A 72,089-nucleotide genomic window follows, 5' to 3' on the forward strand; every position below is an offset into this window, starting at 1 on the left:
CATCTTTGTTTTCCTAGTTTTTATTTGATTTTGACCAAATTGACCTTTTTTGGAAAAAGAATAACTGTTGAAATTACTTTATTTTACTTCTATATACGACTTCTATTATGTGTAAAGATGTCTAAGTACTTTACCATTTGATGCAAACATTAAACACAACAAGATGGCGGTCAAAATTTTATAGCCAATAACTATGAAGTAAAGCTTATTAACATAATTTTCTCTTACAGGTGGGAGAGGAACAATCAGTAGGAATGAAGAGAGAAATGGATTTTGACAATTAGTTTGTTGCTGCAAGGTCTCGATTTTGTAGGGTTATTCTTTTACGATCGGTCTCGATTTTCGGTTGCTTCTTTTTTACCATATTTTGTTAAAATACACTTTATTATGTAATACAAAAATAGTTCTTATTATGTAGTAAATTGAATTTTTCGTTATGCTAAGTGGTTTTATGTCTATCCCTGTCGCTAGGTTGATCTAAAATCACAACCTAGAACTCAGAGAATTGGTCAAAAGCAGGAGGTAATGGTTCTTTAGTTATAAACGGTATGTTGACTTTTCATGACTTGGGCACCTTTTAGGTTTAATATTTTCTTCAGTTATAAGCACAGCCTGCATTGAAAGTTCTTTGAATATGTCTTCATAAACTTTATGAGGATTTTCTAAATTTTGAATTGGTAATTATGAGTTTTCTTTTGTGTCGATTGAAGGAAATTAAGGGAAAGAGGTCATCATGGAGCTCCAGTAGGAACATGATTTTGATATGTTGCTGAGTGTTATTTTTAGTTAACAAAATGAAAATGAATTTGTATATATATAACCTAGATAGTACTTTATGTATGATTTGTGTCATCATTTTTATATGTTGATAGAACTTCAAGAGCTGGTCTTAAGCCATAAACAATCTTTAGGTGCCAAATGGGGAGGGAACGGACAACCACAGGGATGGTCATTTCCACATTGATCTATTTAAACCGAATAGGAGCTTATGACGCTTTTTTTATCAAGTTTATGTTATCTTGCATATAGCCAAATTCGTAACTAAATTAAACAAATAGAAACATACTTTCTATTTTTCCAAACACACACACACATACACTTTCATCATTAGACTTTTTTTTTCTTATAAATTAGGATGGAGAGGCAGGATCATAAAGAGAAGAAACATGCCAAGGTGTATCTCTTCCCATTATATATTGTTTGTATGATAATGTGAAATTTATTTGGGAAATTATCAAATATTTGGCGGGTAAAGTAGAAAAATGTAGGGGCTTACATTAAACATGTGTAAGGGTGTGGGAATAGATTTTAATTTTAAATCATATATGTGACTTATGTACATAAAGGTGTATTTTGATATTCTTAAATTAACCGAAAATGACAATGTACTTCGAAAATGTTTTACCTCAATATTTTCCAATATTTGCTAGGCTACCCCAACTGATATTGTGGTTTTACTAGATTAAGTGATGTAGGTGGTGTTTGTTCCTAAAATCAATATTTTACGGATGTTGCTGATACATGACTTAAGGTCGTAAAATCATCCATGTTCTTAGAAAAACACCTTTCATATTATATATATATATATATATATATATATATATATATATATATATATATATATATATGTATATATATATATGTATATCTATATATATATATATATATATATATATATATATATATATATATATATATATATATATTGGTAAAAAAAATCTAAATCTGTTTGTTTCTTTTCAGTAAACTAGATTTCCCCAATTTATGAATCTGTGATGGAGTTGGTACATTTTTTGAACTAAATTGTTGCTTCTGAAGCTCTCGATAGCTTATCTTAAAACTGAAGCAATATAAAATCAAGGCAATGACAAAGATAAGTTTGCTTTAATGTACTTTCTTTTCATAAAGTTTACCCTTTTGTAGAAACATTTATGTATTTGAAGATTGTAGAATAGTTTGAGATTGTTTTTTTAATTTCTGGAAGTTATCTTTTATTCCACTGGTGTTTTGTTATTTAAGTATAAGTTGCAAGTCTCTTATCTCCGATATATATACTATAGGTAATAGATTGTGTTAATTACCTAAATTCCTTTTCAATAAACATAGAATAATATGATGTTATTGAGTTGATTTATTAAGAAAATACTATGAACGGTGTGTGTGAATATATCTATAATAATAGTTGATTTTTTAACAAAATATTATGAATGGTGTGTGTGAATATATCTATAATAATATGTTGACAGTAAAGTCAAGATTTGTAAATATGAAATTTTAAAAAATTGTATTTGAAACAATAATTACTATCAAATTTAAAAAGCGTATTTGTGATTTTTTTTTTATCGTTAAATCCTAGATAATTTTTTTTACCACAAAATTAATTTATGAAAAAACTATTCGCACCCGTCGCTTGGCACGGATAAACAGCTAGTATGTATATATATATATATATATATATATATATATATATATATATATATATATATATATATATATATATATATATATATATATATATATATATATATATATATATAAACCTTATGTCCTAAGAATTGAGTAAACTAGTGTTAGGTGATTCTTGTGGATTTTCGATGAATTTTAGTGGATTTATGTTAGTTTTATTGGATTCTTTATGTTTTTTTAAATTTCCAAATCAACATTCCACTTTCTCTCTTTCATTCCATTCTTTTTTTTTTTATCCGAATCATTTTCCGTCTTCCTATCTTGTACACAATAATATAAGAGGGGAGCTTGGACAACTAGCACTTGGACTTGTTCACTCCGTTTTCTTCTCCTTGCCAGTTTTTCTCCACCACTTTTGCTTCCCAAGACTCCTCTTTTCGATCATGCTAATACTTCCCCAAGACTTTATTATTACACTGCTTCCAGAACTTTCTCTATACGAGTATACAATCTCGTCGTCTTTTATTCTTTCTCTCTCTAGAAGCGACTTCGATTGGATTTTTTTTATACATCGGTTATAAGAACCTAAAATTTAGAAAGATTTGACTTTTATTCAAATACTGACCACAAGCGTAAAATGGTCATTAATGAGAATTTAGAGAGAATATGAAGATGTGACTTCATGAAAATGGAAAATATTAGTTGAAGTCACTTCGATGAGGTTAGACGAGTAAGTTCAAAATAACAGATGCATGAGAAGATGCATTTTTTTCAAAAGGGTAAAATTAGAATTTTGTGCTTTTATGCGAACTTTGTGACTTAACAAATGAAAACATATACTAAGTCTATGAGGAATGAACCAACATAGTTGTAGAGTTTGTTCCTACCTTTACGTGGATATAAAGATCATAGAAAATGTGTAAGAAAAGAAGTAGTTATATGTGTAACACTCGCAATTTTACAAACTTTTTGAAATTTTAAAAATGTTATGGTTTCAACAAAATTATTATGGGTATTAAACCATATTTAACAAAAGTCTGTCTCACAAAAACATTTATGATTAAAACATCGAGTAATACCATCAAGCATCATACTAACCATTACAAGAAAATAAGAATTACCTCAATAAAATAAATAAGGAAGTATATCTCAAAACGTCTACTTCTATATATCATCTTTCTCTTTGAATACAACCTGAGATACATTGCATTAAAAAGAGATACATACGACAAAAATGTTTCATGAGATACGTGAGTTGGTGACCCAAAACATTTCAAAGTATTTACATAATAAATCATTTCATACATAAAATAACATATTTTTAGACCATAAAACCTTTGCAAGCATTTTCAAGGAAGCACTTTTCATACACATCAAGAATATCATTTATTATCTTATTATTTCCTTTCCAAATACATCTTTGCATATTCCTACTCTTTTATCATTAAGGGCTAATTAAGGTATTAAACCATTGCCATTTTTATACTTAGGGTACCACCCTAAGTCTAAAACAAAATGGAAAGAACAAATCAACCCACCATGGCATCGTGAAAACTAGGACATCTATTTCGTGAATGGGAGACGACACCCCGATAGATTCCTCTAGATCCTGTTACCGAGATATCATGGCTCGAGTAATATATTATTGTCAATTGGTTCAAATTCTTTCCATTACTTCCATTTTATTATCATTGCTTTCCATGCTTTACACATTTCATACTTTAGTATCAAAATAATCATTTCAAAAGTAGAACATCTATACTTCAAACATTTCAAACATGTTATAAAAAGATTCTTTCTTTTAAAAAATGTTCTTTTGTTTTAAAACATTATCTCTTTCAAAACACTCTTTCAAAACATACCTCACAAAAGTATTTAACAAATTCATTCCAAATCGTTTCATATATCAAACATTGGTATTTCCTTTTCATAAAATCATTTTTCCATGTACCCTAAAATGGGAAAATGCCAACACGCACTCCCTAGTTTTCCAATGTAGATTAGCTAGCCCTCATCTTGTTTTCTTAATTAGAGAAACACTTCTAAAACACCACCGATACAACATAAAGGGTAAGTTCAACAAAATGACCAAAATACCCTTCTAGGATTTTTATCATTTAGACATTCCTCATAAGCCTATTTTCTTTCTATTAACTTAAGCATAAAGTTTGAAAGCAATCAAAAGTCGTTTACTAGGTTTTCCAAAAAAAAAAAAAAAAAAAAAAAAAAAAAAAAAAAAAGCACTAAATAGAACACCCAATACGGCCCCGTGCCACATTACAATATAGTGACATGCACTATGACATGTCTAACATGCTTCGGTGTCACTTATGCCTATCATGACACGCCCCCATGACAATCCTACTATACACCCATTTTTTCAAAATTATACTAAAAGCTTTGTAAAATGTTTTATAGACCTCCAATGGCTATCAAACTTTACCTAGTGGTTATTAAGGACTAAATAGAGGTTATCAACTTCCCAAATACTCAATTAAGCCCTATATTGGTGATGAAATAATCATTAAGACCTTTAGATGTCATTAAAACTATAAGAAAGCATAAAATGACATCTACGCATCCTACCTAGCAATTAAGCTCCTTATGGTTAATGTTCTCATTCAACATCATTTCTAAATCACTTGTATGAGTTCTCACACATGGTTAGGAGGTGCTTTATCATCTTAAAAAACTACACTGAATCCATTAAGTTCTCATTGAACGCAATAAGAACATAGTGATTCTCAAGTGTTTAAAAGAAAGGTAAACTAGTCCATTTTGCACTTGAACATTCCAAAGTGCACAAAACTAGTTCCTAATTTGTTGAGCACTCAAAAGGGTATTGTTAAGTGAATGAAACCATAATTAATCTCATTATAAGTACTTAATGCAACTATGGAATCCTCAATTCCATTCTATGTTTCCTAAATTGCCCTTATTGCTAATTATTTCCTATATTCAACTATAGATCATTTAAGTCTTAATGTTTTTTGTATTCAAATCATGTTATTAGTATCATGTAATGTCCCAAAAATCATAAAGTAAAATTTTCATTTTCAATGCAACTGAAAATATCATTTATCCTTAACAACCATTCAGAAGTACGTCAACAAAAAAAAAATTAGAGTACAATCCCAAAATCATAAAGTGTGGAAACATGGGTGGATGCATTACAATCAAGTTGGGTCATTCCCTTTCAAACTGGAAGTACCTGAAACCATAACTATAAAACTATAAGCACAAAGCTTATCAAGTTACCCAAAATACCACATACCATAAATATCATTGGGTCTAGCCCTCACATTACCCATAATAATGGGCCTAACCCTTCCTAATCAATGGGCCCGAAACTGAAAACAAATGGGCCTAACCCTTCATACCATGGGCTTAGCCAACATACAATAGGCCTAGCCTAACATAAAATGTAAGAGTCACAAAGACAACAAGCATATAACTTATCCTAGTTGGCTGATATTGGTGCCTACGACCCACGGGCATAGTGAGGAGACTCAACTCAACCAAGTGACAACCGAATCGAACGCAATGCTGCTACCGGGATCCTCACACTGAAAACATCCAAATTATCAATAATCAACAATTAAGGCAAATTCTCATAATCTAAGCTCTAAAATCATACGTTATCATACCAATGGGTTAAAAAACATTTTAACCTTCCCATACATGACCCAAAAGTACATGGCCCAAAGCCCAAATGAATCAAAGTCCAAAAATGACCCATAAGAGTATTTCGTGAGTATGCCATGTATACCAGACCAATACGGCCTATGCACTGCGTGTTGAAGCCCAAAGTATAACCCATCACATCGAGGAACCGAGAAATCAATGCACTATTGAGCGTATGCATACGTATGCCCATTGTACTCCTTAGATGGCTACTAATCACTTTAAGCACTTAATGCTTAAGTCTAAAATGTTCAAAAAATGGAGAAAACCTCTAAGGGGTGTCTTAAGTCATAAAGTTCCTAACTTTATGAATTTTCATGGCTTAGTGGGGTCTAAACCGAAGCCCTAAATCCATAATGTCATCAAAAGTCCACTAACTCATGCATGGAGGGATAATACTCATCAACAAAGACTATAAATAATGCTCAAAGCTTCTGGAGTAACTTCTACTCACAAGAACCACAACCAAAGGACTAAAACATGACAAATCATAACCAAAACTTGGTCTATAAGTAGAACCATCAAGATTAAAACTTTATACCTGTAAAAGCTTGCAAAATGGAAAAGTGATTTGGATCATGAAGTTTGAAGCTAACCAACAATCCTCCAGTGAGTTCTTCTTCTTCCAAAAGCACCAAAAAACACACCAATGGCTCACGAATCTTTCAAATAAGGCTAGGGGTTCGAGGGAACAACTTAAGAGGATGGAGGGTGAAGGTAAGGAGGGTTGGCAATGAGTTAAGGCCTTTAAATAGGGTCAAAGACCCAAAATTAGGGTTTGAGTATGGGTCGCGTATGTCCGGCTTACTCCTGGTATGCCAAGCATACATCAAGGAACTTATGCAATCACCCCAGCCAAATACGCCCAACATAAATTCTTTGTTCGTCGAACAAACTCGAGAAACATCTTTAACATTCTAACTTCCGAAGGCCATAAGTTTTGCATCCTAACTCCGTTTCCAGCGTTTTTTATATACTTGGAAAGGTAAAGATAAGTCCTATAATCCGATCAAAACACCTTCGACCTTAAACCTTACGAACTTAATTCCTTAATTCAAGAAGAGGTAAGAAGCATCACTTTACCTCCATAACCTTGGGCTTTAAAACACAAACTGAACTCTTGGATCACATAACATATATATATATATATATATATATATATATATATATATATATTCCACTATTGAAATGGACCTTCAACCCAAACCCTTTGAAGTCTAGGGCCCTAGTAAAAGACCCTGTTCCGAATCGTTCCTAATTTAGGGCTCTGAACTGAAGATCAGTTATCATAAGGCTTAGGTCCTTTGGGAAAGAGAGACTTATAACTCTTTGGGTGTGGATAATGTAGGTTAGATGACCAGGGAGTTTAGATTGTGTTTTGGAGCCCAAGGGTACATCGGTAAAGTATCAGTTCAGGACTTTATGAAGTTTGGGTTTAATTTCAGAAAGCTTTAAGGGAAGGTGGAGTTGAAAGAAGTGTACAACTTCTTGTTACCTTTTAGTGGATATAAAGAACGTTGAAATCGGACTTGGAACAATGAAATACGTCCGACGTAGTTGCTTGACATCCGAATTACGGAGACTTTAGCATACGCCAGGCATATGTATTGTTAAGTAGTGTGTACGACTAGCACGGGCAAACCCTAAAATTTATGGTTTGTGCCCTACTTAATCACCTTAAGTAACTGATTGTGACAACCCGTGATGTATTTTCGTCACTCTAACCCGTTTTCGTTAATAAAGCCGTTAAGGTCCAACTTTTCCGTTAACTTTGTTTTAAATAAATTATTGCGACCTCTATTAATGTTTTAAAAGTGTTGGAATACATTTTAAAAACATTAGAATATTTTCTATTTCAATTAGATAATATTTAGTTTTATTTAAGTCGTAATTACAGCAACTTTATCTGGTGCGACCAAAAGCATCGTATAACGTCGGTATCGGGTAGAATTCCACTGTGTCCCAAACTTTCATCATATATAAAGTTGAGAGAGCCTCATTTGAAGCTTTTTCACTCTCTCTCTACTTTCTATCTCTACTCTCTCTCTCTCTCTCTCTCTAAAATCCGAAACTTAGCCAAAATCATCCAAAACAAGCTTCAAATCATCAAGGTAACTATCCTAGCTTCTACTTTAACAACTTTGGCCTTCAAATTCGTGATTTATATGAGGAATGGGACCATAAACAAGTGTTTACGGTCTTGGAACCTCCTTAGGCCGTGAACACATGTAATAAGGGGTTTTCATCTTTAAAACCCTTCCAAACATCATTTGGAGCTTAGATAAGACCTTTAGACTTGCATGCATAAAGTAAGAACCCCAAAATCTTTACATTTGAGGTATAAACATGATTTTACGGCCCAAGAATATTCTTGGACTGTAAACCCCCATGCATGAACCATAAACTCATCTTATGGTGTTATAAATGCCCTTAAACACCACCAAAAGCTTTCAAACATGTCTAGGACCTTCTACTCCATCATTTGAAGCACCAAATCATACAAGAAGGGACCAAACATGAGTTTACAGTCCAAGAACATGCTCGGACAATAAACCCTAATTCTTAGACATTAAACACCTTTTAGGGTGTAAGTTTTCCCCTAAAGACCTTCAATGAACTTCCATGAGTACATATAACATTATAACCCTTCAAGAAATGCACCAACACATTCATAAATGGGAAAAACTAGAGTTTACAGTCCAAGAACATTCTTAGACCATAAACTCATCTCCTTAGACCACAAACTCTTCAAATGGGTGTTAAAATTTCCTTAAGACCTGGAATGGCTTGTATGTTGGACTAGAATCACATGTGATTAACCTACAAACACCAACACCCATGAATCATGGAAAAACATGAGATTATGGTTGTAAACACATGTGTTTAAGGTAGTAAACTCCCCAAGAACATCTTCATAGACCGTAAACTCCAATTCCAAGGTCATCTCAAGTCCCGATCACTTCCTAAGCCATGGAATCAACCCTAGAACTTTCCTGTGTGCATTGTAAGATTTTTGGCATCCAAGAACACACCATCCATGATTTTACGGCCGTAAACTCATGGGGATATGGTCAATGGACCGTAAACTCCTCAAAGAGTTTACTTTTGAAGAGTAAACTCCATATCTAGGTCCTACACATCCATAGATGTCACCCGGGTCACTCCAAACACTTGAATTGAAGTGTTTTCACATCTCAAAGTGTATATTAAAATCTAATTAGTGGTTCCAAGTCTAATTAGATACAATTGTGTATCATTTCATATTACATAGGAACCTCGTGCGTTATCAAGTCCCGAACCGACACATAGCATCCAAACCGACATGTTTTCTCGTCTGGTGAGTTCATACCCCTACCATTTTGTCAATGTTTTCACTGTTTTCAGGGGGGAATAGAAGCAAAGTACAAGGAATACTTGTACACAAAAATGGTTTTACATATGTTATGTTTCATATTTTATATGCTTTTAACACTGACAATCATAATAGATAACCGTTGAACTTACAGAACACACTATCGTATTATTTGTGAAAAACATTATAAATTGTTGTATTTTATATTTTCACAAATGGTCTCCCACATCATAACAGTTAAAAGCATAATATTTGAACTTTGAACATGAAACTTACAACATTGTGTTGTCCTCGGTAACACTCCACAGAGATACGCGAGTGGAGGATAGTCATTTGATCTTTCTGTATTGTTACTAGTAAATTTGTTATACCTATAAATTGGAGACACATCCTCGGAGAACACTCCACAGAGATACGCGAGTGGAGGACCGCCCCCGTAACCAGAATCTCTTAGATAGGGAGCGTGACTTGAGTGTATAGATCTATACGGGGCTGACTACCCCGCACCTGGCTGCTAGATACAGCCGAACCGAAAGGTTCAAGGGTGACGAAAGTCATAAAGGGTGATGGACTACTTATTGCCGTATTTAGTCTATCGTATGGTTATGGAACTCGCAATTTGGATAACAATGATTTCTTATTTAGAAATAATGGGTTCATTAACTAGTTTGCTTTGCAGTTATTAGTTTTATATACATGTTAAAACTAATACATTTTCAATGTACATCTTTTACATTACATTATGGGTTGGTAAACTAACAAACACTTCACAAGGATAACTGGGTTTTCAGTATACATCTTTCACATTACATTTCAGATCGGTAACCAACTTTTAGGAAAATATGGGATTTTCCTGGGATAAAAATTATACATAACCAGAATCGTGTAACATAACAGATAACCAAACTTTACATAAAAGAAAATATGGGATTTTCTTGGGTCGTAACTTTTTCAGAAACCTAAAGGAAACTCGTACATTTTCAGAAAACAAAACCACTTATGAACTCACCAGCTTTATGCTGATTTTTAAAATGCTTGTATTCTCAGGTCCACATTAGGCATGTACCCGATGATCCTTTTTGGCGAAGACGGAGTGTGTCGAAGAGACATCTTACTTTTGTTCGTATATATACATATGTATCACACTTGTACAACTTTACTTTTGAACAAATGTAAATTTTCATATGTAATCTAATGGTTGTTTACTTTGCCTACTATGTGCATTGGATTTGATACTCCACGTACAGTTCGCTCCGAAAATGTTTCTGCCTTGGTTTTCGGGGTGTGACACTGATGGATCTTCTTATGATTATCCTCCACTTCTCTAAACAGTTAGAACAACACCCTAGTGCCTTTTGTGATATTTGGAGCTTGTAAGTGAGTGTTGGTGGTATTTTTGAGGTTTTCAAGGAAAAAGAACTCTTGGAGATTGTCTTGGGGGAGATTGAGCTTGTAGATCCAAATTCGTCATCATGTTCGCACTCTATTTGAGGTTTACCATTACCCACTTGATGATTCATTGTGCTAGATCTAGTTTAGCACCTTGTTTATGCATTTTTTGGTCTTTTGAGTGAAAGTTGAGATTTTGATCTACTCTAGAAGCCATGGATGTTATATCTTAGCTCCCTTGAGGTCCCTTTTTTCATGAAAGTGTTAAGACTCTTATTAAGCTTCTTTGTAAGCGTTGGGTTCCATTAACTCATGCATAAGTGTACAGTTGCTAACTTTACGTATTAGGTCACCAATTAGGATCATATCTGAGAGTTTGGCAAGTTTTCATCACTGAATAAGTGCTTAATGGTGTGGATTGGTAATTTGGGGAGTACGTTGGGCGTAGATAGCTGGTACATTGCGTGTATTGGCCCCGGAAGGAGTACGTTAAGCGTATAACCCGATTATGACCCGTATACTCAGCATATTGACTTTCAGGCTTGACCTTCATAGGTTTGGGCCATATTTTGGGCTTTTAGGGTTTGGGCCTTGTTGGGCCATTCGAGTTTTGGATTTGGGCAATGTATAACTACAAACTTTATTGGGTTAGGTCCATAATGATTTTCGGCTCATTTTGGAAGTTGGGACTTATTAAGCCTTGGGATGCCATTTAATGAATTCGGGCCTTTTAAGCAATGGGTTGGGCCTTGGTTTTGCGCCAAATAATAAAAAAGGTATAAAGGTCTTTTACCCCGGATATTAGGAAATTAATCAAGATTATGGGTCGTTATCTAGTTATTAATTGGATATTTATTTGATGATGTTAGCGCGGGGAGTTTCCAGACAAGCATACTGAGATTTTATCCGAGTCATTCTACAGCTTGAGGTTAGTTTCCGTAATGTGTTAATTGGATCGAAGGCACCAATGATGGCCCATAGTTTGTTATGTTTAGGATTCTAGATGTCCGCATGACTCTTGCCTATGTTATGTGTTTATATGTTTACCGAGGGAGGTCTAATGACTATTTTCTATGATATTTATCTTTGTGATTATTACATGTGACTGATAGATATGTTACAGAGTGAGGCTCAATGTCATGTGTGGCCCAATGCTAGGCGGGTCCCATTAAATGTTTGTTATGTATGGTATATGGTAATTGAAGGTAAAACGCTAAGATTTGTGCTTACGATTTTCAATTTATATTTCAGGTAGTTCTGGTTCGATGTGAAAGAGCCCGGGATGATTTTATTGTACACACCATATTGTTCCACATTTATATAACTTTGATGTATTTGGATGTTTATTGAGACACTCTGATTTACAATGGTTTTATGATGATTTTTTGGATATTGGTTTTATTAAATTAAAAGTAGAACTTTTTAGTCTAAATTTTTTGGACGTTACATGTTGGTATTATAGGCTTAGTTTGAGCGATTCAAGCATACTCTCGTGTGTGTTTGAACTCAAACTGAGGTTGTTAGATTTTTCAAAAGGGAATGTTTTATATAAGGGTTTTCCAATAAAAGGAAAGGGGTGTGGTGCATGCAATCAACCAAGCTGAAGTAAGTTTTCCTAAGGTAGCCATACATGTATTTTTATTATGCTATGACATATGAATCTGTGAATTGCATGCTAGTTTAGGGATAATGATCTCATCATGATTTGCATGATAGAATGCTAAGAGAGATGTATTTATATGCCTACTGTATGAGCTTCTAAACTTGCATGCTAGTAGTGATCATTCAGTGATAGCATGGTATGTTTAGGTTATGCTTGTTCCGATTATTCGATGCTCGAATGCTGCTTGCTTTGTGCTTTTAGGAGTTCCCATTAACTTCAACCAACTAGAAAGCGAATATGCTAAGTTACATATTATTGGGACTAAATAATTTGATAAGGTTGGGTTCTAACTCTATTATAGAGATCTTGTCTGAGTTCAACCGTTATAGTGTGAGAACTTTCATTCGATGAATTATATAGTTTTGATGATATGTAATTCTACTTGTGAGCTGGTTGGAGGGTGCTAAGGGGATTACTTCTACAATTGATGATGGGGAGTCGTGTGGTGGTTGCCCTTGAAAAACCTAGGAAGAGATTTGGTGATGGGAGCATTATATTGTTCATGGTCGTATGTATAGTTAAATGGGTAACTTGGAGGATTTGGGATACCTCTTGAGAATAGTAAGGATAGGAGTGGAATGTAGTATTCGACTCGTACTATTGAAAGCACAGGATCCATACTCGACTTGAGGAATGTAAGCACAGGATCCATACTCGTATCGACGGAATGTAAGGAGCTAGGTAAGGAGTGATGCGCATAATTTTAAGAAGTAGCTAAAGTATGATGGATTGATGATAACATTTTTTGGTTATGGGATGACAACTTTGTCGTATTATATAGTATGCCAATGTCCAGACGAGAGGTGGAGTCTTCTATGATGAATCTGAGCGACGCGATGTTTCGTGATTGGATTACCACATAGGTTTCACAGATTTTACTAGAGGAGTTACCCGACATCATTGGTCGTATCACTGACATGCTGACTATCAAATTCAAGGATTGAACTACAATCTTGCACGCTACAAGAGAAATTGTTGAGCCTACTAGAGATAAGAATCTTGATGTGGAGGCACAACCAAGAAAGAGAAGGCAGAAACATGATTCTGATCAATTGAAGGAAGGTGTAGAGTTTCTTGTGAATCACCAGGGTACCAGAAGCCAGGGGAATATGAGATATGTGGAAAGTTGGAGGAATTCATAGGTTTGTTTGTCACAAGTTTACGTTTTCAAATTTGGAGAAAGAGGGCATATTCACTGAGATTGCCAGAAGGATCAGATATGTTTTCATTGTCGCTAGCCAGGTCATTTTAAATCATTAGTATGCATGTTGAGCCCCAAATCTTTAATGATATTTGTATCTAGTATAAGTATGTTTTGTCCAATGTTGTATCTTGGGGCCAGAAATCTTATGTATGATAGAATTGTTAGAACCATATTGGAATTTCTACAATCTCTTTGGGATGGGGGTTCAGCCATATGTGCTTCATATTTCAGCGGGTATGGCTCGCTCTTGCTAGGTTTTCCATTGTGACATTGAGAAGCTTCCAATAACCTCATCTATGCTTCAAGAATCCCTTATGATTGACAAATTCATCATTCAAAAGAATTTCCATATCCCATTTTGCACACTGTGGTCCGTGTTAGAAGATACATGAGTATTCCATAGGGAGAATCAACAATCAGTCAAATCTTTGGTGGTATAACCTAGAATTCAAGGAATACGCAAGGCAGACATGCCAGGTGTGAAAAGGAAATGTGTAGCAGTTTTCATGGTGTCAATATGGTTAGGAAATGGTTCAGTCTTAGATGTAAGATCTGTAAGGTTCAAATTCTCACCTTTGGAGCGAGGGAAATTATCGGTTGCTTGGGAATTGTTCTAAATGGAACTAAGTGGTTGAACAGATTGGGCACTTATTTGGTATTTTAGATATTATCCCTCATCAACCAACCAGTCGCCAAGAATTGTAGTGGATTCTGTAAGAAGTTCCTTATAATTTTTAAATTCGCAGATATACTGGGAAAGATCATCCCGTCTTGGAATTAATCAACGGTACGTATAGCTGATCAAGGAAAGCTAACTCATGTAAGCTAAGGATGTCGACTATTACAATAAGTAGGGATGGAGCAGTGGTAACGTATTACTCCTAAGTAATGAGGAAGTGTTGTGCACTTGGGATTATTGCGCTCAATGAGAATCTAGGAAGTGTTCATTTGGGCTTGTAATGTGTATGGCCGCTAAGGTCGGATAGTAATAGAATGCTAATTCTTGTAAGCCTAGGTTGTAAACAGTTGGGATTGTTAGGTTATGGGATGGATTAGGGATCCATCAAATTCTTTGTGGATTGGGAGATCATAGTCGAATCCAAGTGGGGGAGAATCCTTGGTCTATGGGCGCACAAGAAGGGATATTCAGGCTTCTTGGCGCATCGATAATGATGCATGGTTGGTGTGTAGGTTGACCCAGGTTGAGGGTTGTGTTTAAGTCTCTCTCCCTATTCATTCCAGACTAGGGCTTTGTGATTTGAAGCATAACCCGAATGCCTGATTAGGTTAGAATCGATTGTGGGTTCGACTTACGGTAGCCATGGTCGGTATGGTAGATGGACTGCAAAACCATAGGTGGGGCCCATGGCAGTATGGAAGTATTTACAAAATCATTGTTTCAAGAATATAATCATAGAAATTTAAAATGTAAAAATAAACCCATTTTAACCAGCAAGTATTTACAAATTCATTGTTTCAAGAATATAATCATAATCAGAGTTTTACCAAGACCCAATATCACAAAAATAGGAAGATGTGCACGATTACACCTTCACCTTGCCATGACCATCTAACAAAATTGAAACAATAAGCTGAAACTATAACCCAAAGCTTAGTGAGTTCCCCTAAAGTACCAACACAAATATATATATAACAACATATATTGGGTCCATAACTAATAGAGTGGATTACGCCTGAGGCCACAATATAAGTCCGACTTGCCCTTTAGGCCCACAAATCATATTTGGTTTGTTCCCGAGCCCACAACATAAGTCTGGCTTTCCTTACAGGCCCACAACTTATGTATGGCTTGCTCCCGAGTTTGTTGGCTACTACACAAAGGAGTACTACCTCAATGCAAAATACTATGTTGAAATATACATACATAGAACATGAATCCAACAAACAGACAAGCATATAACCAATCAATAGACAATCATGCAGATATACAGATCACTACCACATACTACATCCTATATACCAAGAAACAGATCTATACATCACTACATCATAGCAGTATCGTCTAGACCATAATACATAACTTGCGGAAAACTCACCTCTCATTCTGAAATGATTGTTCAACATGACGCAACTGCGAATGTCAGCTCAACTGATTACCTATACACTAAATAATGACCAATCTAAAATACCGCTCAAAATACCCTTAGGTAAAGCTTGTTCAAAGTCAAAAGGTCAACAAAAACAACTCAATTGACTATGTTGGGCGTACTCAGCTGGTACGCGAGGCATGCTCATGCCTTGACCAAAAACGGGTGGTTGATCGGCAGGGCCGGTCTATAGGTTTTCGATGCCTTGAGCAAAGAAACTTAATGATGCCCTTATTTTATCGAACACCATAAAATTGTAAAAAAAAACTATTCTCATATTTAAAAATACCATATCCATAAAAATGATAATCCTAAATACATTACACATACTTCAAATCCAAATTTTCTTTTAGGTAACATGATGTTGGGAAAATCTAATATAGTGTAAATTAAATTTTTAGATGTTTTTTTCTAATTATCCTTCTAGTACAATGATGAAACAAAAGTACATGACATCTGAAGGTGGAAAAACTATAAAAGTGGAGACCATAATAGCAGCTGAGAAACTAAAACATAAACAAAAAGGCTAATCAAAAATGAGCTAAGAGATTTGAGAACACCAAAACTGATGAGCACAAATTATGACAATGGGCTTATAGGAGAATGATGTTGCTATACCACTTACGACCATCAAATTTATAAGAACATAATAGACTAAAAAAATTGAACAACCTCACTTTACTGAATTTTGACTAAATATGAATGAATCTACATTAAAGTATTGATATTAACATTAGCCACACCATAACCTGTTCTTTTTTCGTTGTTCAAACATGATAGTACGTACCACAATCATTCTTGCAACTTAAAGCATTTGTAGTGAGAGCCTCTAAGTAACCATCCCCAAATATGTAATGGTTAATTATAACGATCAATTTACACCATAAGAAACTCCAATTAATGAAACAAAATCAAAAAGTAACTTCAAGTTATGTGAAATAAAATGATTGAATGCATAAAAACCAATTGAAAAAACTCTAAGGCAACAGGAAAGTGTACGAGAAGGAAAGTATACAAGCTATTTTACAAATTAGAGCACCAAAATCTCCACCTCAACCAATCTGGCATTAACATTCAAATATAACACTCTAACTTTTTTTTTGTTTAACTAATGAGAGCAATCAGCAAAAAAACCAATAAAATTCTGAAACAAACTCACACAAACTACTCCGATAAATATTCAACGGAGAAAGGTTGAGAGGACGAGGCTTCCAAATTCTTGTGAGCTCATGCGAGAGACAACAATATACAATATTAAGGAGACATCCTTGAGAGTTGAGATTTTACACATCTACAATCATTGTATATCATTGCAAATTCTCAATTGTCTAAAATTGGTATGTCATATCACGTCTTGAAGCATGATTATTGAAGAAAATTAATGGGGGCTCAGGGATTATAAGAGAAAGCTATTAGTAGGAAAGTGTTGTGACTTAGGAGAAAGTTAGTGGTGAAAATCATCCTTCGTATTTGTTGTTTTGCTTTCTCCAGAGTGCCATTCATCGGAATGGCTCGTCTTCTTCAACAACAATTATTAATCATGTATTGTCACTTAGAAGACTAAAGAGTCATGCCTTCCAAATGAATTTCAATTTGCTACCTAATATTTAGGTATTTTTTGCAACCCCATTTTCATTTGGACTAGGCTTGCTTGGATTAAGAGGCCCAAATAAGATATATCTTTAATAGGCCTAGGAAATCAGATGATGTTGGAATAGTGTCTAAGGATGCAACTATATTTGGTAAGTACTTGACCCGATTGAGCATGGTCCTTTTGGGTTGCCTTCACCATAGCAACTAGACATGATGATTTATAATGAGAGAAGAAATATTATTAATATATTATGAGGATAATATAAGGAATAATAATATTGTTATTTGATTAATATATGTCATAAATTAATTAGGAATTAATTTAGTGACATAAAGAGATTAATTGAATAAAGGGGTATAAACTGTCAATTGTATGATAGTTGTATTTTGAGCAGTGATTCCTTAGGGATAAGGGGTGGACGGATTTCAGGGTTTGGATAAGCCTAGAAATCGTCCAAAGGTTTATCATAAGGAGATTGGATTGCTTAGAGCCTAAGTTATCCAATTAGGGTTTTAATGGTGAAACCCTAGGAGGCTCACTAGTATAAATACACCCATAGGGTTGAGGAAATCGGCACCATTGGTATAGGAGGAGCCTTGGCCGATTTTTCTCATCCTTCCATCTCTCTCAAATGATCTTCTTGCTAGTTGGTGTTTGTAAGCCACTAGAGGAGTGACATTTGTGACTCTAAGCTCCAAGGACAAGAAGATTCAAGCAAGTAATTCAAGGTATTCTTTTAGATCTGTTTTCTTATGTTATTATACTAGATCTATCAATCAAAGTCTTGAATATATTGCATGCTCAATTAGAGAAACCTAGATCCAAGCATTAGGGTTTGTATGTGCACATAGGAATGTTCTTATTACTAATTAAATGAATAATAATTTCCTTATGTGATAATTGATTAATTATTTTAATTAAATTGGTAAATTGTTTTGCAAGAAACATCAAATATGGATAATTATGAAATTAAATGGTTAATTTAAATTATTTGTTATTTGATCCCTTGTGTTTTGAAAAGTTTAAAACCAATCCTCAAGTTTTGAAATTTAGTTTTGTGATTAAAAGTTTAATTTGGACAATTTAAATTTCAAACCCTAGAATGTTACAAGATTAAAATTCGACCCTATACTCTATATAATTACAAGCTTTATATATATATATATATATATATATATATATATATATATATATATACATATATATATATATATATATATATATATATATATATATATATATATATATAATTAAAATGGTAGTCTTACCTTTAGTAGGCCTCATTCATGAAGCCGGTCTATAAGGTGGGTATAAAGTTGCTGCCTATAAAATGGCGCTTAATGGGTGTACACTCACATCCACCGCTTGCTTGATCGGTAGAGGGTCGTTAGCCGAACGGGTAGGATAGGGCAACTCCATCTCCTCGTTAAAAGTATAATACTAAATACAAAGTAACTACATGTTTTTCAAAATTCCCAATCCTAGTTACTTTAGGAAAAGTGAATTGATGCAATCCCATAAAATTATACTTTGCACCCTTGCTGAGAAGTTATTTGAGCGTGTGTGGTTTACCGGCACACCAATTGGTTCTAAGCATAGGTGGCAAAGGGTGATTCATTGTTTATCATAGTTCGGTGGAGCGTGTGTGGTTTACCGACACATCGAATAGGTGATTGTTACAATGAAGGGACCATGTAGATTTGCATGGTTATTCACACCCACTTTCTGATCCTCGGCATCCCAGTCACAAACGAGAGGGGCATATTGAGATTTAAACATGTTGTTGAAAAGTTCAATGAATCTCATCGAAACCTAGGAATTCTCAATGCGTTTAAAACTTTAAAGGTAATGTTATAATGGTGGAGAATTAGTGAATCGTCATTCACTTACCTTCAAATTGTTTGCATGTTGGATTACGACATCCCTTTTCTAATATGTAAATAATGTTGTTGGATCCTAGCCCTAATTTTCTTATTTGGTGATTATTAGGGATTCAAATTCTAATCAATCTTTGTCCTTTCTATTTATATATTTCGAACGCGAACAACGTTGTTGCTAGTTCATTCACATTGATGAGCCTTTGCCAAAAGGTGACTTTGGATGGAACGAACTTTAGCGAATGGATAAGATACATTGGTATGATTGCTTGCGACGAGGACAAGGAGTATGTCCTCGACGAAAAGCTCGAGAAGATCAATCCAGAAATCGCTACTCTGGCTGAAATCACCGCTTTTGAAACTCATAAGCGTGATGCAACGAAGGTTCATTGCATCATGATAGCCACAATGAACTCCGAATTACAAAAGTCCTATGAGGACATGTATCCGTACGAAATGCATCAAGACTTATTGGAGAGATATCATGAAAACGCGAGGCAGGAGCGTTATGAGATCTTCACTAACATGATCTCTGCTAAAATGGGACATGGAGAATATCTAACCGTACACTTGGAAAAGATGCAAAGGTATGTCAATCGTCTTCGCAAGTTGAATGTTGACTTTGGGGAAGATTTGGCTATCGACATGGTACATCATTCCTTGCCTCCGTGTTACAACCAATTTAGGATGACCTACCACATGAACAAGGAAGAGGTCACCCTAAGTAAACTCCAAGGTCTCCTAAGGGTTGCTGAGAGCAACCTCAAGGAAAAGTCTATTGCACCAACTCCCAATCCACCCGATGCTCCTGTTTTGGCTATTGGGCAAGGAAGGGACAAGAAGAGGAAGGCTCCGTCTAAGAGCCACCGCAAGGGAAAGTCCCGAGATGGTTCTTCTTCTAGTGGGTCCAAAGTTGATCCTGCTAAGTCCAACTCTAAAACAAATGAGGAAGAGTGCCACCATTGCCACAAAATAGGGCATTGGAAGAGAAGTTGCCCAGAATACCTGCAAGCTATGAAGGAAGGAAAGATCAAGCCATCTTTCGCATGTATTTACGCAATTAAATCTAATGATTCATCTCATGCTATTTCTTGGATCCTCGATACCAGGTGGGGTTACCACATTTGTTCTTAATTGCAGGGACTAAAAAGAAATAGGGATGTGGAGCATGGAAGAATAAATCAAATCATGGGGAACAAAAGATCATCTCCTGTGACCCAGATTGGAGTGTATTGTTTAGTGCTTAGTAATGGATTATGTTTAGATTTGGATAATTGTTGCTACTCGCCAGAAATGGAAAGAAACATCATTTTGTTTCATGGTTTGTTTAGACAAGGATTTAGATTTTCTTTTAATAATGAGAATGGTTCTATTTATGGTTATCTAAATGGTGTCTTATATTTTGAAGTAATGCCATGTAATAGAATATATGAAACTGTTATGATTGTAGATAACCTAGGAAAGGATGTTTTATGCATGGATTCTTCCAATAGTATGGATAGAGCATCCTTGTGGCATTATCGTCTTGGACATGTCAACAAGAAGTGCATAGGCCAAATCCAAAAGGATGGAGTGTTGGAGTCATTCGACCTTAGGGAAGATGACACATGTGAATCTTGTTTACTTGGAAAGATGACCAAGTCACCCTTCACGAGCACACGTGAAAGGGGTGAGGGTTTATTGGAACTCATACATACCGATGTGTGTTGACACTTTAGATACAACCACAAAGGATGGGAACCGCTTCTATGTGACTTTTACCAATGACTATAGTAGATATGGGTATATTTATTTAATCAAGCAAAAGTCAGAAACGTTTGAAAAGTTCAAAGAGTTCAAAAATGAAGTGGAGAATCAATTGGGCAGGAAAATCAAGATGCTTCGATCCGATCAAGGAGGAGAGTACCTAAGTCTTGAATTCCATGACTATCTCAAAGAATGCATAATAGTTTCGCAATTGACGCCACCTAGGACACCACAATTGAATGGTGTGGTAGAAAGGTGTAATCGAACCTTCTTAGACATGGTTCGTTCTATGATGAGTCGTGCTTCACTATCTATCTCATTCTTGGGGTATGCCTTAAAGACTGCCACCTATATCCTTAACCGAGTCCCTACAAAGAACGTTTCCAAAACACCTCACGGGATGTGGACTGGGAAAGCTCCCTCGTTAGCACATATCAAGGTTTGGGGTTGCGAGGCTTTCGTAAGACGAGATACTCACAACAAGCTCGAACCTCATAGTGAGCGATGTATTTTCATTAGCTACCCACATAAATCCTTTGGATATCTCTTCTATAGACCGAGTGACAACGTTGTTTTTGTTTCGGGGAGAGGGGTTTTCTGAGAGTGAGAACTCATAAGCCAAGGAGACAATGGGAGGCAAATCGAGCTTGAAGAGATTCAAGAATTGATTGATGAAGAAACCTGTACCACTGGCAATCAGTCACACCCCCAAACCGGAATGGCGGAAACGTTCGGGGGCGGATGACTTCATGTAGTAATGTAACAAATGAATACATAGTAAAGAAAGCAATACAACCATCATATATATAATTGAAAGTTTACATTGTTCAAAAGAATACATGTTCAAAACCAATTACAATATGATGCCAAAATATGAATTTAGACTAGTGCCGCAGCGTTCCTACTTCAAAAGCTGTTTAGTACCTGTAATTACTGAGTCCCTGGGACATACAAGTAGTTTCGAAAGAGTAGATCAGCATTTAAGCTGCTGATTTTCATAAGCATTTAATGATAGTATATGTATGAAAATGAAATGGTTCGTTTTTGTTTGTTAGTCTCTAGAAAATCCAATATATCCTACTAATATAAATGTAGCTTTAAATCAAGAACAATATATTTTAAAAAGTTGATGTTTTCCCATCTATGACTAGTGATAGAAGTTCCAAACTTATATCACAATTTGGTTTTTCATGCATAAAATAAATGAACTTATGTACATATAAAACCTCCATTATATCTGAAAGCCCCCATAAATCAACGTGTTTTTAATACTCTATGTGAGTTTTATAACCATGTTATTGACAAGGAATGCCTATACACAACGTTCTTCAGGTGTTGGAATGTTCTGACGTTTGTCACCCCAAATGGTGTACTGTAGCTAACAGTCAGGGCGCGGGATTGTCAAGCCCGTATAGATCTATACACAAACACCATGCTCCCCCTCCAAGGGATTCTGGTATATAATACAAGACTTGAAATGTGTACTCGTGCGTACGTAAAGTTTAATGTCTCACAAAACTTAGTATAAAACAGATTTACGTGTGAAAATGTTTGTTTGTTATTGTATATGAAAGTAGCTTCTTGAAATAGTATTTCCATGTATGTAAAAGTTCGTAGTATTCTCCCAAAACTATACCTATTATAGTTTCCTAAAAGTGTGTTTCGTTTGTATAATAAACCCTTAGTGAAAATCCTCATTTGTTATGAAAAGTGTAGTTTTTGTAGTGCCAAAACCGACACACCTAAATATAGTATAAGCAAAGTGTCTGATTTGTATAAATACATAAATCAATTTTTTATTTCAAAAGATAAAATGTTTTCGTGGTATAATTTACATATGAGAGTTTCCCTATAATAGTTATAAATCACATATGATCCCGTTGATAAAATGCGTATAGTGAAAGTTTATATAACACACAATAATAATCGAGTGTTTTACTTGTATTCCCCCCCCCCCCCCCTAAAAGCATATAAAAGTACTCATAAAACATTTAAAAGTGTGAATTATAGGGGTATGAACTCACTTGAAAGATCGGAGAAGGCGGGATGAAAACCGGACAGAATTTCGACTCGAGAAAGCGGATTTTCTCAGGATTCTCGGGAATCTCGGGAGCACAAACGACCCTCGGGACTTGAGCAATGTGATCGGGATTTTAGGATAGCACGGGCACTGAAAACGAGGAAAAAACGCAAGAGAAATGAGAGAGAAAGGCCGTTTTCTTCGGAACCCTCACATCCCTTTAATAGGGGGTGTGATACACGGGGCGTACGGGCATATGCTGGGCGCACCCGTGCATTACACATGAGCGCATCCTCGACTGCTTCGGACTCAGGATGGGACAGGGTATAGCCTCGCATAGGGCACGACGTGGACGATCCAAGGCCAAGGCCTCGAGTACGCTGGGCGTACCCGTGTATGCTGGGCGTACTTGCGTGATAATACCGAAGTTTTCATAATAAAAAATATATATTTAAGGTCACACCCCCAAACCAGAACGGCGGAAACGTTCAGGGTCGAAGGACGTGATGTCAAGTATCATAACAATTGATAGTAAGGAAAGTACACACCACCATAATATAAATATATTTGAAAAGTTTACATGATTGTATGTGTTACATGTTTGCAAAAGAAATCAAATACAATATGGTGACCCAAAATGTGTTACTAACGCCAGCACATTAGTCTTCAAAAGTAGTTGCTACCTGGTTTAGCGGTTTCCTGAGAATACAAGTTATTTCAAAGAAAAAGTTTCAACATTTAAGTTGGTGAGTTCATAAGTAGTGTTTTAAGGAAATGTATGCCATTCGAAAGTGCGTGTGTGTTTTCCCAAGAAAATCCGATATCTTATAAAAGTATGAAATGAAATGCAATCTCAAATGACCAAGACCGTAAGCTCTAAGCAACTATGACATGCTCAAAAGAATGATGTTGTAAATCGTTGTTTTACAAAATGAATGTATATGAACCAGGAAAATCCCTTATTTTCCTAAAAGTGAAATGCGGTCTCAAATGACAAAGACCGTAACCTGTAAGCAATTATGACATGCTAAAAAAAGAAGGTGTATAGTTTTATTGTTATGTAAAACTAGTTGTGGAAGTGTTTATCATGAGTTTTTGATTATGTTGATAATACCCTAGAATATAGTTGTTACCTCCCCTAAGCATGATTGAGTTATGTACTACTACGTGCTTGAGTCATTGTTTCCGCGTGTTGTGTGTTCCTCATAACCATACTAGACACAGTACCTATGTTGACATTTGTCACCCCTAATGACGGACTGTAGCTAACAGTCAGGGTGCGGGTTGTCAGCCCGGTATAGATCTATACACACTTGTCACGCTCTCCCTCCAAGAGACTGTGGTTATAGGTGGGGACTTTCGTTTGGTACAAACAAAGCCATATGACACCACATGATTGCTAACAACGAGTTCACGAGTAATATGATGAAAAATCGTTTGTATGAAATGATTTCCTTTTTCTACTGTGTTACAAAGACGTGATGATGAGTTAAGTATTCTTGTAAAAGCATCATGTTATAGTTGAAATGGTTACCCTTGATATGATGTAGTATGCAAACGTATAAATGAAACATATTTCTATTTATAAAACATATTGTATCCCAAGAGGGTAAGTTGTGTTGTAGGTTGTTTTGCATGATAATAACTTCATAAGATAGTTAAAATAAAAGTATGAAAAGTATATCAAAAGATCGATGTCTCACACAATTTTAGTCGTGTGTTTACTTGTATTCCCCCCTTTAAAAGCATATAAAAGTATTTATAAAACATTTAAAAGTGTAGTTTATAGGGGTATGAACTCACCGAAGAAAGTGCGTGATTTGAAGAAAACAAGATTTTCCCGGGCGGCACCTTGACCGGAAAGTGACAAGATTCTCGGGAATCTCGGGGCTTCGGGACTTCGTTGGGGCTTAGATATGAAACCGGGAAGTCGGGATGTTGTCGGCACGAAAAACGAGGTGAAAATATGAGAGAAGTGAAGAAAATGAGTAAGGATGGTCGGCACCCTGGCATTCTATTTATAGGGTGCTGAAAGAAGGATTACGCTGGGCGTAAATTTGGAGTACTCTGGGCGTACTCGTTACGCTGGGCGTAATTTCGGAGTACGCTGGGCGTACTCGTTACGCTGGACGTAATTTCGGAGTATGCTAGGCGTACGCGACGTCAGCGCTTACTGCATCCTCGGGCGGAGCATCGAAGCGACGTGGATAATTCGGAGCCTAGCATCCGAGTACACGGGGCGTACGACAGTACGCTGGGTGTACGAGGGATCGGACCGATGAATCGTTCTTCGGATAATACCAGGTTTTAATTTAATTTATATTTTAATTAATTAACAAACTTCAAAAATTCATATCTTTCTCATACAAACTCCGTTTTCGACGTTCTTTATATCCACGCGAGGGTGAGTCTACGATCTACAACTTTCGTTTTAGACTCCGTCGGCTAGTTTTGATTTTATTTTTAATATTATATTTTTTTTATAGGCCGAGACAAGAAAAGTCCGTTAAAATTTCATAACTTCTTCATCTGACGTCCGTTTTCGTCAAACTTTTTACCGTTGTGCTAGTATTGTTGCCCTTCGATTCTCATTTAGATTGTGTCGAGTAAAAGTCTCTCGATCTCTATTTCGAGTTTTTAGCTGTCTACTGTTATATCTGTAACTTAGAAAAATCACAAATTCCTCATACGAAGTCAGATTTGGACGTTCTTTTTATGTACGTTTACGGTTTGAGATATCTAAAACTTTCATTTAGATATCTAATTCTAAAAATTATTGTATTGAAACTTCGCATTTTACGTCTATCCTTGTTGCCGGTTTTGCCGAGAATCTTCGGTTGATCATAACTTCTTCGTTATAACTCAGATTCTAGGGTTCTTTATTTGTACTAAAACCTTGATACTATTCCTACCACTTTATTTAAACCAAATAAGATTTTAGGAAAGTTAAATTTTTTACCTATATTTGACTGATGTTATATTTCATTGTGACAACTGCCAATTCAGGTCATTCTTGGACTCATGCATCTTTATAATAACCATTCATGCACAACATGCCATGACCTAGTAGTATAAATTAGGTCAAAAATCTTGCATAAACTAGGATCCAACTAAGGTCTAGGACTAATATACTTGATACTTACAATTCTAGTAAGTTGCTTAGCTACAATAGGAAATGCCAATACTATAATTAGAATAAAGCTTCAAGCTTTGTTATAATTGAAATAGGGTATAAAACTCTAAAAATAAATTAAAACATTCTAATTATACTTCAACATGTTGTTGAATATCAAACAATATTCCAAAAACCCTAAAGAGCCAAAAATCCAAAGTTATAAATTATAAAGCTTAAAAACTTTATAAAATTTGGCTATAAACTTCCTAATATCAAATTTTATTAATCAAATTATGGATTATACCAATGAACTAGAAATATAAATTACAAGTATTAATCATAAATTAATTGTTGAAAACAAGATTTTTAAATAAATCAAATTGCTTAATAAACATTTTATAAAAATGAATGTTTTTATATAAAATATAGGAGGGAAGTTTATAAAGTTTAAAATTTAGGAGAGAGGAGGCCAAAATGCATGCAAAAACCGGCCATCACCTCTCCCCATGCCCTCTCTCTTCCCCAAAACACAATCATTAAGCTTAAACCCTTACTCCACCTCTTCCCTCTTCACTCTCTCACTTCACTCTCTTCACACACTTCACTCTCTTCTTCCCTCTCTCTAAACTCACGAAAATCCTCTCATTTCTCTGCAAAATTTCGAGATTGTGAAGCCCTTGAAGTGTTCTTACTTCTCTCAAAGTCAAAACCAAGGTAAACAACAACATCTTCTTCCATAGTTTCATGGTTAAACCTCTTTTTCTTCTTAGTCTTCTCTACTTTTCAAATTCTATGCCTTTCCATGGCTAGAAATCTTTATTCTCCCCTTGTGGTTTGTAGATTCTCACCATAACACAATGCATGTGTTAGAGATGGTGAAAATCCGGGATCAAACCCATGCAAGGAGTGGAAAAGATGCACATATGATCATGTGACATCAAAACCTAATATTTCATGTTCTTCTCCATTTCTTTTGTGTTCATGCATGAACAAAAGCATTTAAACCATTTCTAGTACATCTTGGATGCTCATTCATTCCATGCATGTGTTAGAAATCGGGCCTTACCAAAGACATGCATGATGTTCTTGTTGAAATACCCTAATAATGCACACAAGCAAACATGCAATCTGCCAGATTACTTTGTTAGACTTTGAACAGTCATAACTCAGTCATTTCTTAACCAAATCATGATATTCTTTTTGTATTGGTTATTTCCACGAGTTAAATTTCAAGCCCAACTGGTCTTACTGTAAAATATTAAATATCCGATTTTTAGCAAATTTTACAAAAAGGTTGCGCATACAGCTCTTTTTCTGTGATCACTATTTTTATCTTGCTTAAACAATGGCCTTAAACCCAACCATAAATCTGCGGAAAAATACATTAGAAACTTAACATATCTAGTGAATTATGGTTGAAATTTCGTAGCTTAAAACTTCACTGAATGGGCTACACAAATTCATGAACTTCAGCCACATTTACACTTCATGCATTATTGCATGCAACTTTTCTTAAATTGTTTGGAATCATTACCCTCATTTCTCTTCTGAATACATTTTTTTACATTTTTCCTTTTGAAAGCCCTTGCATGCATGAGATAATCTGGAAAATTTCAAGAGCTTTTGTTATTTCTTTGATTTATTAGAATTATTGCTAAAACCAAGGGCATAAATCTTATAAAATACTTCCAGAGGTCAATAAATCCTAAATAAATTCATGGATGATCCTTATGGGGAATAATGACCCCTCACCAAATTTCAACAATTTTTGTTACTGTTTCATATGATTTCTAATTTTCTTTTATTTAGGACATGATAAATTACAAAACCACTTTATAAGATGTGAAAATTGTATCTAACAATTTTCACATACCTTACCTGTCATGGGTGACTCCAGAAAATAATTTCAAGATTTTCCATCATGTTTTACAATTTTTCCCAATTTTTGGTAATTATAATGGTCTAAAAATGGGAGAAATAGTTCTGATTATCCAAAATTCATGAAAATTTACCAGGATATAATATTATAGAGTAGGGGGTTACATAAAGATTTTGAATATTTTTCTCTACTGTAAACTATTTGTCTCTTATTTTCTAAAGTTAATTGCACTAAAATACACTTAAATATACATAAATACCCAAAACCAGTTTATACATTATGAAAACCACTTTTGATATCTTTCCCAGGATATTTATACTGTTAATGATGTTACAAAAATTTATGGTGATTTATTTTAACTGTTTAATATTATTTATTTAATTAATGACTATTTAAACGAATAAAGCAAGGAAAAATAGAAATACCCACTGAAAAATATCTTTTATATTTTTCCCAGCCTATTTATGTATAATAACAATTAAATAAAAAGTTTGGGTAATTTTGGAAACCGTTTTCTATTTATTTCAATTTTTATTGAAATAAATGCTCAAAAATCATAAAATATAATTAAACAGCTTAGAAATCCATTTTTATAATTTTCCCAGCTTAGTATTGTGTAATAACAGTTAAATAAAAAGTTTGAGAATTTTTATCCCTCGAATGCTATTTTCGTGAATTTATGTTGTAATAAGGACTTAAAAATTTGGAAAGTTTATATTCCAAGGTTGTAATTAATCGCCCGACATATAGAATTTCATTACTTCAGAAAAAGTGTAACTAATTGATATAAAATCCAATACTAAAACATAAATTGGCATTTCCCTATATGTAGAGTTTAGTATATTAGCATTAGATATCGACATGGAAACTCACTAGTGTGTGTGTTTGATGTCGTAGGATCCCGGTAGTAAGACGTTGGTGCATCCCGAAGTACCGCTTGTGTCTACACAAAACATCGTGAGTATTCACGCACTCCCCTATTTTTGGTTTTTATGTTTTGGGGTGGAAAAGCATGTCCAGAAAAACTACTGTTTGCATGTTGTATTTAAATTGAATTGTATCAAACATGATTGCTATTGTATTGCTATGTTTCTTTATGTATGTCTATGCAACACGGAACATGAGAACTTATCGTACTAAGGCCCTTCCCTTATCTCTAACTATTAACTCTTTGAGCCAATGGTCGTTATGGATAGCGCTATTAGGAATTGACAACTCCTCACTCGCCCGAATCGCTGGAGTGCATGATACCATATTCATCTATGGAACTATAAGCATAGATCTCGATAGGGCTTCAGTCATAGGTTTGGTTGAGACTCATTGTTTGCTCATACACATACAAACTCGTTTCTCGTTATAGCAATAAACTTGTATTCATTAATAGCAATCAACTTGTTTATCATTGAAGCAATGTACTTGTATTTACGAAAAGCCTTATTGTACGCTCGATTTTTATAAATTTGTGATACTCACCAACTATCTTCATAGTTGACGCTCGTTTTACATGCTTTTTCAGGAAGTAATTAGTAAGTGGATGTAAAGATTCATCATCATAGAGCATGCTGCATCGTGTTGAAGCTATTATGAAGCTATATTTTGAACAATGTTATTTTGAAAAACTTGTATTTTGTTTCTTTTGAAGCTATGGGTTGTAAACTTTTAAATACTGCTATGGTGATGTATCTTTATCTTTTGCATTGAAACCGTTATCGCTGGCATACCTTGTGTTTCCGCTTTAGCGGGGTGTGACAGAAGTGGTATCAGAGCTAAGGTTATAGAGAACATCGGTTTTTCTTTAAGAAAACACAACCTATAACTAAAACTTACAAAGAAATTCTTTTTACATCAAACATATTACTAGTATAATTAGGTTCGGAGTTGTATTATTGGACCTTGATTAAACATAGCCTGATCACCTATGTTTAATTAAGAAAAGATTTATACAAAGCTTGAGCTAATTATAATGGGAATATGTTCAACAAAAATATTTGAGAAAACTTTATTTCAAAATTTCAAAAGGTTAATTTTGGTGTGTGTAAGCATTGCATATTATAGGCATGCATTGTCATTTATTTCATATCTCATTGAAACTGTGTCACAGTCCACTATGTCAGCATCGTCATCTTCCCGCGCTACCGCCTCAGCCGATGAATCCGGCTACGTCACTGTTATCCCTCGACGTAATCCCCCCGCCTCGGTAGAAGAAGACCCATCAGAGGATACGGAAGATACTGGGAACTCGGTGGAGATCAGCAATGACAACGCCCCGAGTCAACGACGCGAGGCATCACCGACATCGGTGTTGCCACAACCACCGCTCTATGGACTTCGCATTCGGAGGACAGCGAGGAAGAGTGTTCCCATTCCAGGAAGGATACCCGCCAGCACAGCAGGACATGGCACGGCAGGACCTAACGGAGTAGAAACCAGCGATGCAGGACCGAGAGCACCCTCACCTCAGCAAGTCATAAGGATACCTGTCAGACAGCCAGGTATGACCCCGGAGGAGTCCCGGAGATTGCAGTCGATAGCAGCGGGCCTACGTCACAGTCTCGCTGTGATAGCTGGGCATCGAGAAGTTTTGGATGATGTCTTGGCAGGAATGGAAATCTTGTATCAGCATTCGATGGAGGCTGCTGACACTGCTAGTGCTGGTAGACGAGGGGCAGGTCATGCGATGACAGCATATTATATGTTTGGTTGGCTATTACTGATTGTGATGTGATAAGGATGGGAGCATCGACAAAGGAAAGCTCTAGTAGCAAGAGGAAGCCAGCCGATCAGGGAGAGAAGAAGTATGGATGCAAGTCAGGGAGGAAGCAGAAAGTCTCAAGAAACTTTATGGTAAGAGCCCAGGAGCAAGAACCAGTGAAAACTCAAGGACAAGAGGTGCAGGAGCGAAAGCAGTACTCAGGGCCGCTTCCGAAGTGCAATAAGTGTAACTTCCATCACAAGGGAGCTTTCCCGGTGTGCCAAAACTGTAAGCAAACAGGCCATTACTCGAAGTATTGTAAGGTGAATAAGGAGGGAAAAAGGACATGTTACGAGTGCGGGAGTAATGATCATCTCCGTAGAGCATGTCCTAAACTGAACAATGGACCTGGTAACAATGCACAAGGCCAAGCCAGGCAAAACTTTCAAGGAAATCAAGTTGGACAGCCAAGAGGTGTAGCCTTTGTGATTGGTGCAGAAGAAGCTCGTCAGAACCCTGAAGTGCTAACAGCTACGTTCCTACTGAACAACCATTTTGCATCAGTAATATTCGATGCGGGAGCAGATAGGAGTTTTGTTTCTTTAGCATTTAGACCATTAATTGGCTTGAAATCGGTAAAGATGAGGAATGCTTATGCTATTGAACTTGCTGATGGGTATGAAATTAGGGCTAGTGATATAATTCCTGATTGTACTTTGAATTTAGCTGATAAACTCTTTAGCATTAACCTAATTCCTATAGAGCTAGGTAGTTTTGATGTGATAGTAGGGATGGATTGGTTATCCAAAAATAGAGCGGACATTGGTTGTTATGAGAAAGTCATCAGAGTGCCTCTCCCTAATGGAGAAACCCTTATCATACACGGTGAGAAGCCAGGAAGAAGTTTAAACATAGTATCAAGCGTGAAGGTTCACAAGTACCTGAAGAAGAATTGTATTGCATTCATGGCCCACGTGCTAGAAAGAGAACCTGAAGCTAAGCAACTCAAGGAGATTCCAGTGGTTCAAAACTATCCCGAAGTATTTCCGGAGGAATTGCCCGGTCTACCCCCTTATAGACAGGTCGAATTTCGGATAGACTTAATTCCCGGAGCGGCACCGGTAGCAAAAGCACCATATCGCCTTGCACCATCCGAGATGCAAGAACTATCCGGACAACTTCAAGAACTTCTAGACAAAGGGTTTATTTGACCAAGTTCTTCACCTTGGGGAGCCCCACTGTTATTCCTCAAAAAGAAAGATGGTTCGTTCCGAATGTGCATTGATTACAGAGAATTGAACAAGTTGACAATCAAGAATCGATATCCCCTCCCTAGAATAGATGACTTGTTCGATCAGTTGCAGGGCGCTTCCTACTTCTCAAAAATCTACCTTCGGTCAGGGTATCATCAGCTAAGAATTCACGAAGAGGACATTCACAAAACAGCATTTAGAACCTGTTATGGACATTATGAGTTCTTAGTCATGCCTTTTGGACTAACGAACGCACCCGCTGTATTCATGGATTTGATGAATAGGGTCTGTAGACCATACCTAGACAGGTTTGTAATTGTATTTATCAATGACATACTTGTTTACTTGCGGACCAAAAAATATCACAATAGACATCTAAAGCTAGTGTTGGAGCTGTTGAAGGAACAGAAATTGTATGCCAAGTTCACTAAGTGTGAATTTTGGATTCGGGAAGTGTTTGACATGCTCAATAGTCAAAGATGAACATCAGAAACCATCAGGGTTGTTGCAACAACCTGAAATTCCCCAATGGAAATGGGAGCAAATATCTATGGACTTTGTTACCAAACTTCCTAGAACTGCTAAAGGTCATGACTCAATTTGGGTCATAGTAGATCGACTGACGAAATCTGCACACTTTCTCCCCATTCGAGAAGATTTCAAGATGGAAAAATTGGCCCAAATCTACATCGACAAAATTGTTTCTCTGCATGGTGTACCCTTATCTATCATTTCTGATAGAGATAGTCGTTTTACATCTCGATTTTGGTGGATGTTACAGAGGGCACTAGGAACCAAGATAGATTTGAGCACAGCTTACCACCCTCAGAAGATGGGCAAACAGAGAGAACAATACAAACATTGGAAGACATGCTACGAGCGTGTGTCATTGAGTTCAAAGGAAATTGGGATACTCATTTGCCTCTAGTTGAGTTTTCCTACAATAACAGTTACCACACGAGTATCCAATGTGCTCCATATGAAGCATTGTATGGATGCAAGTGTCGTTCGCCCTTATGCTGGACAAAAATTGGAGACAGACAGTTGACTAGACTCGAACTTATCCAGGAAACATCTGACAAGATTGCTATCATCAAGGATAGGCTTACAACTGCTAGAGATCGTCAGAAAAGTTATACGGATAATCGTCGAAAACCATTAGAATTCCATGTAGGAGACAAGATACTTTTAAAAGTGTCGCCTTGGAAAGGGCTTGTGCGTTTTGGTAAGAAAGGTAAACTAAGCCCGAGATATGTTGGACCCTTTGAAATCCTTGAAAGGATTGGTCCAGTAGCATATAAACTCCAATTGCCCCAAGAGTTAAGCGCCATTCACGACACATTCCACATCTCCAACCTTAAGAAATGTCTAGCCGACGAAACATTGATAGTACCCCTGGAGGAAATTAAGATCAATGATAAGCTGAGCTTCGTTGAGGAACCGATAGAAATCCTTGACAGGGAGGTAAAACAACTTAAGCGGAGTAAGATCCCGATTGTGAAAGTTCGATGGAACTCAAAACGCGGGCCGGAGTACACCTGGGAGCGCGAGGACTTCATAAAGGAAAAGTATCCGCAACTTTTCCCTTGCGATGACAAGCGATGACATAGAATGAATTTCGGGACGAAATTCTTTTTAAGTGGGGGATACTGTGACAACTGCCAATTCAGGTCATTCTTAGACTCATGCATCTTTATAATAACCATTCATGCACAACATGCCATGACCTAGTAGTATAAATTAGGTCAAAAATCTTGCATAAACTAGGATCCAACTAAGGTCTAGGACTAATATACTTGATACTTACAATTCTAGTAAGTTGCTTAGCTACAATAGGAAATGCCGATACTATAATTAGAATAAAGCTTCAAGCTTTGTTATAATTGAAATAGGGTATAAAACTCTAAAAATAAATTAAAACATTCTAATTATACTTCAACATGTTGTTGAATATCAAACAATATTCCAAAAACCCTAAAGAGCCAAAAATCCAAAGTTATAAATTATAAAGCTTAAAAACTTTATAAAATTTGGCTATAAACTTCCTAATATCAAATTTTATTAATCAAATTATGGATTATACCAATGAACTAGAAATATAAATTACAAGTATTAATCATTAATTATTTGTTGAAAACAAGATTTTTAAATAAATCAAATTGCTTAATAAACATTTTATAAAAATGAATGTTTTTATATAAAATATAGGAGGGAAGTTTATAAAGTTTAAATTTTAGGAGAGAGGAGGCCAAAATGCATGCAAAAACCGGCCATCACCTCTCCCCATGCCCTCTCTCTTCCCCAAAACACAATCATTAAGCTTAAACCCTTACTTCACCTCTTCCCTCTTCACTCTCTCACTTCACTCTCTTCACACACTTCACTCTCTTCTTCCCTCTCTCTAAACTCACGAAAATCCTCTCATTTCTCTGCAAAATTTCGAGATTGTGAAGCCCTTGAAGTGTTCTTACTTCTCTCAAAGTCAAAACCAAGGTAAACAACATCTTCTTCCATAGTTTCATGGTTAAACCTCTTTTTCTTCTTAGTCTTCTCTACTTTTCGGATTCTATGCCTTTCCATGGCTAGAAATCTTTATTCTCCCCTTGTGGTTTGTAGATTCTCACCATAACACAATGCATGTGTTAGAGATGGTGAAAATCCGGGATCAAACCCATGCAAGGAGTGGAAAAGATGCACATATGATCATGTGACATCAAAACCTAATATTTCATGTTCTTCTCCATTTCTTTTGTGTTCATGCATGAACAAAAGCATTTAAACCATTTCTAGTACATCTTGGATGCTCATTCATTCCATGCATGTGTTAGAAATCGGGCCTTACCAAAGACATGCATGATGTTCTTGTTGAAATACCCTAATAATGCACACAAGCAAACATGCAATCTGCCAGATTACTTTGTTCGACTTTGAACAGTGATAACTCAGTCATTTCTTAACCAAATCATGATATTCTTTTTGTATTGGTTAGTTCCACGAGTTAACGTTCAAACCCAACTGGTCTCACTGTAAAATATTAAATATTCGATTTTTAGCAGATTTTACAAAAAGGTTGCGCATACAGCTCTTTTTCTGTGATCACTATTTTTATCTTGCTTAAACAATGGCCTTAAACCCAACCATAAATCTGAGGAAAAATACCTTAGAAACTTAACATATCTATTGAATTATGGTTGAAATTTCGTGGCTTAAAACCTCACTGAATGGGCTACACAAATTCATGAACTTCAGCCACATTTACACTTCATGCATTATTGCATGCAACTTTTCTTAAATTGTTTGGAATCATTACCCTCATTTCTCTTCTGAATACATTTTTTTACATTTTTCCTTTTGAAAGCCCTTGCATGCATGAGATAATCTGGAAAATTTCAAGAGCTTTTGTTATTTCTTTGATTTATTAGAATTATTGCTAAAACCAAGGGCATAAATCATATAAAATACTTCCAGAGGTCAATAAATCCTAAATAAATTCATAGATGATCCTTACGGGGAGTAATGACCCTCACCAAATTTCAGTAATTTTTGTTACTGTTTCATATGATTTCTAATTTTCTTTTATTTAGGACATGATAAATTACAAAACCACTTTATAGGATGTAAAAATTGTATCTAACAATTTTTGCATACCTTACCTGTGATGGGTGACTCCAGAAAAAAATTTCAAGATTTTCCATCATGTTTTACTATTTTTCCCAATTTTTGGTAATTATAATGGTCTAAAAATGGGAGAAATAGTTCTGATTATCCAAAATTCATGAAAATTTACCAGGATATAATATTATAGAGTAGGAGGTTACATAAAAATTTTGAATATTTTTCTCTACTGTAAACTATTTTTCTCTTATTTTCTAAAGTTAATTGCACTAAAATACACTTAAATATACATAAATACCCAAAACCAGTTTATACATTATGAAAACCACTTTTGATATTTTTCCCAGGATATTTATACTGTAAATGATGTTACAAAAATTTATGGTGATTTATTTTAACTGTTTAATATTATTTCTTTAATTAATGACTATTTAAAGGAATAAAGCAAGGAAAAATAGAAATACCCACTCAAAAATATCTTTTATATTTTTCCCAGCCTATTTATGTATAATAACAATTAAATAAAAAGTTTGGGTAATTTTGGAAACCGTTTTCTATTTATTTCAATTTTTATTGAAATAAATGCTCAAAAATCATAAAATATAATTAAACAGCTTAGAAATCCATTTTTATAATTTTCCCAGCTTAGTATTGTGTAATAACAGTTAAATAAAAAGTTTGAGAATTTTTATCCCTCGAATGCTATTTTCGTGAATTTATGTTGTAATAAGGACTTAAAAATTTGGAAAGTTTATATTCCAAGGTTGTAATTCATCGCCCGATATATAGAATTTCATTACTTCAGAAAAAATGTAACTAATTGATATAAAATCCAATACTAAAACATAAATTGGCATTTCCCTATATGTAGAGTTTAGTATATTAGCATTAGATATCGACATGGAAACTCACTAGTGCGTGTGTTTGATGTCGTAGGATCCCGATAGTAAGACGTTGGTGCATCCCGAAGTACCGCTTGTGTCTACACAAAACAACGTGAGTATTCACGCACTCCCCTATTTTCGGTTTTTATGTTTTCGGGTGGAAAAGCATGTCCAGAAAAACTACTGTTTGCATGTTGTATTTAAATTCAATTGTATCAAACATGATTGCTATTGTATTGCTATGTTTCTTTATGTATGTCTATGCAACACGGAACATGAGAACTTATCGTACTAAGGCCCTTCCCTTATCTCTAACCATTAACTCTTTGAGCCAATGGTCGTTATGGATAGCGCTATTAGGAATTGACAACTCCTCACTCGCCCGAATCGCTGGAGTGCATGATACCATATTCATCTATGGAACTATAAGCATAGATCTCGATAGGGCTTCAGTCATAGGTTTGGTTGAGACTCATTGTTTGCTCATACACATACAAACTCGTTTCTCGTTATAGCAATAAACTTGTATTCATTAATAGCAATCAACTTGTTTATCATTGAAGCAATGTACTTGTATTTACGAAAAGCCTTATTGTACGCTCGAGTTTTATAAATTTGTGATACTCACCAACTATTTTCATAGTTGACGCTCGTTTTACATGCTTTTTCAGGAAGTAATTAGTAAGTGGATGTAAAGATTCATCATCATAGAGCATGCTGCATCGTGTTGAAGCTATTATGAAGCTATATTTTGAACAATGTTATTTTGAAAAACTTGTATTTTGTTTCTTTTGAAGCTATGGGTTGTAAACTTTTAAATACTGCTATGGTGATGTATCTTTATCTTTTGCATTGAAACCGTTATCGCTGTCATACCTTGTGTTTCCGCTTTAGCGGGGTGTGACATTCATTGTCTCGAAATATCGGGTTGTCACATCATCCCCCCGTTAGAGGGAATTTCGTCCCGAAATTAGAGTTTAAGCAGAATTGATACTATGCTACGAATAGAAGTTTAATTTGCTTCCCTTGTTTCTTATGTGAACTCAGTTCCTCACTTGGCTTTCCAGCGAACCCTTCACTATCGGTACACGACCTTGCTTCTTTCGTTTGACCTTACTGGCATGATAACTCTTATTGGTCGAACGTATGTTGAATGTTTTTGTGGACTTTGATAATAGTACATCTTGTACCTTACAAGTAGTGTCTCCAGATCTTCAGAGCAATTATCACTACTCCTGACTCAAGATCATGTGTTGTATAGTTAACTTCCTATGTCTTAAGTTGTCTTGAGGTATAGGAAGTGACCTTTCCTCTTGCATAAGAACACAACCTAGTCGTACTGATTATGAAGTCAAAACCTTGTGGTCGATTAGATGTCATGAAGATCTAAAAGTAAGTATGATTGATGTGATTTGTAATCGAGTTTAAAGATCAATTCATGTAAGAATTCAGAAAGAAGAAAAACGATGAACACGAGAGTAAATATAATCTTGGTTCAGCACATATTATGCTTATGATTTTACAGAGTACAAAGCATATTCTGTAAAGTCTTTTTTTGAAAAGTTACTACTCACTTAGTCCAGACCCCTATTTATAGGAGTACAAAAGCATAACAAAAATACTAAGGACTAGACATTAAGACTATTCATTATAATGCCTTAGTAAAAATAACATTACTTCTGAAGAATCTTCATACGAAGACTAAAGACCCGTCGTAACAACTAACACTTCGACATTTTACAACATTTAAACTCTAACAATCTCCCCCTTTAGAATAAATGTCGACGTCTTCACGAAGTTAGTAATTGAACGGCATACATCAACACTCTTCGGATTTCCGTATACCAGGATATAACTTTCTTTATCTCCTTCTTGTCTCCTTCTGAGTTCTTCTTGCAATGATTCATACGAACAATTAAGTTCGTATATTGTGAATTTGTATATCTCTCCACTTCAGAAGTTTGAAACAAAAATCTTTTAGCTCTTCCAGCTTTATCCTTTCCTGCAAAGACAATACCCAATGGCTTTAAACATATTTCACCATCTTCGTATTTTTTCAACTCAACCTTCTTCTTCGTAGGAGCCATTGGTGCAGTTATTTCAAAGCCTTTAACAGTAGCAAGTTCAACATCAATTTGAGCTAAGCACTCAAAATAATTCTCCAAGAGTATTTTTATATGCCTACACCCAAGACTGAAAACATCTGGTTCTGTATCTTGAAGAAAAGAGAATGACTTGTCTTTAAGTATCAGGGAAACATTGATAAGATCATAAGTGTTCATCAATGGAAAGTCCGCCACAGTAAAGTCTTGTATCTTTCCACTCGCCCTTGCCACAACATATTTTACATTTTGAAACTTCTCTTCGAAAATGACATCCATTTTTGTAGATATCACCTTCTTAATTTTCTCCAAGAACCAAACTTCTTCTTGAGCCTTTGCTAATACTACATGAAAACGTATCTTCAACTTCTTTCCTTCTTCGGTATCCATAGACTTTGTCTCAGTCTTGCACTGTGGTATAATGAACATCATTTCGTTGATTGGAAAATCAAGTTGACCAAAATCAGTATTTGTCACCACAAAGCTCTTCTTTGGAATCTTTTCAAAAGAATACATGTGATCGAACATCACCCTAGATTCTATTGTTTCGTAATTGTACATTTTTGAAGGATCCCCCTTATCAACATTTGAACCTTCTAGAGCTCTTTGTCACATTATACTTTGAACTTGCCTCATTCTTTCAATTTCAGCTGCCACCTCAGCTTTCTTCTCTTTGTTAGACTTCTCAATCAAAATTCCTTTTCCCTTGTCTTTATCATTCAGAGGAGCTACATTCTTTGATGAAGAGACATCACTTTGATTCACAATTACAATCCCTTTTGCAATAGGTCTTGAAATTGGAATAGTTGTAGTCATAGTTGAAATAACTGGAGCAGCTGAAACAATTGTTGGCTTAACAACAACTTTCGAAGGATAAACCTTTCCTACCACCTTCATATCTTCAGTTTTCTTCTCATGTTCCCTAGCCTTTGCTTGACCAACCTTTTCTCCCCCTTGCACCCCTATGACAACAGGTGGGGCATCTGATATTTTTGGCAAAAGGCTTGAAATTCGAAGCAATGGAGCAAGGTGTTTTTGTAGAATGGCTTCGAAATGAATGAATTTCTGAGAAAGAAATTCTTGAGAAATAATTGGTGAAGAAACTTTCGAAGATATTTCTTGGAGGTCTTTCAGTAGTTTCACCAACTCTCCAAAATGTTGTTCTTCTGTGGCTGAAAGAGAGATCATCTGAGGATTGACTTGTTCGAACATCTGAACACACTTAACAACTTCATCACAAATAATGTCGATCTTCTGATGTGCTGATTCATACCCTTGTTGAATATGCTGAACCTCCTTCGTCATTGTTTCACGAAGTTCACGAATTTGCATATTAATATCTTCTCGAACTTTCTTAACTTCCTGTATGAAGAGCACATGACGCTCCTTCGTAACAGTCTTCAAATCCTTCACTTCCTTCAGAAAATCAGATCTCATAGAATTGATTCTATTCTCTGTAGAACTATCATTCTAATCAGTTTTCTCAAGAATGCGGTTTTCAGAATCACGTATTAACCCTGATGCCTTCGAAATCATCCTGCTTTCCATTTCCTTCATTACGGAATCAACTTCCATGATAGTGATTCCAGCACTTCCCACATCCGCTTGAGATTGGAAGATAGAATTTAATTTTGAATTCAATATCTTGAACTGCTTCATCGTCATCAGCATATGGTCAGGGAAATCTTCTTCAACTTTATCAAAGGAAAGAGCTTCGAATGTTCCTCCAAATCCTTCGTTATCAGTTTCTTCATGAACAGCCATGGTTTCAGCTGTGGAGAATCAGTTGTGGAAGTAACCTAAGGTAAAGATGTTGGTTCAATGAGCTTTATATCATCACGCTTCGAAATTTCAGTAGACTGAAGAATCTATACTTCTATAGGAATTTCATCTTCAGGAGTCTCAGGAACTTGTTCCACTTCTTCTATACGTTGAGTTTTCTTTAAAAATTTTGCCATATCTGCAGCCCTTCTTTTCTTAGAAGATGGAGACACCGGAGCTAGAATTTCTCGAACAGTAACCCCTTGATGAGTAACCTATGTTTTCTTCACCAACTGAGATTTGCTCTTGATTTTTAGTCTTCGAAAAACCCCCATCTTCGAAGGAATCGAGTCTTTTGATGGAGAGGCTTCGATAACCGGTGTATCAGCCACTGAAGTTAAAACAGGAGACACCTCTTCGACAGTTCTAGATGTAACTACTAGCTCTTGCTTCTTCTGTTCTGCTTTCACCCCTTTTTCCAAAGACTCACCCTCTGTCTTCTTTGATTTCTTCGACTTCTTCTTCTCTTCTTGTTGAAACATCCCAGTAACAACAGTTGTGTCAATAGATTGCAAATATGACACCAACACATTATTCGTGGGATCCACCTTGTTGAGCATCGCATCCGGAATGCGAGCAACTGTGGTAAAGATAGCCGGATCATCATGCACCTCCTTCGGACTACCATACATGTGGAAAACTGCTTTGTCTTCGTATTTCGGAACTTTGATTTTTTCTTTCTGATAGACATATTGGACTATCAGACTCCAATATCTTGCACAATAAATCCCCTGCTTAGCACTCGTCTTCAAAATGCTTGCTAAGAACTCTGTCCATAATTGTTCAGAGTAATCGACTTGCAAATCATAGTACAACCCAGCTATCATTGAATACACTTCCATCCGTCCTTTATCAAGTCCCATAGTTCTTCCAGTAAGACATCGAAGAAAGATGCCAAATAAAAAATTCCAGATTGTTGGTAACCTTGACTTCTTGAAATCACTGATTCGCATCAATGGAGGTTGATGACCCATCTCGTTGAACATGAACACCACTTATGAAGAAGAAAGTTCATCATAAGGACCAAAATTTGGAATTCCCAAAATCTTGCAAAATAACCGCTTGGAGACCCTAATTCTCGTATTATTAACCATTGTGAATTCCACATAGCCTGTCTCCTTGTTGTATGATGCAGTAGAACCCGCCTTTGACAACCAGGACATCGGAGCAGCAAATGAATCAAACATTGCTTTAGACAGAACTGAATTCTGTAAAGCAACCACAAGCATGTGAAGTTCTTCTGGATACTTTGACAAATCCGATTCGACTTGATAATTGGAACCCTGGATCTCTTGAGAATCGGAACACTGATTATTTCTTCTGTAGTTGGTGATGAACTTGTCGCCATTGATGATGATTTGAGTAAAGAACTTATGAAGAAGATAAATTGAACAGAGAATTTTGTATTTCAGAGAGTTTGATCGCGTAAAGTGTGAATGAGTTCTGATTTGCCCTTTTATATGTAACCCTAGAATTTTGAATTTGAAGCGGGATGCATTAAATGCTTACTGACATGGCACCATGAAAAACGGAACGTACTCATCAAAAAGTAACAATCGTAACTGTCAACACACCGTTCACGCTTAGCATACACCATGCGTCATCAAGAGATAGGAATGTTTGGTATTCCCCAAAAGAATTGTAACCATCGGATGCCTTCGGAATAGAGGTCAGGCTCTTTCACTTTGAGGTTTAAAAAAGCGAAGTCATTTGCCAGAATTTCGAAATCGTCAGTTTAAGTTGGTGTTACTCAAACCTCAAGGATTTCGTGTGTGCTGTGTTCCAAAAAAAATTAGATGAGAAACAAGGAAAAAAAATTTGAAAACTTGTGATGTCAACAATTACTTTTTGACACAAAAACAATTTTATCCCAGGCAAAGATATCTTTGAAAATTATCAAGAGAGATAATTAATAGTTTGTTTGGTTTCCCGTGAATTTCAATCGATAACTTGTAGAGAAGTTTCGAAGGGCTTCTTTTATAGGTCAAATGGGTGGCTTCAAAAATGTCGTTACATATCAACCTTAAAATAAGGTGAGAAATTGTAAACCAAAATTAGTTGTATAACCAGTGTAGTCAGTGACAACTTGGTTGCGAATGATATTCAAAGTAACTAGTATTTTGAAAATATACTCACACGGAAATCATATTCATAAAAAACATTTATGCTGGATCTTGTTGGGAACAAACATCGTAGTTTTCAAATGTTTGATTAAGATCACTCAAAAGAAATGAATATGATTTGGAGTATAAAAGATACTGAAACAAATGTTTCGTAAGATCTGGAACATGGTTCCCCGTCAATTCCTTAAGGTTTATGATATTTTGGGTATCACTACTATCACGGACTCATGATATTAGATCATAAACACAGATTTGTGATTTGTCTAGGTTTTGATTGGTTTGATCAAAGACCTCAAGGACAAATCTTCGAATATTTGGAATGTAAGAATTGTTTGGTTTAAAAAGATTGGTTAAGAATCGAAGGGTACCTCTGTTATATTGGACAAAACATAAAACTCTTAACTCATTTGAGAAGAGTAAGGTAGCTCTTGTTGATTTATGCAAATACAAGCCTTTTTGGGTAGAAATTTTCATGAGATAATTTCATCAAGGCTTTCATCTCTCATACATAGAATCATTCGAGGCTTGAGACAACATGCAGCAGCATGCTTCTAGGGAAATCCTAACTAATCCAAAATGTATCGAGATCATACCTTTCCTTCAAAACCAGACGCATGAATCCTTCATATTTGAAACTTGACAAAACTCACAATACACAAGTTAAAACTAAAAAAATGAAAAACATGTTTGGTATTTTTGTAATTTTTCAAAAAATTAAGGACAAACTGAAACAATATCTTTTTGGATTTTTAATTTTTCAATAAAAGAAAATATTTTTGATTTTTCAGGTTTTTCAAAAAAAATAAACAAACTACAAATCTAACCTTAGTTGAAATGTGTACAAATACGAAGCATGCAACCCTTTGACTTGAACAATAACCTCTGATTGTTTATTTCAAAAACTTCCGAATGCGAAGCGTTCGAAGCGTTGACCATGAACAATAACCTCTGAACACTGAATCTCCTTTTCCATCCATACACCAAATGATTCAGACCCATCACTCCTCGCTTTTATCAGATTGAAGTGAATTTCCATCAATCATTCCCAATCCATCTAAGATACGAAGAAACGATTTTTCATCCAAAGCTTTTGTAAAAATATCTGCCAATTGTTCCGTTGTTTTTACAAAATGAACTTCAATATTTTCTTCTTCAACATGATCTTTGATGAAATGATATCGAAGAGCATTGTGCTTGGTCTTCGAATGCTGCACAGGATTACGACAAATTCTTATTGCACTTTGTGAATCACAATATAAAGGAATCTTTTTCATATTAATTTCATAATCTCTTAATTGACTTTGAATCCAAATTATTTGTGATGTGCACGCAACTGCAGCAACATATTCAGCTTCAGCAGTTGAGATTGAAACACATGTTTGTTTCTTCGATTGCCAACTGACCAACTTTCCATCTAGCAATTGACATCCACCAGTTGTGCTTTTACGATCAAGACTGCATCCTCCAAGATCCGCATCTGAATAGGCTTGTAAAAAGAACCCTGTTTTCGAAGGATACCACAATCCTAACGAAGTAGTGCCTTTCAAATATCGGAAAATATTCTTTACTGCAGTTAGATGTGGTTCACGTGGATTTGATTGATACCTTGCACAATTACAAACAGAATACATAATATCATGTCTACTTGCAGTTAAATACAATAAAGACCGAATCATGCTTCGATACAAAGTAATATCAACAGCTGATTTATCTAATGAAGGAGTTAGCTTTATGCCCGTTGCCATTGGTATTCGTAACCTTGTGCTATTCGTCATTCCAAACTTTTCTAAAAAATTCTTCGTATATTTCTCCTGATTAATGAAGATGCCTTCCCTGTTTTGACGAATATTCAAACCCAAAAAGTTATTAATTTTGCCCATCATACTCATTTCAAATTTGCTTTTCATCAGATCTTCGAATTCTTTAGATAAAGCAGGGTCAGTTGAGCCAAAAATTATATCATCAACATAAATTTGAACAAGCATCAGATGATTCCCAATTTTTTTTCGAAATGAAGTAGGATCAACTGAGCCTTGTTTAAATTTAGATTGTTTCAAGAAGGATGTTAAAGTTGCATACCATGCTCTTGGTGTTTGTTTTAACCCATATACAGGTTTATCTAAAATATAAACATGATCAGGATGTTCTGTGTTTATAAAACCTGGAGGTTGTTCAACATAAACAGTTTCTTTGAGTTCTCCATTTAAGAATGCACATTTTACATCCATTTGACAGACATCAAAATCTTTATGAGCTGCAAAATCCAGAAAAATACGAACAACCTCGAGTCTTGCAATAGGGGCAAATGTTTCTTCGTAATCAATTCCTTCTTGTTGAGAATATCCTTTAACAACAAGTCTAGCCTTATTTCGAATAAGGTTTCCATCTTTGTCAGCTTTGTTTTTATAAATCCATTTGAGTCCAACAATTGCCACATCAACAGGTTTTGGAATTAATCTCCAAACCTTGTTTCTTTCGAATTCAGACAATTCAGCTTGCATAGCAACAACCCAATCAGAGTGTTCCATTGCAACCTTAACTGTCTTTGGTTCGATTTTGGAAATAAAAACATTAAACATGCATAACTCTTGATGATTATTCAGTACCTCATTTCGTGCATGAATTTGTGCCCTTGTCATTATACCTGCTTGTGGATCACCAAGAATTTGATCTTTTTAATGATTTCTTGTCCATTTATCCAATGGTGGATAATTAGGATCAAAATCCAAAGGTGCATCTTCAAACATTACATCTGTTTCTGATCCAATTATGGAAATTGAATCATCAGCATCAGCAAAATTTTCTTCTTCATGATTTTGATCATTCTTAAGTATAGGCTCACCCTCAATGATTGACTTTGTTTCGATATTTTGCTCTGGTTCATTGATCGGCTCTTCTTCAAGAATTGGCTCCTCTTCGACATTAACATTTGTTGACATGTTATCTCTTTCACTATAATGCTCCCCCTCAACAAAACTATTTGAATCCAAGTTCTCCCCCTCCACTGGATCATCAGCTTATTCATTTGGGTTTAGATTCAAATTCGAAATTGAATCATTGTTATTCTTCGAATGTTCTGATGTTTGATTATTAGTTGCATTTCTTTCTGCATCAACTGCTTGATCTGAAATACCAAAAATCGAATCATCATTAACATCATCCATTTCAATTAAATCATCTACATTTGAAGAATTTTGCAAAATAGGATAATTCGCAAATTTATGATTAGACTTTTTAATGTAATGATCATCAAATGTCAAATTAAAAGTTTCTTCCACTTTGCGAGTTCGCTTATTTAACACTCTATAAGCAACTAAATTGTGTGAATATCCCAAGAAAATTCCTTCATCTGCTTTTGTTTGAAACTTCGAAATATTATCCTTAAGATTCATTATGAAACACCTGCATCCAAAAACATGGAAAAATTTGACATTAGGTTTTCGATTATTGTTAATTTCATAAGGAGTGACATCAAACCGTCTATGAATGAATGATTGATTTTGAGTAAAAAAAGAAGTTGAAACAGCTTCAGCCCAAAGATATTGAGGTAAATTCGAATAAGCCAACATTGTTCTTCCAGCTTCACATAATGATCGATTTCTTCTCTCAACTACACCATTTTGTTGTGGTGTATAAGGAGATGAAAAATTATGCGCAATTCCTTTTTCCACCAGAAATGAATCAAAGACATGATTTTTGAATTCAGTTCCATGATCACTTTTAATTTTTCGAACTGTCTTTTTCAATGAAACTTCCATTTTCTTGATAAAATCAATCATTATTTGTGGAACTTCGAATTTTAACCTGAGAAAATAAACCCACGTAAATCTTGAAAAATCATCTACAATTACCAAAATGTACCTTTTCTTGTTAAGAGTAGCAACTGTTGAAGGACCACATAAATCAATATGCAAGAGTTCGAGGGGTTCAACAATCTTCGAATCTATTGTGATAGGATGACCTTGTTTGTGTTGTTTTCCTACTTCACAAGTTGCACACAAACTGTCATTATCATATTTAAGAATGGGTAAACCTCTTACCAGATCTTGTATGACAAGTTTGTTGATGTTTCGAAAATTGAGATGTGATAATCTCCTGTGCCATAACCAGCTAACATCGGCAGCAGCCTTCGAAAGTAAACACACAGCAGGTTTACCTACAATAGGAACAATATCCAATGTAAACATATCACCTTTTCTTTTTAATTTAAGTAAAACTTCCTTTGTTTTAACATTCAAAATGACACTTCCTTCTTCATTAAAAAGAACTTGATTTCCAGTGCCCACAACAAGTTGTGAAACACTTATCAAATTGTGTTGTAAACCTTCAACAAATGCAACTCTGTTGATAGTGAAATTTCCATTTGTTATCTTTCCATAACCCTTGACTTTGCATTTGTGATTATTGCCAAACTTAACCACTCCTCCATTTTCTAGACTTCGAAAATCACGCAAGTTTTCCTTCTTCCCAGTCATGTGACGTCAGCAACCGCTATCAATATACCATTTGTTATCATATTGCTCGTCATAAAGTACCTGCGATCATTGGAAAAATTTAGGTACCCAATCTTTATTGGTCCATTCATATTAGGTTTGTGTTTCAATTGTAAAGTACAACCATTAACCCAATAACAAACTTTGGTTTTGAAACTGTCAATAAAGTTAACATTTTCATTCGAAGGGTTAGATATATGAGTTTTTATTATTTTCAAATTTTCACTAATTATACCCTTCTCTTCTTGAGTTTGTGATTTTTCACTTTTTGCTTTTATGACCGACTGCCAAGCTTTAATTGATATATTTGACTCTTTGGATGATGAACTACCATTCGTTGAAGGATTGGCATATTTGTCATATGCTTCATGTATCTATTCTTTCGAAAACTTACTTGATTGGTATATTTTTCCTTTTCCTTCTAACCAATGATCAATATTTCTCTTTGTTGTTATTCCCTTTGCATATGAGACTTTGTCAGCTTGTTTCTTCAATGGATTATAACAGTTTGCTGGATTTGGAACATAATCAACTTTTGGTTTTGAAAGATATGATTCATGATAAGATGTTTTAGTTTGTGACTTTGAATTCTGTGTTGCAACCTTTTTCTGAAAAAAATTTCTTGCTATTGTAGATTTTGTTTCATTTGATACTTTTGATTCATTATTTGAAAACGAATCATTTTTGTTTTCAAAAATTTGAGACTTTGATTTTTCTTTAAAAACTTTTCTTCTTTTTGAAAAATTTGTTGATCTCATTTTTGATGGCTCAACAGTTTGCCAAAAAATTGTTTTTTTCGCTTGACGTTTCGAAATATTATTTTCTTTTGAAAAATTTTCAATTTGAGCTTTAAATTCCTTTGAATTCAATTTTATTACTTTGTTGATTGCTTTAACTTCTGTTTTAACACCTTCGTGTTTTGTAAACACATTTTCAACTTTTGATTTTTCAACCCATACTCTTTTTGATTTTTGATGTTGAAATTTATATGAATTATTTGTAAGATTGTTTTCAATTGTACTTTGATTTGAAAAGAATCTTTCATTTGATATTTGCATATTATCTTCCTCAATCATCTTTTTGAATTCAGGCTTTATGTTTTCAACATTACCTGTTGTTACAAAGACTTGATTTGGGAAAACAACATCATCAGTGCATTTGAAGATTGGATAAAGAACAGTATTCGATTCAAGATAATGAGCACCTTTTTCACTAAGAATTTTCTCAAATTCTTGTGTATACAAATAGACTTGATCAACAACCACTCGAGGAATTTCAATTTCTTCCGACCTTTGAATAGGCTTCGAATTTGTATTTTCTTCCTCATTGTCACTATCATCAATTTGACTTTCATGTATTTCCACAAACTCCATATCACAAACTTTCAAAGTTGAGGGTTTATCAGTTTCAATTTTTATTAAGAAATCTTCACATTTGTCTTTCCCTTTAAATGAATTTGCTACATTTATGACAGACAATTGAGAACAATCTACATCTTCTAAATCACTAATTTCACTAATATTATCAGAATTATCTTCAATATCAGCAATATTAGTTTCACAATTAGATGTATAATTCTCAGTCTTTTTCAAAATTCGAAGTTGTTCTGATTTAGATAAGGTTTCATTTACAATTTTTACTAAATCATTAGCATCAAGATAATCTTCGACTTTAGCAATACCATATCTAAACCTATCATCTGGAATTTTGTTGAAATCAGAAATTTCTTTTTCACAATTATATGAAATACTATCAACCTTAGCTCTATCATAAGCTAAAAATGGTAGTAATTTTCTATGTTGTTCCTTACTTGTCTCACACGAATGATGTAACTCAGTTAATTTTCCATACAATCTTTTTGCTGAATTACAGAAAATATTTCGTTGTGCTAACAACAAATTTACTTCTTTTGCTAATTTTTCTATATCCTCCATAATATTTGAAACTTGCAATTCTAAGCAATCAATTCTATTGACTTTTGAATCCAACATTTTTCTTGTCTCTAGTAAATGATCACTTAACTTTTTCGCTTCATTGCTAGCAGACACAACGATTGAATCAAAGTAAGTAACAGTTCCATCAAAAGATACTAACTCATAATTATATGCAGAAACTGGAATGTTAAAAGATTCAAGAATGTTACGTACCTAGGCTAACTCAGAATTATATGCAGAAACTGGAATGTTAAAAGATTCAAGAATGTTACGTACCTTGGTAGTCATGGGCGACCTGTCCGTAGACTTCGAAACGAAGCCTAGCCCACACACTTCGTTAGTCTGTTCATCATCTGAATCCTCTTCCATCTTTGCATACATAGCTCCATGAGTTGGATTTTTCATCTCTTCATCATCTGAACCCGAAGACCATATTTGATATGTGCCATCTGATTCAGTTTCTCCATAAGCCACAAATGACAAATTCTTTGTTTTCTTCTTTACTTCCTCTAGTTTCTTAGTGTAGTATGCTTCATCTTTTGTTTTATTTTTCTTTTCTTCCTTCTTCCTCAACAAGCAATTTGCTTCCAAATGATTTGCTCCATAGAAATAATGACAATTAATCCCTGTATCACCTTTCAACATCATTTTCATTTGCTCCATGTCATTCTTCGAATCTGTCTTCATTTCTTTCTTCTTTTCATCTAGTTTGTTTTTGTTCTCAAAACTACCCTTCGAATCTGATGACTTCTTTGGATTAAAAGGTTTCTTAAAAAATTTCTTTACTCTATTGTTTGAGTAAAATGCAACAGCCTCATCATCAAAATTTATTAGAAAACCTTCTTCTTCATCAGACTTCGATTTTTCATTCTCTCTTTCTGAGACCTTCGAAACTAGTACCAATGGTCCACCAAGACTAGCTTTTGCTTCCTCAGCTATTTCATTAACTTCATTTTCATGAGATTTTAATTGATTGTACAAGTCATTCAAAGTCTAAGTATCAAAGCTCTGTTGATTTTTCACCATCATACTCACACTCCTCCACTCCTTTCGAAGTCCCATTACAAATATCAAATTGTACTCCATTGATGACCTAATTATACTATAACAGTTACAACGATAGATTAGCTCGTTGAACCTATCATAGTATGTTTCAATAGACTCATTTTCTTTTTGTCTGAAATCTTTGAGTTCCACCAGGCATTGTTTCACAGATGTGATCTTCGTCTTTTCACTTCCTTGAAATTTGTCTTTCAGATTGTTCCAGATTTCTTTAGCTGTTTTGCATGTGCTGACATAATTGTACACAACAGGAGGCAACGCACCACATAATTCCCTCATGCATTTCTTCTCCAGTCGTTTTAGACATTCGGTTTGATTATCAACTTCTGAACTACTTGAAGAAATTTCGATTGGCTGAACTTGTGCAGGTCGATCGACTTCTCCTATGATGCATTTCCATAATTCTTCATCCAATCCATTCAAGTAATCTTCCATCCTATCTGCCCACTGATCATAGTATTCTGGAATAAGCATTGGAATTTTTGTGGATGATCCAAGCAAATAAGAAAATGATGTCATCGAATTCAAATTGAATGAAGCCATTGTTGTACGGACAAAAACTTCAAGATGATACAAATACTTTTGAGGAAATTGAAATCAAATTGTATAATTCAATTCAGAATCACACAACGAACACTCGATTTACAAATATTTTTGTAGAATCAAATCCTAGATTGAGATCAGAAAGAATTTTTCAATTCAAAAAGGTTGGAAACTTTTTGAATCAAACAGTAGATTCAAAAACCTTTTTGATCATATGAAAATCATATCACAGAAAGGATTCCTGCTCTGATACCAATTGATGTGATTTGTAATCGAGTTTAAAGATCAATTCATGTAAGAATTCAGAAAGAAGAAAAACGATGAACACGAGAGTAAATATAATATTGGTTCAGCTCATATTATGCTCATGATTTTACAGAGTACAAAGAATATTCTGTAAAGTCTTTTTTTGAAAAGTTACTACTCACTTAGTACAGACCCCTATTTATAGGAGTACAAAAGCATAACAAAAATACTAAGGACTAGACATTAACACTATTCATTATAATACCTTAGTAAAAGTAACAATACTTCTGAAGAATCTTCATACGAAGACTAAAGACCCTTCGTAACAACTAACACTTCGACATATTACTGTCGGAATAGTGTCTAAGGCTGTAACTATATTCGGTTGTGCATGGTCCTTTTGGGTTGCCTTCACCATAGCAACTTGAAGGATGATTTGTTAAGAGAGAGTAAATATTATAAGAAATAATATTTAGCTATTTGATTAATATAAGTCATAAATTAATTGGTATTAATTTGGTGACTTAAAGAGATTAATTAAATAAGAGGGTATAAACTGTCAATTGTTTGATAGTTAGACTTTAGACTGTAAATCCATTAGGATGGACCTTGGACGGATTCTAAGAGCTTTAGGATAGCTCAAATCGTCCATATGGTTATCTATGGAATGGATTTGGATAGCCTTAAGAGAAGATTATCCAATTAGGGTTTAGGGTGAAACCCTTAAGGAGTCTACAAGTATAAATAGACCCTATGGGTGAGGGAATTCGACACACAACCTTAAGCAAGGATACTCTGGCCGAATTCCTCCCCTCTCCTCTCTCCTAAATCATCTTGCTTGCTATTGGTGTTTGTAAGCCATTAGAGGAGTGACAATTGTGACTCTAGAAGCTCCAAGACAAACAAGATCAACAAGGGATTCAAAGGTATGATTCTAGATCTGTTTCAATTGTGTTATTTGACCTAATTAGCTATTAGAAGTCTTGGATTCAAAAGCATGTTTATTAGAAAGCCTAGATCCAAGCATTAGGGTTTTGCATGCGCACATAGGAAAGTTCTTATGGCTAAAACCCATCAGTGGTATTAGAGCCTAGATTGGTTTTCTTTAAATTGTTGCTTGATTAACTGAAACAAACCTGCAAAATTCAAATTTTTGGGTTTTGAGTCACTGACTCGTCGAGTAGGCCTGACTCGTCGAGTCCCCTTGTGCACTCGGCGAGTCCAAGCGTCAGGAAGGGCCAGATTCGGGATTTTTTCATAATTATCTTATGGAAACTTACCTTAATCATATTAGATCAATCTAAATCCGTTTTTTTGATAAATATGATTGTTATCTTGATCTAATTAAAGATATTTATCATCTTATAAAATATTTAATTTCCTTATATGATAATGATTAATTATTTTGGTAATTATCTTCAAAGAAATCAAGATAAATCAAATAAAGATAATTAGAATATTAAATTGTTAATTGGAATTATTTGTTATTTGATCCTCCATGTTATTAAATGTTTAAAACCTACCCTATAGTTTTGAAATTTATATTTGTGATTAAAAGTTTTAATTTAGACAACTTAAATTTCAAACCCTAGATTTTGAAAAGTTTAAAATGCAACCCTATACTTATATGATATTACTAGAATAATATATATATGTATAACTAAATGCTAGTCTTACCGCTAGTAGGCCTCATTCACGAAGCCGATCTATAAGGTGGGTATAAGGTTGCGGCCTATAAAATGGCGCTTAATGGGTGTACACTCACACCCACCGCTTGCTTGATTAGTGGAGGGTCGTTAGCCGAACGGGTAGGATAGGGCAACCTCATTCTCTCATTAAAAGTATAATAAGAAATACGAAGTAACTAAAACTTTTTTTAAAATTTCCCAATCTTAGTTACATTAGGAAAAGTGAATTGATGCAATCCCATGAAATTACACTTTGCACCTTGCTAAGATGTTAGTGGAGCGTGTGTGGTTTACCGGCACACTAGTTGGTTCTAAGCGAAGGTGGCAAAGGGTGATTCATTGTTCATCATACTTCGATGGAGCGTGTGTGGTTTACCGGCACATCGAATAGGTGATCGTTACAATGAAGGCACCATGTGAATTTGCATGGTAATTCACACCTGCTTTGTGATCCTCGGCATCCCAGTCACAAACAAGAGGGGCATATCGAGATTTAAACATGCCATTGAATAGTTCAATAAATCTCATCCGAACCTAGGAATTCTCAAAGACACTTAGGACTAATAGTTTAAGTTTTTGTGATGGAGAATTAGTGAATCGTCATTCACTTACGTTCAATTTATTTGCATGTTAGATTACGGCATCCCTTTTCTAGTATGTAAATGTTATTGTTGGATCCTAGCCCTAATTTTCTTATTGGGTGATAATTAGGGATTCTTATTCTAATCTATCTTTGTCCTTTGTATAGATGTCAAACGAAAACAACGCTGCTGCTAGTTCTTTCATGTTGATGAGCCTTTGTCAAAAGGTCACCTTCGATGGAACGAACTTTAGTGAATGAATAAGATACATTCGCACCATTGCTCGCTATGAGGATAAAGAGTATGTCCTCGATGAGAAGCTCGAGAAAATCAACCCTGAAGTTGCTACTCCCGAAGAAATCACCGCCTTCGAAACCCATGAGTGAGATGCAACGAAAGTACATTGCATCATGATCGCCACCATGAACTCCAAATTCCAAAAGTCCTACGAGGACATGTATCCATACGAGATGCATCAAGACTTGTTGGAGAGGTACCACCAAAACGCGAGGCAAGAGCGTTACGAGATTTTCACTAACATGATTTCCGCCAAGATGGGTCATGGAGAATCTCTTACCGTGCACTTGCAAAAGATGCAAAGGTATGTCGACCGCCTTCGCAAGTTAAACGTTGACTTTGGCGAAGACTTGGCGATCGACATGGTGCTTCACTCGTTGCCTCTGATGTACAACCAATTTAGGATGACCTACCACATGAACAAAGAGGAGGTCACTCTAAGTAAACTCCAAGGTCTCTTGAGGGTTGCTGAGAGCAATTTCAAGGACAAGTCTGTTGCACCAACTCCCAATCCATCCGCTGCTCCTGTCTTGGCTATTGGTCAAGGGAAGGGAAAGAAGAGGAAAGCTTCTTCGAACAACTATCGCAAGGTGAAAGCCCGAGATGGTTCCTCTTCTAGTGGGACCAAAGTTGATCCCTCTAAGCCCTGCTTTAACCCGAAGGAGGCAGAGTGCCACCACTGCCACAAGATAGGACATTGGAAGCGAAGCTGCCCGGACTACCTGCAAGCCATCAAGGAAGGAAAGATCAAGCCATCTTTCGCAGGTATATATGCAATCAAATCTAACGATTCTAATCATTCTATTTCTTGGGTTCTTGACACCGGTTGTGGTTATCACATTTGTTCTAATGTGCAGGGACTAAGAAGAAGTAGGGATGTGGAGCAAGGAAGGATCAATCTAATCATGGGGAACAGAAGATCGTTGCCTGTGACCAAGATTGGAGTGTATTCTTTAGTGCTTAAGAATATTTTAGTTTTAGATTTGAACAATTGTTGCTATTCGCCAGAAATGGATAGAAACATCATTTCATTTCATGGTTTATATAGACAAGGATTTAGGTTTTCTTTTAATAATGAGAATGGTTCTATTTTGGCTTATCTAAATGGTGTATTTTATTTTGAAGCTATACCATGTAATGGAATATATGAAACTGTTATGATTGTTGATAACTTAGGCAATGATGTTTTGAATATTGATTCTTCCACTAGTATGGATAAAGCATCCTTGTGGCATTGTCGTCTTGGACATGTCAACAAGAAACGCATAGCCCAACTCCAAAAGGATGGAGTGTTGGAGTCATTCGACCTTAGGGAAGATGACACATGCGAGTCTTGTTTACTTGGAAAGATGACTAAGTCACCCTTCACGAGTACTTGTGAAAGGGGTGAGGGCCTATTGGACCTAATACATACCGATATATGTGGACCGTTTAGATCAACCACGAAGGATGGGAACCGCTTCTATGTGACTTTTACTGATGACTATAGTAGATATGGGTATATCTACTTAATCAAGCAAAAGTCAGACACTTTTGAAAAGTTCAAAGAGTTCAAGAATGAAGTGGAGAATCAATTGGGCAGGAAAATCAAGATGCTTCGATCCGATCGAGGAGGAGAGTACCTAAGTCTTGAATTCCACGAGTATCTCAAGGAGTGTGGAATAGTTTCGCAATTGACGCCTCCTAGGACACCGCAGTTGAATGGTGTGGCAGAAAGGCGTAATCGAACCTTATTGGATATGGTTCGCTCTATGATGAGTCGTGCTTCACTACCTATCTTCTTTTGGGGGTATGCCTTAGAGACTGCCGCCCATATCCTTAACCGAGTCCCTACTAAGAAGGTTGCCAAAACACCTCACGAGATGTGGACGGGGAAAGCTCCCTCGTTGGCACATATCAAGGTTTGGGGTTGCGAGGCTTTCGTAAGACGAGATACTCACGACAAGCTTGAACCTCGAAGTGAGCGATGTATTTTCATCGGCTACCCGCAAACATCCTTTGGATATCTCTTCAATAGACCGAAAGATAATGTTATCTTTGTTGCGAGGAGAGGAGTTTTCCGAGAGCGAGAACTCATAAGACAAGGAGACAGTGGGAGGCAAGTCGAACTTGAAGAGATTCAAGAGTCGATAGATGAAGGAACCTCTACCGCTGGCATTCAACCCGAGGAGGAAACTCCGGTTGAACCGATTGACAAATCCTTACCTCTTAGACGTTCCGATAGAGTTAGAGTTCAACCCCAGTTTTATGGTTTTCATATTACTACCGAAGGGGACACGTATATTAGTGATGGTACACTAGTAAATCTTGATGAACCTAATAGCTATAAGGAAGCCATGGAAGGCCCGGAGTCTGCGAAATGGAAAGAGGCAATGGATAGCGAGATCCAATCCATGTACGATAACCAAGTTTGGAATTTGGTTGATTACGTGCCCGAACGTAAGACCGTAGGGTGCAAATGGATCTTCAAGAAGAAGACCGACGTGGATGGGAACATACACACTTATAAAGCGCGATTGGTCGCGAAGGGCTTTACTCAAACTCCCAGAGTTGACTATGATGAGACCTTCTCACCAGTTGCGAAGATTAAATCTATTAGAGTGATGCTAGCAATTGCCGCATTTCATGATTACGAGATTTGGCAAATGGATGTCAAGACCGCTTTCCTCAACGGAAAGTTGGATGAGGATGTTTACATGGCTCAGCCAGAGGGTTTTGTGGATCCGAAGCATCTGAATAGAGTGTGTAAGCTTGAGAAGTCCATTTATGGACTTAAGCAAGCATCTCGCAGATGGAATCTTTGCTTCGATGAGAAAGTCAAAGAGTTTGGATTTGTACGAAGCGAAGACGAATCTTGTGTATATGTCAAAGCCAGTGGGAGTATAGCAAGCTTCCTCGTTCTATATGTCGATGACATATTACTCATAGGAAACGACATCCCGACTCTGCAGGAGGTTAAGTCCTGGCTCGGGAAGTGCTTCGCTATGAAGGACCTCGGAGAGGCTTCTTACATTTTGGGAATAAGGATAGTAAGAGAAAGAAGTAAGAGACTAATTGGACTTAGTCAGAATACTTACTTGGAGAAGGTACTAAAACATTTTAGTATGGAAAACTCAAAAAAGGGAGAACTACCGATACAAGGAAATGCCAAGTTGAGTAAGACTCAAAGTCCGAGTACCGAAACCGAGATAGTAGAAATGAGTCGAGTACCATACGCTTCCGCAGTTGGCTCAATCATGTACGCTATGACTTATACTCGCCCTGATGTAGCTTTCGCTTTGAGCATGGTTAGCAGATATCAAGGGAATCCTGGCAAAGCACATTGGATTGCGGTGAAGAACATCCTTAAGTACCTTCGGAGGACGAAAGAATGGTTCTTAGTCCTTGGAGGGAGTGATCAATTGAAGGTGAGAGGGTATAGTGACGCCAGCTTTCAAACCCACAGAGACAACTACCGTTCGCAGTCGGGCTGGGTCTTTACCCTAAATGGAGGAGCAGTGACTTGGAAGAGTTCCAAGCAGGAAACCATAGCTGATTCAACATGCGAATCAGAGTACATCGCAGCGAGCGAAGCGTCGAAGGAGGCAATATGGCTAAAGAACTTCATCGGTGATCTTGGAGTTGTGCCGGCCATAAAGGAGCCCATGGAGATTTTCTGTGATAACGAAGGTGCGGTTGCCTTGACCAAGGAACCGAGGGATCATGGTAGATCTCGACATATCGACAGAAAATATCACTTCATTAGACATCGTGTAAAAGAAGTACAACTCGTAGTGAAGAGGATATCATCAGAAGATAACCCAACAGATCCGCTTACGAAGGGACTGAGTAGGGTTAAGCACTTGCAGCATGCTAGGAGTATTGGGCTGAAGGATGATATTAGTATAGATTAGATAGTATTAGAAACACATAATAGATAAATGTAATTAACATTTGAAGATTAAATAAAGGAGTTTTATTTATGAGTAAAGTTACTGTCATATGTTAGTTGTTTAACTATTGTTTCACTTTGCATGTTTTGACTTCCAGAATAATTGAATTTATTAGGAATAATCGAATTATTCAAATGGTCCACAATCTTTCATATGTTGGGAGTAGATATGAATAAAGATTGTCATGAATTGGTGTGTAGAATGTCTAAATGGTGTTAGACATAGCAAGGGTTGCTGCAACGTTCGTGAGTGCTTATGAACTAGTTTTGAGCATTGGAATAAACCCGCGCTTGCTGGAATCACCTTATGGAATACGATATAAAAGGTGATCGCAAGACGATAATATCATATAGTCTTAAAACCTAGATATATGGTTTATTATTTGTTAATTGATTGTGCATTGATAATGCGAAAACGCATTAGTAACTTGATGTTATAAAACGCATTGTTGTGTATAGTTGGTTAATGAATAAGTAAATGCATATAAGTCGAAGTTTATCTGTAATTTTATCCTAAGAGGGTAGAAGAGATATCTTGGCCACTCGATGATTTGATTTGACTTATGTGACGGGCCCGGTCAGAACTGAATTGATGTGTTCGATTAAGTTCTATGTCAAATAAATCGGAGATCGAGAAATCTAAATGCTTGACTAACCATTCCATAGGATTGTCAGCATGATATCTAACAGAGGACTGTAAGATCCCTTATCTAAAGGACAAAATTGATTAGATCAGAGTTGACAGCGTCTTTGAGAGCTACGATTGCAAATCGAATTGTACTTGTATAGTTACTAGACTTATCCAAGTGGGAAACTGTTGGAATAGTGTCTAAGGCTGTAACTATATTCGGTTGTGCATGGTCCTTTTGGGTTGCCTTCACCATAGCAACTTGATTAATATAAGTCACAAATTAATTGGTATTATAAGAAATAATATTTAGCTATTTGTTAAGAGAGAGTAAATATTATAAGAAATAATATTTAGCTATTTGATTAATATAAGTCATAAATTAATTGGTATTAATTTGGTGACTTAAAGAGATTAATTAAATAAGAGGGTATAAACTGTCAATTGTTTGATAGTTAGACTTTAGACTGTAAATCCATTAGGATGGACCTTGGACGGATTCTAAGAGCTTTAGGATAGCTCAAATCGTCCATATGGTTATCTATGGAATGGATTTGGATAGCCTTAAGAGAAGATTATCCAATTAGGGTTTAGGGTGAAACCCTTAAGGAGTCTACAAGTATAAATAGACCCTATGGGTGAGGGAATTCGACACACAACCTTAAGCAAGGATACTCTGGCCGAATTCCTCCCCTCTCCTCTCTCCTAAATCATCTTGCTTGCTATTGGTGTTTGTAAGCCATTAGAGGAGTGACAATTGTGACTCTAGAAGCTCCAAGACAAACAAGATCAACAAGGGATTCAAAGGTATGATTCTAGATCTGTTTCAATTGTGTTATTTGACCTAATTAGCTATTAGAAGTCTTGGATTCAAAAGCATGTTTATTAGAAAGCCTAGATCCAAGCATTAGGGTTTTGCATGCGCACATAGGAAAGTTCTTATGGCTAAAACCCATCAGTGGTATTAGAGCCTAGATTGGTTTTCTTTAAATTGCTGCTTGATTAACTGAAACAAACCTGCAAAATTCGAATTTTTGGGTTTTGAGTCACTGACTCATCGAGTAGGCCTGACTCGTCGAGTCCCCTTGTGCACTCGGCGAGTCCAAGCGTCAGGAAGGGCCAGATTCGGGATTTTTTCATAATTATCTTATGGAAACTTACCTTAATCATATTAGATCAATCTAAATCCGTTTTTTTGATAAATATGATTGTTATCTTGATCTAATTAAAGATATTTATCATCTTATAAAATATTTAATTTCCTTATATGATAATGGTTAGTTATTTTGGTAATTATCTTCAAAGAAATCAAGATAAATCAAATAAAGATAATTAGAATATTAAATTGTTAATTGGAATTATTTGTTATTTGATCCTCCATGTTATTAAATGTTTAAAACCTACCCTATAGTTTTGAAATTTATATTTGTGATTAAAAGTTTTAATTTAGACAACTTAAATTTCAAACCCTAGATTTTGAAAAGTTTAAAATGCAACCCTATACTTATATGATATTACTAGAATAATATATATATGTATAACTAAATGCTAGTCTTACCGCTAGTAGGCCTCATTCACGAAGCCGATCTATAAGGTGGGTATAAGGTTGCGGCCTATAAAATGGCGCTTAATGGGTGTACACTCACACCCACCGCTTGCTTGATTAGTGGAGGGTCGTTAGCCGAACGGGTAGGATAGGGCAACCTCATTCTCTCATTAAAAGTATAATAAGAAATACGAAGTAACTAAAACTTTTTTTAAAATTTCCCAATCTTAGTTACTTTAGGAAAAGTGAATTGATGCAATCCCATGAAATTACACTTTGCACCTTGCTAAGATGCTTTAGGATAGCTCAAATCGTCCATATGGTTATCTATGGAATGGATTTGGATAGCCTTAAGAGAAGATTATCCAATTAGGGTTTAGGGTGAAACCCTTAAGGAGTCTACAAGTATAAATAGACCCTATGGGTGAGGGAATTCGACACACAACCTTAAGCAAGGATACTCTGGCCGAATTCCTCCCCTCTCCTCTCTCCTAAATCATCTTGCTTGCTATTGGTGTTTGTAAGCCATTAGAGGAGTGACAATTGTGACTCTAGAAGCTCCAAGACAAACAAGATCAACAAGGGATTCAAAGGTATGATTCTAGATCTGTTTCAATTGTGTTATTTGACCTAATTATCTATTAGAAGTCTTGGATTCAAAAGCATGTTTATTAGAAAGCCTAGATCCAAGCATTAGGGTTTTGCATGCGCACATAGGAAAGTTCTTATGGCTAAAACCCATCAATTACAACATTTAAACTCTAACAATGATTACTCATGATTTTAGGAAGAAGAATAGGTACTTTTGTTTCATCTATCTCTCTTGTCCTGATCAGCAGAAAAGGCATGTGTTTGGCTTCTAAGTTTACTCGCATGGCAGTATGATCACTCGTAGTCTTAAGTAGTCTCCATCTTGAAGTTCATCTTAGAACTCATACCTGGTTCATCAATTTCAGTTTCGCATATACTACCCCTATGTATACATTCTTCAGCGATAGATTAACCGTATGGGTCTTTGGATTGAACTTGACGTACTGCACTAGTGGTACTTCAGGGCGGTTTGTTGAATTTTTCTTCGGAAGGATGGGAAATAATAAGTGCTTTGTGCACGAGTACTTTGGTGTTCTGGAATGACGACTTTGCTAGAAAGACGATTTCGGAGGAAGAGATGTACGTATGAAGCTGTTTTTGTGAGGATCAAATTGAATCAAGTCGTATGATAATGTTGGAATCATAAGGAAACTTAAAGACATTAGGTTTGAACATAAGACGTTTACAGACAAAACATAACCGTGCAACCACCAATTGAGTTACAATACTTTAGAGTACTACAAGACTATTGTTGCGAATAGGGTATACTAAAAGGCAAGTATAAGCAGTGCGAGCATCCCTATACCGACGGGATCCCGCAAAAGATAAGACTCTAGTTGCACTAGTTTTAGACATGCTTTAAAAAGGCATACATAATGCTGACGATTGGAAGTGAATCTATACTATAGTAGGGTCCTTCGTTGCCTCTTTCCATTCTGAGGTCAAACTCCTCCAGATTCACCGTCGTCCTTCTCAGTTGGACAGTCCCTCTTGAAGTGTTCCATTACACCACATAGATGGCATATTCGAGAGATTTCGACATTGGTGTTTGAAGTAATGTGTTGGGTCCGAGTCCGGAAACAATTGGTAGTATGTCCGTTCTTGTTGCATTTAGAGCAGTGTAACGGACGACAACTACCCAGATGATGGAAGCTGCACTTATTGCAGTTCGGTAGGTTTCTGGCATACGGCCTAGCTGGTGTAGGGACAATTGGGATACCAGAAGGGATGGTAGTAGGAGGTACAAATGTCGTGGCTGCGAAGGTTGCCACATGTTGTTGTCTTTTGCTCGCCCCTTGTGGTGATTTTCCTCTAGCTTTTAGCCCAGAACTTTCGTTTATTATTCTTGGGTTTGGGATTCGGGGTTTCGTGGTAGTTTGTTGCTCGTTGAGGTATTTGATTGTTACTTGGATTGGAGTTATTGTTAACAATCCCACTGACATTCGCGTTGTTATCGTTAAGGTGGGTCAGAACAGCTGACATGGCAGCCGAGACTGCAGCTGGAAAGGTAGTTGCATCAATCTGAAGAGTTGGTGTTTGGTTGATGGGTTGATCGTTTTTCTTCGGCGACATGATTTTGTTACAGGGAAAGAAAATGAATTTGTGAGTGAGAATGGTTGAACCTGGATGTACTTCGATCGCTTATGTAAAGAGTAGAAGTATGTTCTTGAAGTTTTGACCTACATCTCTATGATACAGTCCTAGTACAGATTAGAATTATGTTCATGATAGTTTGACCTACATCCCTATGATGCAGTCCTAGTTCAGAGTAGAAGTATGTTTGTAGAATGGTCTATAAACGTTTATCGTTCAAACCAAGGTATTATAGGTTGGTGGATAATATGATCCAACCTATAAAAGAGGCTTGAAAATGATTTCGGAGTTAAATTACCATAGTCCAATAACTTGATTAGGTGGGGTTTTAGATAGACTCCAATGATAGTATAATGAAGGTATTTGAACAAAGAGTAACATGGGAGTTAGCCAACTTTCGATATCATTAATGCTTAAGATGTAATAGGTTTGGGGAAATTGACCCTGTTTTAGGTTATACATCATATTTAGAGTAGAAAAGTCCTTGACAGCATAAAGACTTTATCAAAAGTACTTACAGTACAAGGTAGTCCCATAGAAAGTACTACACAACACATAGATAGGAACATGGTTCTTTAAAACAAAGAAGGAAGTAAGGTATCTCCTACTGGCGATGGTAACCCCTATGGTGAACCCTTAGTTTGGTCAGTTGATGTTTCATATCAAGCAGGTATCTCTCGTACACCCTCTGGCGTACTTGGAGCTCTATAACTTCGGCTCGAGGTTCAGCTAGTGCTTGTAGCAGGGTCTCATGGTTTCTCTCAGATCTCTCACTGGTGATTGCTCCGAATGGTATGCATTCTTCCATTGGCATTAACCTCTCCGATACGTTGAAAAGTCGTCCTGCCCTGAATTTGGTTTTGGGAAACTCTACGGATTATGATTTGTAGAACTCTATCTGCTGAGATTCCTTCACTTGAGTGGTAGAAGCTTCGGTATCCATTAACAACATAGGTTGATCTTGCTCTTTGCTCCATATTTCCAAGCATTCTACCCAAGGAGGTGTCGGGCCATGAAGGGATGGACGAGGGTTAGGGTTTGAATTGGGAGCTATTAGGGGTAGGTTCTCATTTTCTAGTTCGGAGTTATCATCATCCGAAAGGTCTTCAGCATGGTGATCATTCAAAAGGGAGTGGATGATCATTCTCTAGTTCTTCTCTGAACCATCCAACACTGCCTTTGATCGAGAAGTACGGGTTGTCGTAGGGATGGAGTCCAGCCATGTTATCTATACGAGGATATGGGTAAAGGAATAATTATTAGACGAACTATCTAGATATTTATTAGAGAATCTTCATTAGTTACATCGCTATTTGTAAAGTGCATACCAGTCATATGTAATCAAAACAGGATAGGCTTTCGAATAAGTGAACTCAACTCCAAATTCACAAGGAACCGGGGTAAAGCATAATTTCACAGATTCTAAGTCTATGACATCCTAGTTACATATAACCTCAGTATATCCACTTAGAAACTATCAACTCAGTAATGAAGATCCTTTTTAGTTCTCGAGTAAGTAATTATGGTAACACAAAATACTCCTATAGTATTTTACACATAGGTTCTGCTATAATGTTCTCATTGTGGTAGTGTTGGTAAGTTTTCTTTTTAGACTTGTTGCCACATCACAACCATTCTTTGGCATATGCTAATCACTCCTCAGACCAGCATAGTTGATCAGGCTATGCCATTCCCAAGACTGACCATACATCCCCAAGCTTACTTGTGATATTCAACAATCGTAACACTTTTGTCCTTGTCATTGTGACACTGATTTTAGTATGAAGGCAGGCACATATACTTAATTAAATATTTTATTATTTAAAAGTATAAACTCTAAGTCAGAGTATTTTTAATCCCATTGTATTTATAGTTAGTATATCTTTTACGGGTTGATATACTCAATTCACTATAAACAATGCTCTAATACCAATCTGTCACACCCCCAAAACAGAACGGCGGGAACGTTCAGGGGCGGAGGACGTCATGTCAAGTATCATAACAATTGAATACTAAGGAAAGTACACACCACCATAATATAAATATATTTGAAAAGTTTACATGATTGTATGTGTTACATGTTTGCAAAAGAAATCAAATACAATATGGTAACCCAAAATGTGTTACTAACGCCAGCGCGTTAGTCTTCAAAAGTAGTTGCTACCTGGTTTAGCGATTTCCTGAGAATCCAAGTTATTTCAAAGAAAAAGTGTCAACATTTAAGTTGGTGAGTTCATAAGTAGTGTTTTGAGGAAATGTATGCCATTCGAAAGTTCGTGTGTGTTTTCCCAAGAATATCCGATATTTTCTTATAAAAGTATGAAATAAAATGCAGTCTTAAATGACCAAGACCGTAAGCTGTAAGCAACTATGAAATGCTCAAAAGAATGATGTTGTAAATCGTTGTTGTACAAAATGAATGTATATGAACCAGGAAAATACGTTATTTTCCTAAAAGTGAAATGCGGTCTCAAATGACCAAGACCGTAACCTGTAAGCAATTATGACATGCTAAAAAAAGAAGGTGTATAGTTTTATTGTTAAGTAAAACTAGTTGTGGAAGTGTTTATCATGAGTTTTTGATTATGCTGATAATACCCTAGAATATAGTTATTACCTCCCCTAAGCATGATTGAGTTATGTACTACTACGAGCTTGAGTCATTATTTCCGCGTGTTGTGAGTTCCTCATAACCATACTAGATGCAGTACCTATGTTGACATTTGTCACCCCTAATGACGGACTGTAGCTAACAGTCAGGGTGCGGGTTGTCAGCCCCGTATAGATCTATGCACACTTGTCACACTCTCCCTCCAAGAGACTGTGGTTATAGGTGGGGACTTTCGTTTGGTACAAACAAAGCCATATGACACCACATGATTGCTAACAACGAGTTCACGAGTAATATGATGAAAAATTGTTTGTATGAAATGATTTCCTTTTTCTACTGTGTTACAAAGACGTGATGATGAGTTAAGTTTTCTTGTAAAAGCATCATGTTATAGTTGAAATGGTTACCCTTGATATGATGTAGTATGCAAACGTATAAATAAAACATATTTCTATTTATAAAACATATTGTATCCCAAGAGGGTAAGTTGTGTTGTAGGGTGTTTTGCATGATAATAACTTCATAAGATAGTTAAAATAATAGTATGAAAAGTATATCAAAAGATCGATGTCTCACACGATTTTAGTCGTGTGTTTACTTGTATCCCACCCCACTTTAAAAGCGTATAAAAGTATTTATAAAATATTTAAAAGTGTAGTTTATAGGGGTACGAACTCACCAAAGAAAGTGCGTGATTTGAAGAAAACGAGATTTTCTCGGGCGGCACCTTGACCGGAAAGTGACAAGATTCTCGGGAATCTCGGGGCTTCGGGACTTCGTCGGGGCTTAGATATGAAACCGGGAAGTTGGGATGTTATCTGCACGAAAAACGAGGTGAAAATATGAGAGAAGTGAAGACAATGAGTAAGGATGGTCGGCACCCTCGCATTCTATTTATAGGGTGTTGAAAGAAGGATTACGCTGGGCGTAAATTCGGAGTACGTTGGGCGTACTCGTTACGCTGGGCATAATTTCGAAGTACGCTGGGCGTAATTTCGGAGTACGTTGGACGTAGGCGACGTCAGCGCTTACCACATCCTCGGGCGGAGCATCGAAGCGACGTGGACAATCCGGAGCCTAGCATTCGAGTATGCGGGGCGTACGACGATACGTTGGGCATACGAGGGATCGGACCGGTGACTCGTTATTCGGATAATACCGGGTTTTAATTTAATTTATATTTTAATTAATTAACAAACTTCAAAAATTCATATCTTTCTCATACGAACTCCGTTTTCGACGTTCTATATATCCACGCGAAGGTGAGTCTACGATCTACAACTTTCGTTTAGACTCCTTCGGCTAGTTTTGATCTTATTTTTAATATTATATTTTTTTATAGGCCGGGACAAGAAAAGTCCGTTAAAATTCCATAACTTCTTCATCCGACGTCCGTTTTCTTCAGACTTTTTACCGTTGCGCTAGTGTTGTTGAGCCCTTCGATTCTCATTTAGATTGTGTCGGCTAAAAGTCTCTCGATCTCTATTTCGAGTTTTTAGTTGTCTACTGTTATATCTGTAACTTAGAAAAATCACAAATTCGTCATACGAAGTCAGATTTGGACGTTCTTTTTATGTACGTTTATGGTTTGAGATATCTAAAACTTTCATTTAGATATCTAATTCTAAAAATTATTGTATTGAAACTTTGCGTTTTACGTCTATCAGTGTTGTTGGTTTTGCCAAGAATCTTCGGTTGGTCATAACTTTTTCGTTATAACTCAGATTCTAGGGTTCTTTATATGTACGAAAACCTTGATACGATTCCTACCACTTTATTTAACCCAAATAAGATTTTAGGAAAGTTCAATTTTTTACCTATATTTGACTGATGTTATATTTCATTGTCTCGAAATATCGGGTTGTCACATTTAATATTTAATAAACTTCAAAAATTCATATCTATTTTATACGGACTCCGTTTTCGACGTTCTTTATATCCGCGCGTAGGTGAGACTATACGCTACAATTTTCGTTTAGATTCCGTCGGCAAATTTTGAAATTATTTTTATTATTTATTATTAAAAGGTCGCGGTAAGAAAATTTCTTTAAAAATTCGTAACTTCATTATCTGACGTTTGTTTTTGCTAGACTTTTTACCGTTGAAATACCATTGTCGAGACCTTCGATTCTCATTTAGGTCATTCTGGTCAAAAGTTCTTCGATCTCTGTTTCGAGTTTTTAGCTGTCCGTTGCTAAGCCGAACTTGGAAAATTCCTAACTTTCTTATACGAAGTCAGATTTGGGCGTTCTTTTTACGTACAATCACGGTTTGTTGACATCTAACATAATAGATAATTTAATTAGTGATTTTTTGATATTTTATTTTCGAAGTTAATTTGATTATAATGAGCATGGTTACAATACTTGACTTATTAGGCCGAGTACATAGAGTTGAAATATTGGGTTGTCACACAATCAACCCGAGGAGGAAACTCTGGTTGAACCTATTGACCAGTCCTTACCTCTTAGACGTTCCGAAAGAGTTAGGGTTCAACCCCAGTTATATGGTTTTCATATTACTACCGAAGGGGACACGTATATTAGTGATAGTACACTAATAAATCTAGATGAACCTAATGGCTTTAAGGAAGCCATGGCAGGCCTGGAGTTTGCAAAATGGAAAGAGGCAATGGACAGCGAGATTCAATCCATGTATGACAACCAAGTTTGGAATTTGGTTGATAATGTGCCCGGATGTAAAACCGTTGGGTGCAAATGGATCTTCAAGAAGAAGACTGGCGTGGATGGAAACATACACACATATAAGGTGCGATTGGTTGTGAAGGGCTTTACTCAAACTCTCGGAGTTGACTATGATGAGACCTTCTCACCAATTGCGAAGATAAAATCTATTAGAGTGATGCTAGCTATTTCCGCATTTCATGATTATGAGATTTGGCAAATGGATGTCAAGACCACTTTCCTTAACGGGAAGTTGGTTGAGGATGTTTACATGGCTCAGCCAGAGGGTTTTGTTGATCCAAAGCATCCGAATAGAGTGTGTAAGCTTGAGAAGTCCATTTATGGACTTAAGCAAGCGTCTCACAGATGGAGTCTTTGTTTCGATGAGAAAGTCAAAGAGTTTGGATTTGTACGAAGCAAAGATGAATAATGTGTATATGTCAAAGCCAGTGGGAGTATAGTTAGATTTCTCGTTTTGTATGTAGATGACATACTACTCATAGGAAACGACATCCCGAATCTGCAGGAGGTTAAGTCCTGGCTCGGGAAGTGCTTCGCTATGAAGGAACTCGGAGAGGCTTCCTATATTTTAGGAATAAGGATAGTGAGAGAAAGAAGTAAGAGACTAATAGGACTTAGTCAGAACACTTACTTACATAAAGTCCTAAAACGTTTTAGTATGGAAAATTCGAAGAAGGGAGAATTACCGATACAAAGTAATGCCAAGTTGTGTATGACTCAAAGTCCGAGTACCGAAGCCAAGATAGCAGAGATGAGCCGAGTACCTTACGCTTCCGTAGTTCGCTCAATCATGTATGCTATGACCTTTACTCGCCCTGATGTAGCCTTTGCTTTGAGCATGGTTAGTAGATATCAAGGGAACCCTAGCAAAGTACATTGGATTGCGGTCAAGAATATCCTTAAGTACCTTCTGAGGACCAAGGAATGGTTTTTAGTCATCAGAGGGAGTAATGACTTCAAGGTGCGAGGGTATAGTGACGCCAGTTTCCATGTCGATATCTAATGCTAATATACTAAACTCTACATATAGGGAAATGCCAATGAATGTTTTAGTATTGGATTTTATATCAATTGGTTACACTTTTGCTGAAATATTGAAATTTTACAAGTCGTGCGATTAATTACGACCTTGGAAGGTTAATTTTTCCAAATTTTAAGTCTCTATAACAGCCTAAATTCACGAAAAATAGCATTCGAGGGATAAAAATTCTCAAACTTTTTATTTAACTGTTATTACACAATACTAAGCTGGGAAAAATATAAAAATGGATATCCAAGCTGTTTAATTATATTTTATGATTTATGGCATTTATTCCAATAAAAATTGAAATAAATAGAAAACAGTTTCCAAAATTACCCAAACTTTTTTTTAATTGTTATTATACATAAATAAGCTGGGAAAAATATAAAAGATATTTTTCAGTGGGTATTTCTATTTTTCCTTGTTTGATTCCTTTAAATAGTCATAAATTAAAGAAATAATATTAAACAGTTAAAATAAATCACCATAAATTTTTGTAACATCATTTATGGTAAAAATAACCCAGGAAAAATATCAAAAGTAGTTTTCATAATGTATAAACTGGTTTTGGGTATTTATGTGTATTTAAGTGTATTTTAGTGCAACTAACTTTAGAAAATAAGAGAAAAATAGTTTACTGTAGAGACAAATCCTCAAAATTTTTATGTAACCTCCTACTATACAATATAAAATCCTGGTAATTTTTCATGAATTTTGGACAATCAGAACTATTTTTCCCGTTTTTAGACCATTATAATTACCAAAAATTAGGAAAAATAGTAAGGCATGATGAAAAATCTTGAAATTATTTTCTGGAGTCAACATTCATAGGTAAGGTATGCGAAAATTGTTAGATGAAATTTTCACATTCTCTAAAGTGCTTTTGTGATTTATTATGCCCTAAAAAAAAAAGAAAATCGGAAATCATATTAAACTGTAATAAAAATTGATGAAATTTGGTGACGGGTCATTATTCAGCATAAGGATCATCCATGAATTTATTCAGGATTTATTGACCTTTGGAAGTATTTTATGTGATTTATGCCCTTGGTTTTAGCAATAATTTTAATAAATCAAGGAAATAAAAAAAGCTCTTGAAATTTTCCAGATTATCTCATGCATGTGAGGGATTTCAAAAGGAAAAATGTTAAAAAAATGTATTCAGAAGAGAAATGAGGGTAATGAATCTAAACAAATTAAGAAAGGTTGCATGCAATGATGCATGAAATGTAGATGTGGCTGAAGTTCATGAATTTGTGTAGCCCATTCAGTGAGGTTTTAAGCCACGAAATTTCATCCATCATTCACTAGATATGTTAAGTTTCTAAGGTATTTTTCGTCAGATTTATGGTTGGGTTTAAGGCCATTGATCATGCAAGACAAAAATAGTGATCACAGAAAAAGAGCTGTATGCGCAACCATTTTGTAAAAATTGCCAAAAATCGGATATTTAATATTTTACAGTGAGACCAGTTGGGTTTTAAAGCTAACTCGTTGAACTATCCAATACAAAAACAATATCATGATTTGGTTAATAAATGACCGAGTTATGGCCGTTCAAAGTCGAACAAAGTAATCTGGAAGATTGCATGTTTGTTTTTGTGCATTATTAGGGTATTTCAACAAGAACATCATGCATGCCTTTGGTAAGATCCGATTTCTAACACATGCATGGAATGAATGAGCATCCAAGATGTACTAGAAATGGTTTAATTCTTTTAGTCATGCATGAACATAAAAGAAATGGAGAAGAACATGAAATATTAGATTTTTATGTCACATGATCATATGTGCATCTTTTCACTCCTTGCATGGGTTTGATCCCGGATTTTCACCATCTCAAACACATGAATTGTGTTATGGTGAGAATCTACAAACCACAAGTGAAAAATAAAGATTTCTAGCCATGCAAAGGCATAGAATCTGAAAAGTAGAGAAAACTATGAAGAAGAAGAAGTTTAACCATGAAACTATGGGAGAAGATGTTGTTGTTTACCTTGGTTTTGACCTTGAGAGAAGTAAGAACACTTCAAAGTCTTCAAAATATCGAAATTTGGCAGAGGAATGTGGAGAATTTCGTGAGCTAGAGAGAGAGAAAGGAGAAGAGTTTGTGTGAGAAGAGTGGAGTGTAAGAGAGTGAAGAGTGAAGAGGTAGTGTGAGGGTTTTAGCTTAATGATTGTGTTTTGGGAAGACAGAGAGCATGGGGAGAGGAGATGGCTGGTTTTTTGCATGCATTAAGCCTCCTCTCTCCAAATTTTCAAATTTTATAAAATTCCCTCCTATAATTTATAAAAACCCTAATTTTATAAAAGTGTTTATTAAGCAAATTTGGATTTATTTAAAAATCTTGTTTTTAACTAATAAATTAAGATTAATGCTTGATAATTTAATTTCTATTTCATTGATTATAATTCAAAATTTGATTAATAAAAATTTGATATTAGAAAGTTTATAGCCAAATTTTATAAAGTTTTTAAGCTTTATAATTTATAACTTTGGATTTTTGGCTCTTTAGGGTTTTTGGAATATTGTTTGATATTCAACAACATGTTGAAGTATAATTAGAATGTTTTAATTTATTTTAGGGTTTTATACCCTATTTCAATTATAACAAAGCTTGAAGCTTTATTCTAATTATAGTATTGGCATTTTCTATTGTAGCTAAGCAACTTACTATAATTGTAAGTATCAAGTATATTAGTTCTAGATCTTAGTTGGATCCTAGTTTATGCAAGATTTTTGACCTAATTTATACTACTAGGTCATGGCATGTTGTGCATGAATGGTTTTTATAAAGATGCATGAGTCCGAAAATGACCTGAATTGGTAGTTGTCACAGTATCCCCCACATAAAAAGAATTTCGTCCCGAAATTCATTCTATGTCATCGCTTGCCGTCGCAAGGGAAAAGTTGTGGATACTTTTCCTTCATGAAGTCCTCGCGCTCCCAGGTGTACTCCGACACGCGTTTTGAGTTCCATCGAACTTTCACAATCAGGATCGTACTCCGCTTAAGTTGTTTTACCTCCCTATCAAGGATTTCTATCGGTTCCTCAACGAAGTTCAGCTTATCACTAATCTTAATTTCCTCCAGGGGTACTATCAGTGCTTCATCGGCTAGACATTTCTTAAGGTTGGAGACGTGGAATGTGTCGTGAATGGCGCTTAACTCTTGGGGCAATTGAAGTTTATACGCCACCGAACCAATCCTTTCAATGACTTCAAAGGTTGCAACATATCTCGGGCTTAGTTTTCCTTTCTTACCAAAAAGTACAAGTCCTTTCCAAGGCGACACTTTTAAAAGTACTTTGTGTCCTACTTGGAATTCTAATGGTCTACGACGATTATCCGCATAACTTTTCTGACGATCTCTAGCAGCTTTAAGCATGTCCTTGATGATAGCAATCTTGTCAGATGTTTCCTGGATAAGTTCGAGTCTAGTCAACTATCTGTCTCCGATTTCTGTCCAGCATAAGGGTGAACGACACTTGCGTCCATACAAAGCTTCATATGGAGCACATTGGATACTCGTGTGGTAACTGTTATTGTAGGAGAACTCAACTAGAGGCAAATGAGTATCCCAATTTCCTTTGAACTCAATGACACACGCTCATAGCATGTCTTCCAATGTTTGTATTGTTCTCTCTGTTTGTCCATCTGTCTGAGGGTGGTAAGCTGTGCTCAAATCTATCTTGGTTCCTAGTGCCTTCTGTAACATCCACCAAAATCGTGATGTAAAACGACTATCTCTATCAGAAATGATAGATAGGGGTACGCCATGCAGAGAAACAATTTTGTCGATGTAGATTTGGGCCAATTTTTCCATCTTGAAATCTTCCCGAATGGGGAGAAAGTGAGCAGATTTCGTCAGTCGATCAATTATGACCCAAATTGAGTCATGACCTTTAGCAGTTGTAGGGAGTTTGGTAACGAAATCCATAGATATTTACTCCCATTTCCATTTGGGGAATTTCAGGCTGTTGCAACAAGCCGGATGGTTTTTGATGTTCAGCTTTAACTATTGAGCATGTCAAACACTTCCTAACATACAAGGCAATATCCTTTTTCATTCAAGGCCACCAATAGTACTTT

Source organism: Lactuca saligna, chromosome 1 (assembly GCF_052625555.1).
Source record: "Lactuca saligna cultivar CGN05327 chromosome 1, ASM5262555v1, whole genome shotgun sequence".
Lineage (NCBI taxonomy): Eukaryota > Viridiplantae > Streptophyta > Magnoliopsida > Asterales > Asteraceae > Lactuca > Lactuca saligna.